Raw genomic sequence first — 72,089 nt, forward strand, 5'->3', positions numbered from 1 at the left:
GTTTTGTGGACCTCCTGCCTGTCTCCCAATAATTCAATAGACAACAACCTTCTCACTAACAACAAACAGGATAAGGGACGGCAAGAACTTTTTGTTATCTAAAGTCAACCTTATAAAATAGCATTTATTCATATATACCAACATATCTATGTGTATATATACATATGTATATATTACATTGTTCCTAATACACATAAACACCAATATCAAAAGGGTGAAAAATGAAACCCTTATGTTTCTTGATCACAAAACAAATAATAAGATACAGACTTCCTTTTCTTAAGTTAAAAATGTAATTGACTTTCCCTTATGAGTAAGCACCTGGTTTCTCTGGGTGTTTAGTAAGTTCTAAAGAAAGAATTCTTTCGCTCAAATACACATTTGTTTGATATTCTGGAATGTTGTCTTCCTGCTGAGTTTTGATGTATAATAAAATCCATATGAACACTGACATGTTGCCATTTTAACATGAAAGGAATAAATAAGATCCACATAGTCTCTCTCAATCCAATCTTTATCCAACCAGGTCATTTCCGGAGCCTAATCAACATGAAATAGGGAGAAGGATCTTCAGTCTTCAATTCACTGCAGAAAACACAAGTATCAAAATTCAGCAGATCAGATTTTTAGTGGCTCAATGGCTGTACTACCACCAAAAACAACTTCCGTGTCCACCATATTGCCTGAACCAAAGGCTTTGATCTAAGAGATGGACATTAATGGATGTATTTACCCAGGCCAGTTTTGTCTTGAGATATAGTAGAACAATGCCACAAAAAAAGCATTTAACCTATGAAAATGCAAGTAGGTTGACAGGACAAGATGTTGAGGTGAAGAGAGAGAGAGAGAGAGAGAGAGAGAGAGAGAGAGAGAGCCAATCAAAGCTTCTGTTTGCCTTTACACTTGGTGAAGAAACACACCAGAGTGAACTGGAGATGAGAAAGCACTTGTTCCCTCATGATGTTTCTCATGGGTTTCTCATAGCCCAAACTTTTGTTCTGACATAGTTAGAATCTAAACTATACATCTTTATATGCATATATATCTATATCTGTATATATTTATGTATATATAAAATACAGTTTCTAATCTCAACCATTTCCAGTATTCAATACAAAAAAGTATTTTAGCAAAAAAAACAAAAAAAAAAACAAACACAACACTTGTAATATAGCACAAAACTATATTTTGAGGACAATTTAATCACTGTTTTTACTAAGGATTGAACCCAGAGCTTTGTATATGCTAGGCATGTATGCAACTCTCTTTCATGACCTCAGCCATTTTGTTTGGATCCTGTTTTGAGATAAATTCTCAATAACTTTGACTGCGTTGACCTCCAACTTGAGATTCTTGTCTCTGCCTCCAGAGTAGCTGGGATTACCGGCGTATTGCCTGGCTTAATCACTTTCATACAGCATCTGATAGAGTTATCATTTATACTTTCCTACTCTGACGTAATGGAATTATTATGATTCTACTATCTATTGATGAGTCTAGGCTTAGCTAATCATGTTGCCAGTTATATTCTTAAGGCAGCCAGTGAGCCATACTTTGCATATGAGATACCTATCTTTATGTCCTTAGTACTGGGGTTTTATAAAAGATCACACAAACGAGGGATAGTCAGTTCAGTTTTGCCATTCCAAGTAGGAAATCTTCTCCATTTGGCTTTTTGTTCAAGTCATGGGGAACAACAAAGAGATCTTTAAAGCACTAGACAATTACTGTTCATTAAGGGCAGCTGAGAAAAACTGGTTAAAGAAACCATTCTATATCAGCCAGACATATAACATTCAGTGTCAGAGTGGTTACAGTATAAATGTAGACATTTATTCATCTTTTACACCAGCTTTATTTCCTTTAGGGCCAAAGCCACTGAATCGAGCCAAGCTGACTCACCATTCTTTGGGCACAAGCATCTTCATGGGAGGAAACCAAGCCTCGACCTTCTACTCTTTCTTCCCTCCCAAGAGTATTACTTCCCCCTCGGAAATGGGGCATCTGACCATTTAATGGAAACCTTTTGGGTCTTAATTGCTTTACTGCGTGCGTGTGTGTGTGTGTGTGTGTGTGTGTGCGTGTGTGTGTGTACTTGTATTGGGGCTTGAACTCATGGACTGGGAATTGTCCTTTAGCTTTTACTCTTAAGGCTGGCTTTCTAGCACTTTAGCCACTTCAGAGTCTCACAGACTTTCCTGCTTGGGCTGGCTTTGAACCAAGATCCTCAGATCTTAGCCTTCTGAGTAGCTATGATGACAGTCATGAACCACCAGAACCAAGCTAAATTTCTTTTTCTTATTTAGAAATTGTATGTCAGTGGCCAAGAAGTTGAAAACATAGCACCCAGAGGTCCAAAGATTTTAGAGGACTTGAAACCATTATGAATGGTTTCATCTCTAGTCTGTAATGTGTGTGTGAAACATTGTTGCAAAGAGTTTTAAAGAGCCAGATGAATCTGTCTGAATTCCTAGACTGATGTTAATCACAGTGATCCTGATTTTCCATCTCAGATACTGTGTTGAAGAGTTTCACAAAATGAGATTTTTGCCCTACAGGGACCAGATAGGGAAATTCAGAAGCTGCTAAAACAGGAAGTTTTTAATCACTTTTAAAATGATACATGTAATTACAGGCTATGTTTCATTTAAGTGATAATTGTGTAAAATTTATGCAAATGAGATTTGAGCCCAGATTCAAATTCAGATTCAGTCAACAACAAATAGTAAGCACTAAAAAAATTACTTACATAGTTTTACCTATCATTTCAATTGCTTTCTAAGATCATGATCATTCCTTGAAAATCATTAGTGACTAGGTAGCTGTTCATCATAGGTGTTCTTCTCAACGCAAAAGAGAAAAATAAATGCAAGGTACTAGTCTCACCTTAGTGATATTTATTTCAGAGATGATACAGAAATTTCAGTAGATACAAGCAACTTATAATTAAGATTTTCATTAATATATAAAACACAGACCACAAGATAAAGGATAATTCAAGAGTTGGCATGCAATGATTGGAAATAGTGCTGACGTCTAGAATTGGGAAAGAAGAGAAAATGTATCAAAATCTATCCATTCATTTATTCATCAAGTACTTATATGCCAGCTTTCAATGATTTCATAATGAACAAGATTAACATAGTTTTGAATACTAACCATAGACAACAAATGAATACATACATATTGACAAATTGGAGAGTTTTTCAAGCAAATTTCACATCAGCCTTGTTTAACAGAGCTTATGAAGATAGACAGAGACACTTTACCTTGTAGAGACAGCTTTCGATACTTTTGTCCTAGGGGTGTCAGACCAAAGTGCCACCTTGGTTTTTAGTTCTTTGTTCTAAAATTAACAACAAAAAAAAAAGAAATGTGAGCCATCAGGTAGGTAACACACAGATTAGCTCTATCTTCAATATTTCTGCTCAACACACCACCTTCCTCATGCCTTTATACAAAGTTTGCTGAAACATTCTATCAGAACACAGGAAAAAGCCAGTTAAGAGTCATTACATATCTCCAAAGAAACAAATACAGCTAGGAAGTGTATACTATACCAAAGGATTAAAATATGAATATGCTCCCATCAGGTGCTAGTTATTCATGCCTATAATCCTATTCAAGAGACTGAGATCTGAGGATTGTAGCTCACAGTCACCACAGGAAGAAAAGTCTAAGAGATTCATCTTCAGTTAACCATCAAAAAGGAAGAAATGAAGCTGTGGCGCAAGTGGAAGAACATCTAGAGTTGAATGAAAAAGCTAAGAGACAGTGCCCAAGCCCTGAGTTCAAGCCTCAGTATTGGCAAATAGTACAAAAAAAGTGCTATTCTGATTCAAACTCTGAAATTCAACAGCTGACATATCTATATTTTGTTTGGCAGAAATATATATACACATATATATACAAATAGATATGAAAATAAATTGATATCAAAGGATCTCATCAGAGATACTCACTATACTAAAATTACAAAATTGTCATTTTTGTACAATCTCTTGATTACAAGCACCATGAAAATAACACCATCTCTTCTTTATATTTCATAGTATATATACCTTAGCCTCAGTCTTCTCCTTAAGTTTTATGTTATCTATCTGGGCACTTTAAATAATGATACATGCATGATTTGACTGTTTTGCTAAGGCAGAAACAAATGCCATTTGATCATACTATTTGAAATCTGTAAGGATGCTGTAATTCTAAGAGATGATGGAATGGTCAATAATAACAGTTCAGAGACTAAGTTCTCAGTTTTAAAAAATCTCAGCATAATCACTCACTGGCTAAGTGATTTAAATTTAGGGTTTCTTAAGTGCCTTGTTCTTCATCTATATAACAAATACCATTAGTTAAATAAACTCCTATTTTCTCAAGTTCTGAAACAATCATTATGTTTGGTTGCTTGTATCTACTTCAACTTCCATGCAGTTTTGTTTCATCCAGCAGATTAAAGCAATTACTTATTTATTTATCTACCAGTCTAGGGACTGAACTTCGGGCCTTGTTGTTTTCTTTTAGCTCTTTCTGTAAGGATGGTACTCTACCATTTGAACCCTAACTACACTTCTGGCTTTGTGGTGGTTAATTGGAAATAAGGGTCTCGAGGACTTTCTTTCCAGTGCTGGCTTTGAACCATAATCCTCAGGTCTCAGTCTCCTGGGTAGCTAGGATGACAAGTATGAGCCACTGGCACTCAGCAGTTATGTATTCTCGATTTGAAGCCCATTCTAAGTAGACCAGCCACGTGCATGGGTTTTGTGACATCATTGTTCCGCAAAACTACAAATCATTGGCGAGACTATGACTGCCATTTCGATTCGATTATTGACACAGTTTTTCAAAAGAATGTAAAATTTGCATACTTAATACTTCATTAGCAATAGTCTAAGAATTAAATTTTAAGAAGCATGATGATTATAAAATGTTGAGTAATCTTCAAAGTTTAGAAAATGGAATAATTTCTAAAGATGCGTGTCCATAGCAGCAGATAGAGAAGAAATCTAAAATGCATGAACAATAACATAAACAAGTTTCCCAAGATAATTTCAAAAGTAAGAAATAAATAGTTTACATAAAGTAAAACATGAAATTTGTTTAATTTTAAGAAGGTTAAAAGACTTAAAAAGATTGAACAAGCTATATGAGTTTATTTTAGTCCTTATTTGGACAGAAGAACCAAACAGAAAACAGCTAAGATAGAACAAAGCACTACGCGGGGGGTGGGGGGTGGAATCCCATGACTTTGAAAACTAGGAAGAAAATAGAATATTTGTGGGGCTGGGAATATGGCCTAGTGGCAAGAGCGCTTGCCTCGTATACCTGAAGCCCTGGGTTCGATTCCTCAGCACCACATATATAGAAAATGGCCAGAAGTGGCACTGTGGCTCAAGTGGCAGAGTGCTAGCCTTGAGCAAAAAGAAGCCAAGGACAGTGCTCAGGCCCTGAGTCCAAGGCCCATGACTGGCAAAAAAAAAAAAAAAAAAAAAAAAATTGTCTTAGTAATGGTAATAATAAGTGAAACAAATAAAACTGTGCAAATTTGGTGTTATACCTACAAATATCTCAATGTTGTATAAATATATATGTACATGCATTTACATACACATCATCATCATCATCCAAATAAATAGAGGCTGCATTGTGTGTGGGGAGAAGTCCTATGCTTTAAAATCAAGCACAATAGGTTTGCCACCTGCAAGCTGAGTGATTGCAAACAAGTTTCTTTGCTTCCCCAAATCTCACATTTATCAGTTACAAAATTTAATAAGTAATAACTTCTCCTGGAGTAGCTTTGAAGATTATAAAAAGGAAGCATGTACCTTGCCTAAAGAAAGAAGCAAATGACTTTTATTATGGATGAAACAATGATACACTCTACATGGTTTAGAAAGCGGATATGTTTAAAAGTGCAGAACAATAATAAAATGAACTACCATTAAAAGATGCCAACTCAAAAGTTACCTCCTCAAGGGCTGGGGATATAGCCTAGTGGCAAGAGCGCTTGCCTTATATACATGAAGCCCTGGGTTCGATTCCCCAGCACCACATATACAGAAAATGGCCAGAAGTGGTGCTGTGACTCAAGTGGCAGAGTGCTAGCCTTGAGCAAAAAGAAGCCAGGGACAGTGCTCAGGCCCAGGCCCAGGCCTGGCAAAAAAGAAAAAAAAAAAAAAAGTTACCTCCTCAATAAAAGTGAATTACAAATGCATAATAATTAAAATAGATTGTTGGAGCCAAAACAGGCGGTCGATACATGAGCCTTTGTTTTGTTTTTTGTTGATCATGAGGCTTGGACTCAGAGCCTAGATGCTGTCCCTGAACTTTTTCTTTCAAAGGCCAGCACACTACTACTTTGAGCCAGAGTGCCATTTTTGGATGGTAAATTTTTTTTTTTTTTGCCAGTCCTGGGGCTTGGACTGAGGGCCTGAGCACTGTCCCTGGCTTCTTTTTGCTCAAGGTTAGTACTCTTGAGCCACAGTGCCACTTCCAGCCTTTTCTATTTATGTGGTACTGAGGAATCGAACCCAGGGCTTCATGCATGCTAGGCAAGCACTCTACCACTAAGGCACATTCCCAGCCCATGAATGGTAATTTTGAAAGTGATTTTCTAATTACCTACCTCTTTGTCTTGATGGAGTGAATGAACAACATAATATATTAAATAATCTATAAGAAATACATATAGGAGCTGAGAATATGGCCTAGTGGTAAAGTGCTTGCCTCATATACATGAAGCCCTGGATTCGATTCCTCAGTACCACATAGATAGAAAAAAAGCCAGAAGTGAGCCAGCTGTGGCTCAAGAGGTTGAGTGCTAGCCTTGAGCAAAAAGAAGCCAGGGACAGTGCTCAGGCCCTGAGTCCAAGGCCCAGGACTGGAAAAAAAAAAAAAGAAAAAGAAGCACATACAATAATGTAAATGGGATAGATGAATCAACTAACTAGATTGCAAAGTAGATGGATTATATAGCAACATACATAATAACAATCAAAGTAAAAATTTTTTTTATTTTTTTTAATTTTTTTAATTTTTATTTATTTATTTATTTTTTATTTGTTCTGTTTTTGTTGCCAGTGCTGGGGCGTGGACTCAGGGCCTGAGCACTGTCCCTGGCTTCTTTTTGCTCAAGGCTAGCATTCTACCACTTGAGCCACAGCGCCACTTCTGGCCATTTTCTATATATGTGGTGCTGAGGAATCGAACCCAGGGCTTCATGTATACGAGGCCAGCACTTTACCACTAGGCCATATCCCCAGCCCAAAGCAAAATTTTAAATCAAGTAAAACTTGCCAAAAGACCACCAAGAAAGAAAGGTGAAGAAAGCTCTTCGAGAATATTTCTGAGGAGGAAGAGGCACCAAGGTTCTGTGAATCACTGAATCTGCAGGTCCCTGATGGAAAGGAATCAGAAAGGAATCACTTGGCAGGTGAGGGAGGTCTGTTTTGAGGCAAGAGTCCCATTGCATTTCTGGCTGTGCAGAACAGTGGGTAATAACTGAGTCAATCAAACAGTCCCACCTTCCCTGGAGACAGGGCACCTCAAGAAGACTTATTCAGTGAGTTCTCTACTCCAGAGCAAAAGAGAACAGTGGTCCTCATGCAGAGAGAAATGGGAAATGGAGCTAGAAACCTTAAAATCATCACAACTACTTCTAAGTTATTCTGTGTTTTGTTCTTCTGATTGGGCAAGCAGAGACAAAATGGCAACTGTGGCCTGAAGGAACCATTATGATGTTTCCTTCTGGTTTATTCTTAGGAGAGAACATTCGCAAAGATGAGCAGGTTTCCACAGAGAATCAGTGTCTCTGCTATCTCACTGGCAGGTGGACACCAAGCCAAAAATGAAAATACAGCAGGAAAAGAGTCCAGCTCCTGGTAGGTAGAGATGAGCCAGGGGACACAAACCAATGGGTAGCACAGCAAGAAGAAAAGCTCAATGGTGAGGCACTTGAGTCCTCTGAGTGGCTCCAATCCTAGCAGCAGCTTTGTGGTTCTGTGAGAGAGGGCTGGGAGGTCTCTGAAAGCCAGAAATGGAACAGACCTGAAGAAGCATGTCTCCATTCTTCTGACAGGAAACTGGAAATTACAAAGTTTAACACATGGAAAAGCAAGGTACTTAGTACAGGCTTCTAGAAGTAGGCAAGGCCTGCGCCAAAGCTTAGAAGCAGGATGGATATGGATCAAGAAAGAGGAGACATGAGAACATCTGGGGCAGGAGGAGGGAAGCCCAGCCATCTGAAGAGGGTGGAATTTCCGCAATGGTAGCCCTGACCAAGCTGTTATTCCAGTTTATAGGAAGTCGCTGTCTGTGATATGAATATGGCAAGTATTCTGGAAAATGTGAATGAGTTTTAACAATTATTTAGTATTTAATAGATAATGTTACCATGAATAATTTAATAATACAACATGATAAATAGTAATTTAACAATGATTTTGCAATGATTACAATTTTACAATTATTGTAATGTCTCTCACCTCTATAATTTCTTACACATAGAAGATGCACACACTCACAAAGACACCTGTGTATACATGCATGCATGTGCTTAAATATAGTCAAGCAATCATGCACATTTGGCACAGTGTTAGGCACGTGTTAATGCACAGTCATAAGCACATATTCATATACAGCCTCCTCGATACACACACACACACACACACACACACACACACACACACACACACACACCCCAGAGTCCCTTCTTACCTGGGCTTCAAGTAAGCTGACTTTTTCTTTCAGACTTTCAATTCTTTTATCTTGTTCCTTTAAGTTATTCTTTAATCCTTCCATCTAAGAATTAGGAAACACAGTTGGAGAACGTTTGTCAGACCACAGGGAATGGTTACTTTTACTCAGAAATCAGACAGCTCTCTGAGGTCAGATGTTGTTCATCAAATAAAAACATGAAATCTCTCAGCCGACCCAGCAGGCTACAGAAAACTCACCGGACAAATTGGCACCTGGGGTGGAAAGCACTCAGGCTGTGCTATTGCACATTTTAATCTCTAGAGAACCTGTTTACAGCAAATTCGGCAGGAACACTTGGTATGGAAAGAGGCATGGGCCGTCTCCTGCTGTCCTGCAGATGTACCTTCTGGGGACATAGGACAAGGCCCTGCCCAGAATGCAGTCTCACTGAGATGTGAGCAGGGATACCCTGTAGTAGGATGACCAAAGGCCTCATGGGACAGAGAGATTGGGTGAAGAGGGGCAGAAAGGGTGGGAAGAGAAAGTGCCTGTGGATTCCAAAGCCAGTTCTGCCACCAGCAGCTTGGTCCTGAGCTACACTCAGCTTCCCTTTCCTCGTTTGTAACATGAGGCTCTGAGAAGCCCCAAGGTCCCTCCTATTCTTTGAATCCTTCTACTGGACTTTTCTGGACCTTTGGAGAAGCCATGGCCAGTCAAGTGTAACTAGTGCCTTTATACCAAGAAGGCACTAGAATTACTGGGGGAGCTTCCTTTGGAGACAACTATTAGGCAGTAAAACCACTGGGTCTGATTTCAAATTTGTATCTTGAGCTGTACATCGTGTTCCATTGCCTATAATAATCCCAGATACTTGTGGCTCACTTAAGGTATGTAGATCACGTGTCTAACAAGTGCAAGGTCCTGAGTTCACATCCTAGTAGCAATTAGTAGCAATACACACACACACATACACACACACACACACACACACACACACTTTGAGACAGGTATATTAGCTGGTTGCTACCACATGATTTCTTCCTTCTCACCTGCTGGAATGTTCCTAGAGAATGATGTGACTGTTTCCTATTCTTAAACTTCTCCTACATAAATTTAGTATTTATAAGGGCATTAAGAATAGAGAACTGGACAATTTCTTACCCAGACTGGGAAAGATCAGAATCTCCTGAGCTACAAAATATTCTAAATAATAGTGAATAGCATACGAGTCAGAAAACACACATTAAAAACAGTCACTGAAATATCTAAAAAGTTGTTTAGTACAAGTTCCCAAATATCTTCTCTGAGAACCTGACAGTGTTGGTGTGATAACCTGGTGAAGGCATTAAAAACCACGCTGTGCTGCACAAGAACCAAAAGGACATGTCAGCAGGGAGAGAGGTCTGGGCTTCGGAAATCCAGACAAGCCACTCACACGTGGGTCTTCACACCACAAACAAACCAATCATCTATCCGAGCAAATCAACTGGTTTAGTCTGACCTCCTGGATGACGCTGCGTAGGTTGTGATGCTGAGACTGAATCACAAGCTGCAAATGAGAGATCTGCTCCTGGAGGATGGAAATCTCCACCTGAAGATCCTGGCAACTGAGCATGTGAAGGAAGAGACAGAGGGAGAGGTTTGCTAATACATCCTGCAGCTCTTTCTCCTGCCTCACACACGCTGGGCTACAGAGTACTGTATAGTAAGACCCAGGACGCCACTTCTACCACTGCAGGCACAGGGGTGAGGAACAGCCTGTAATCTGCTGTGATGGGAGCTTCTAGAATGGGTCGCGGTTCAAGTCCACAAAGCCCCTTTCTGGCCATTCATGACTTCCTCCAGCAAGTAGCTGAGTCAAGTTACATTGAACCAGGGGAGACATGCATCTAAACCCTTTGACCAATGGGCATCCACCTACCTGGAATCCATCAAAATTCACAGCTAATTACATGTAGATAGAGGGTCCGAATATGGAAGCAGAGATGCACATTTTATACAACTCTCAGGAAGCAATTTCCAGTGATGTCATTTTAATAGGTTGTCTGTTTCTTGTTTACCCTTTTATTTTACATTTTTTAATATTACTGCCTTTGGAAAATGCACTACTTATAAAAAGGAAATGGGAAAAAATTTCAGCTAAGTTATTGGTTTTTTGGGGGGTTTGGTTTTGTTGTTTTTTTTTTTTGGCAGTTGTAGGGTTTGAACTCAGGGCCTTGTGTTTGTTAAACAAGCACAGTAACCATTGAGACATTCTGCCAGTCCTTTTCTGGTTGGTTATTTTCAAACTGATAGCTTCACTTTATGCTTAATCCAGACTGGACTGTAGTCCTCTTATTGGTGTTTCCCTTTGTAAATGAAATGATTGGTGTATACCGCAACCTATAATGTAAGATGGCAGGTGTGTAGTACTGCAACCAGCTGAGGAGAAATATCATGAACTTTTATGGCTTTAAAGCTCAACCTCTAATCTTTACCTCCCAAGTAGCTAAGATTACAGGCCTGAGCCATGGCACCTGGCTCAGCTAATATTTTTTTTCAGTTGCCTAAATCATGATGAGAAAGGATGATTCAAGCTTCCAAAGCTCCCTTTGGGTAACTTGAATTGAACATACAGTTTTGGCCTCTTTCTCTTTTTGCCCTTAGTAATGGAACCATGTGCATGGGGGAAGGATCGTCAAGTGTGGGAAGTCTTATGATCTTACAAAGCTACCCATAGTTCCAAGCTTCGGCTTCAGACATCTAACTCCTGACTTGGCTACTTTTTGAGATCACTCTGTTTTCCTCAGGAAATAAAGTGAATGAGTTTTTCTTGCCCTTAGCAAAACCTGTGCGATTTTCCTGTCATTTTAATGTATGGTAATTGTACAAAGAAGTGTTACAATCACATTTCACACTGCACATGTTTTGTTTAAAATTTGATTGACTTTCTCTATTGTTTTTTCTTTAAAAAAACAAAAAGGAAAGGAAAGGGAAAAAAAATGTCCTGGCATTTCCAACTAAATTCAACAGATGGTCTGTAATCCCATCCCTAAGTATATATCCAAGATGTGAATTAGGAGACAGATACAAAAACATTCGTGGAGGCTTTGTGCATGCCAAAACCTGGAGACCAACTAATATCCATCCATGATAGAATGGAAAGTCTGACACACTCGCACACGTAAAACAGAAGAGCAGAAAACTAGGGCACCACGAGTAAACCCCTCAAGCATAAGAAGGAGAAAAAGAAGAGAGACGCATACAAACCTAACAGTGAAAACTAAGTAAAAGTCAGCTAGTATGTTAAGGAGCACATAAAGAAAAGCAGGGACTCATTACAATAAAGTTCTGAAGAGTGAGTCCTTTATGATTGGAAAAAGGTTGGCAATACAAGATGCAAGGTCACCCCAAGAAATTTTTTTTAACACAGATATTTGCTTCAAAAGAATCCATTACACTGTGTGTAATATCTGTGTTCTATGCGCACATCATACTTGACATGTGTTTTTTTTCAATGTTTTTTAAATAGAAAAGACATACGGGAGATGCCAGCCAAATAATTTATGGTACTTATTTGTGCATGAATTTTGGAGAAATTATTACGTTTGAAGGTTACTATTTTATACTTTTATTCAATGGACTTGTAGTTTTCCTTTGTTTGTGCTGTCACTAGGGCTTGAACTCGGGTCCTCACACTCATGGCCTTTCTTGCTCATAGCTGGCTTTCTACCACTCTAGCTTGTGCTTCTGATTAACTGAAGATAGAGTTTCAAGACGAGTTCTGCTCAGGTTGGCTTTGAACTGCAGTCTTTCAGGTCTCAACTCCCTGAGTAGCTAGAATTAAGTGTGAGTTGCTGGTGCCTGGCTTGAACATTTAAAAACTCCAGCCTTTGGGCTTATCTTATCTCACTAATACACTGGAGGAGAAGAAAAGGTGTCAAGAACATAAGATGCCGAAGGTCTTGGAGAAAGAAGGAAACAAATGAGGGGCTTAAGAGAAGAGCAAAAGAAGGTGAAGACCAAGAAGGTAGAATTAAGTGCCTGCATTAGGCACTTACTAGCATTACTTACATGCAATAGGCTTGCATACCCTTAGAAACAGTTCTCAGGTCTAGACAGCTAATTATCCCAGCTAAAGCTCACACTCCCAAACCTGACTAGGTTAAGCAACTATCAGATGAAGGAATTCTGGGGAAAAAATATAGATCATCAGCTCAAGCCAGAAGAAAGACTAGTGGCTCAATCGTGACCATCTTTTTCGTACTTTTTTTCTAACATGATCCTTCAGAGGGTCCCACCTCATAAAGTTTGCTATACATGAGTAAAAATTTGAAATAAATTTCATCATGGAGAACAGTAGAGTTAGAAGCAACACCGACTACCTCAATTTTACTGTGGACTGGTAGCTTGGGGATAGCTATAGAAAAGACTCACTGATGAAAGCACACAAGCATGAAGCACACAAGAATGAAGGCATCCTCAGCACCCTTGATATCAAGTTTCATGACGAGAGTGTCCGACTTACTGATGGTTCAGAATGAACTTCCCACTGGGTCTCTGGGAAAAAAGTGTACGCTCCTCACTACCACCCCCTCAAATCCTCAGTGTGATAATTATTATTCTTTGATTGGAACCTTCATTCTCTGAAGTTGTGCATTCATTTGTAGGTTTCTATCTAGTGAGGAAGGAGAGGCACAAGACAATTCCTCGCAAAATTTCTCCCTCCCTCCTCCCCTTGCAGTCCAACTCAGGATAGAGAGGCCTCCTGGACTGCGTAGAGGAGAGGTTGATTTGCAAACCTGTTAGCGTATGTAGCATTGGCTTTGAGTTGCAGAAGCTTGCTCTCCAATGACAGTTTTCTTTCTAGCAGCGTTTTCTTTTCCTAGGAAAAAATAAGGTACAGTTGCCGCTTACTGTTTTTGTGGGTGTTTAGGGGTGAGTACATGGGTTTAGTAAAGCGTTCTTGCAAACTTGTGTTCACACACACATACAAAAAGATGTGCTTTACAATCTTAGAAATATCCATTGAGCTACAGAGCTCATGTCATACTCGCTGTTGCAATGTTCCCCAATCATTCTTGGTCAGAACTTAACCTGTGCTTTACCAATAAGTCAATGGTAGGGCCAAAGAATCCCCCCTTACCTGGACAGCTTACTCCAGCACAAACACCGAAAGTGAGCAAACGCAGCTCAAATTCTCCCATCTGCTGCCTCCAGTCCACCCAAAGTAAACATCACCCTAGCCCCACCCCCTCACCCTGCACAAGCTTCCCACCGCACCTACCTCTCATACAGTAACAGAGTTATTGGTACCCAGAGACACCACTGCTTGCACCTTGATACCTCCTACCCGCTCTTATAACATCTTGCAGAAAGTAGTACATGCATTTTTAATAAAGGATAAAGGCCACAATGACTTCCTAATTAGGATCCAGGAGGAACTGTGACACTAAGATTAGCATTCAAATGTCATAATTTTAATTATTAAACCAAACTCTTCCTCCCAATGGAAAAACAGAGAAGTTCATGAAGATCCAAGTATGGATGGCTATGTTCATTGTGCATGTGATGGTGGCTAAAAAATAAGGAATGTGAGCAAAGTGCTGGTGGGTCATTCTTATAATCCTAGCTATTCTGGAGGCAGAGATTTTAGGATTATGGTTGAAAGCCAGCCCAGGCAGGAAAGTCCATGAAACTTTTGTCTCCAATTAACCACCAGAAAACTGGAAGTGGAGCTGTGGCTCAAAGTGGTAGAGCACTAAGGCTGAGCAAGAAAGGCTCAGAGATAGTACTCAGGCCCTAAGTTCAAGCCCCATGAGGATAAAAAGGGGCAGGGGTGGATTTGGAGTTCGGGCCACTGGTTTAGCGCTAAGTTGGAGGAACTAAACTCTAAATAAGCAGGGTTTGGCATTGGCACTGTGGATGGAACTCACGGGGAAAAGTGTTTTGAAAACATCTACAATGCTGATTGGAATCCTTTCCTGTGGCCAATTATGGGTATTATGTGAGCAGTTCCTTATAGTAGAAACATAAGAAATACTACTTTGTGCATGCATTGGTCCGGTTTAGAAATGATGGCCAGGATTTTAACCTCACTGGACTTTAATGACTATTAAGAAAATTAATCAAAACTTAAAAATAAAAATCATCCATAATATGTGACTTTCATGCTAAATTGGTTCATGTTAATCATCTTATCAAAGCATTATTTACTTCTTTCTGAGATTTTTCCTCTGTTTCAGCCGCTTCTTGTTGTTGTTAAGGTGGGGGTTTGAATTCAGGGTTTAAATTGGCACAGGCAAACAAAATCAGAACCACCTGAAACACACCTCCTGTTTTGCTTTTCAGCTAGTTTTCAGGTAGGGTCTTGCATTTTTCCTTGGGACTGGCCTCAGATGCAATCCTTCTACCTGTGCCTCCCATTTAGCTGGAATTGTAGACACATTGCCTGGCTTACTAGTTGAGAAAGTGGGAGGGGGAGTCTCTAACATTTTGTCTGGGCTGCCCTTGAACCACAGTCCTCAAGATCTCCACTTTCCAAGTTGTAACAGCAGTGAATCACCGCACTTGGCCTGAGTTTAACCATTATTATTACTTGATTACAGCCCTGACTTTGTGAAGCTCTGTGCTCATTTATAGGCTTCTGGCTGGTATAAAAGATAATCCCAAGGGTTATGGCTAAGTTATGGTAGAGTTACTAATAAGAACTATTCTTAGTAACTACTTTTATAATTTAATTTAGTAATCCTAGTCTATACCTTCTTCCTTCCAAAATGCCAATAAATGACCAGTGTCTTCACAATACTTTATTGACCCCATCATCACAGTCATATTGTTTTCTATGTGAGTGAATGGGTTAAATAAATCATTTGATGTGTATTTATACAGTCTTGTATTTAACTCTATGGACATCCCTAAAATGAAATGTTGGGATGATCAGCGAGAGCGTGTGAAAGGCCAACCTGCTACTCTGGGTGAGAGCTAGGCCACGTAGGTAATAATTTAAGATAACCAATTATTTCATATCCTATTTGATCTGGCATTTTTTTTAAACTCTGCTAACTTATTCAATGTTTAGCATATGTCCCAGAGCAAGCCTAGTTGTGTGCAAATTATTTCCAAGAGGGTCACAGATATAGCTTTCCAGATGCATACAAGGTGTATGCACCTCGATGAGACTTGGATTATCAAAGAAGCACATGGCAGATAATACATTTTGCATCTGGCTGGTAAGAGAAACTGTGTTTAATACGTATCCTTTCTAATAAATGTACTCTTGATGAATGCGTTTTTGTAATCGGCTTGCTAAAGAGACCAAACAACTAAACAAGAAAAATGTTCTCACTCTGACCCCAGGGTCTTCATAGTTCGCTGACAGCACAGAAAATCACACTCCACAGCAGTGGTTCTCAAGCAGTGTCTTGTGAGTCTACATTGTGCCCTGCAGTGGGCAGCCTGCGTTCCCCGGCCACGTGGCTGCACAACTCAGAACATCCCTCCCGATGGAGCTCAATGGACTCCAAGTCCAGTTTATTAACATCCATATGACATGGATGCCAGCATATCACTTTGATCCAGCCTCATGGAGGAGAAGGACACAGGGAGAAGCACCGTGAACTAGTGGCTGGGGGATGATGGAGTGGTGTCTCCTTCATGCCATCCTTGTCTGGATGGTCGTCTGTCTCCCAAGTGTCTTTGAACACTAAACTTCTAATGGAGCTAAATCAATGAGACTAGAAAACAAGTACGGTGCCACAGAACTGCACTGCTAGCAAAAGGAACATATGCCATATTAACATGCTCTTATTGGGCATTTTTGCTAGCTGAGTGCCATGTGTATGGAACTGGTTCTCGCTGCATTCTTGATTAAAGCGGGACAGATGGTGGAGGTTTTAAATAATGGGCTCATTACCAGACCTCAGACCACTAATGGCTACTTACTGGAGCAGGGCCTTGTTCAAATGAATCCTTCTCCAGGGGCCCTCCTCCATTGTGACAATGTATGCTTTTCAGTTTCACTTCCGGTTTGAACTTCTGTCTTTCTCCTGTGGATACTAAAAGCTCAGCTCCCCCACCAACCCCTGCCTTCATTCTGATAGGTTCTATCTACCCAAGATATGTCTAGGGTTGCCAGGCAATGAAAATGATCTTCCCCAGTGTTTGGGTGAAATGTAGGGGCTAACAGGTGAGCAGTAACCTGACTTGGTATTGTTGGGATTAAGACAGGTTGAATTGTAAATTAAATTCCAAGCTGGTGAATCAACTTGTTAGGTTAAACAGCCCTGTTTTCTTTCTAGGACTGTCTTTTTCTCCTAAATATCATTTACTTATTATAAGATGAACACTGGCAAAGCCCCCAACCAAATAGTTTGGCTTTTCCAAATCAGCATAATTATCAAGTAGCATTCTGGGATAAACCAACACCCCTGGGACATTACAGTCCAGTGAATTGGCTAGAGAGAAACACTCAGTGACCTGTGGCAAGACAGAGATAAGATTTTCGTTGTTGTTTTTAGAGCCTACTAAGTTTTTACTTAATTCATTTTTTATTTCCTCAAATAATTTTTATTAAGATTACAATGGCTCCAAATTCACAGTAGCCTATAAAGCTTTAGGCTCTAGGCTGCGGCTGTAACTCAGTAGAAGAGCACTTGAGGAGCATGCAAACTAGGTCTTGGGTTCAATTCCCAGTAAATCCCCAGAAAAAAAAAAATCACATCCTTAAAATGATTATTTCTCAAATGGCGTTAACACAAGCAGGCAGACTCAAAAAAATTAAGGCTGAGTAGAAAATAGGTAAATTGAGGAAATAATGCAATACATACTAAATACCAAAACCTATCAGGCAAAATTAACTAGAAGCTTATATTTGTACCCACAGTGTTCAGTTCAAAAGATGTCCATTTCTTATTCATTTTGCTACTAAAAATATATCACTTATTTTGTTTGAATTTTAAATTTGAAGTCAAGCATAGGTGGATTTGTAGTTTCACCTCCTCTGTATTCAGAATGCAGTAACTTAAAGGAAGACCACATTAATTTTTTTTATAATTTTTACTCTAGTATTACTCTTTCCTAAATACACATTTTGAAAGTTTCAATTTCTATTGAACGGTTCTTTTAATTGTGAGCTATCTCACTCAGATTATAACCATTGGTTTTTATAAACCCCAAGTCATCTTGGATGGCCCAAAAATGGACAGACTCTCCATCAACTCTACCATATACAAATGCTCAGTTAAAGCAATCCACTTTGCTATTGCATTAGGAAGGAGGTTTTTGTCATTATTTTCACTGATGCCCTCACCTTGATATACTACAAATGGAAAGTGACACACACAATACCACCACAGTACTCACAGAAATATAATGATCATGATAACAAATCAACTACTATACCAATAATTAATCAATAACTACAGCACAGGCCACATCAAATGCTTGAGGAAGGAGCTGGTGTGATGGATACCAGCTCGGAAGAGGACTCATACATAGTACATTCACTTCCAGGTCCTTTTATTTGATTTCACATCCCATTTGTTTCTGTGTAATTCGTTTTCATTCCCAATATTTTCCAATCAGAATGAGTCTGGTTCATTCTCCAGGTGTGCTTACCATTTCCATCCTCTGCACCAGCTTCTCCAGTTCTGTGATTTGATTGTGTTTCTCTTCAAGTTTTTCAGCAACTTGCTTCAGACTTTCAACATGCTGTTTCAATTTCTGTTCTTTCTCAAGCTTGTTAACCTTTGGTCAGGAAAAAATAATAATGTCTTGTTTTTCTTTATTAAACTAGACACATTATCTCCCAATAGAATTTGCTAAGTAGCCAAGAAAAGAAGAATTCATATTTGTCTAGATTGAGGGGTTTTTTGTTGTTGTTACTGTTGAAAGGTCTTTCAGTTTTTTTGAATCTTCAAATGGAGATAACAACTTAAAAGGTTCATTATGCCCAGTGTTTCTTGATCAGGGTCATCTCTTCTACCATCCCCCTCCCGTATTTTGCTTGCCTCCCTCCCCCAGGGGGAGGACACATTTCCCACTTTAGAATTGCTCTTGATTGTAATGTTTTCTTCAAATGAAACATGGTGGGATCAACATGAATTCAATAGAGAATTCACAATATATAAATACTAAGAATGTGTGCATTTGTTACAATCTTAACTGGGGAGAAAACAGCTTTTCATTTAAGAGAAAGATTTCATTGTTTCACGACAACAACAAAAAAACGAATCTAGACCAAGAAAATGTCATCTCATGTTCAATTAGAAAAACCTTTCTTTTCTAAAGCAGGAAGTATCATAAAGCAGAATAGTTATCCTCCCGGTCTTCAAGGGATGACTTACTTGCTAGTCATAGAATGGAAGGTGAAAGGCCATGGGGAAGAAGGGTCCATCTGGCAGCACAAACATGTCCCTTGGTGGCAAGTGTCTCAATCAGACTTCTACCTGACACTCATATGCGTGACTGTGTGTATTTAACACAACTCAAGATTCCTCGGTAAAGAGTCAATGTGAATGTCTGCCCTTCACAGCACCACATGAGCATTCAAGCCAGGGCTGGAGTGCTCACAGGGACTCAAGCATCCTGTCTCTGCAGCTCCCATGATGCCCAGGGAAGCCACCTGCCAATCACACCACCAAGTTCCCTTCATTCACTCATGCCTTTCATCCCTACATGTTGTACACTCAGGTGAGTTTGTAACCATCAGCACACGGGCCAAAGCATGGGAGTGTCTCTTGGATGGTGGGCCCTAGCCCCTTACCCAGCATGAACAAACGCCTTTTCTAGCTGTTTCATATTTTGAGTTTCAGCAAAAATGCATCTACTTGCATGTGTGTGCAAGCACAGATACACACACAAACACACTTTTTCCTCTTCTAATCCTCTAATAGACATGTTTCTAACTTTCCTTTTTTTTTTTTTGTGGCCAGTCCTGGGCCTTGGACTCAGGGCCTGAGCACTGTCCCTTGGCTTCTTCCCGCTCAAGGGTAGCACTCTACCACCTGAGCCACAGCGCCCCTTCTGGCCGTTTCCATATATGTGGTGCTGGGGAATCGAACCGAGAGCTTCATGTGTAGGAGACAAGCGCTCTTGCCACTAGGCCATATTCCCAGCCCTCTAACTTTTCTTGGTTGGTCTGATCATGGAATGTTTCAGATTTAAATGCAAATAAAAACTATGGGTATGTGTGTGTTTGCATGTATTTATTTTTAAATATATAAACATATAAACATGTGTTTTTAACTTTTTAATTATTTTTAAAATTATGATTGTATCCTTGGACTCAAATAATTTTTTAACCAGTTGTTGGCCTCACTGCTTCCCTTCTGGAGATCCAGAGAAGCAACTTTATCTAGACGTATTGTTAGTCAAAGGAAGAGCCCCTGGTGCTGGCTATGTGGGTCCCTGCTTTGTCCCGAAGCAGGTAAGTCCGCTACGCATGACTTGTTGCGCAGGTAAGTCGGCTAGCAAGAGGGACTGGATTGGTGAGGGGTGGAGTCAGTTCTCTAGTGGGCCGCTGCTAGCTGGTACCTGGAGTAAATGTTTGCTGTCCTCGTGCCGCTTCCTCGCATCTTCAGCTCGTGTCTGGTAGTTCTCGAATAATCTCTGGGCCACGTTTCTCAGAGCTGCTGCCCCTGCCTCTCTGGATGCTTCCAGCTAGGGGAAAAAAGTCACTCTGCATGTTTGACATTTCCAACAGAGAGCGTGAAGAGCAGGACAATTGGATGGTCCATTTTTTTTTTTTTTAAGAGTCTGTTGTGGTACAATTTGTTATTTGTTAAGAGGAAAGTGAAAACAGGAGAAAGCCTTTACTTGGTGGGACAGTGAATGCAGATATATCTGTGTGGGCCCTGCCAATGTACTGTGAGCACCAGTCTTCCATGGATAGAGGGCATCCTTCAGAGCACTCCACAGCGCCCCCATTCGCTTATCCACGTATGTGCAAGCGTTTTCTCATTATTGTCTGCTAACAATAATGTTCAAGTGTGGTTATAGCATTTAAGGATTTAAACTGAGGAAATAATCAAAGATGGCTGCAAAACAGTCATTGCAGGGCTGCAGAGAAAATAGGAGGTATTCAACAATAGATGAGAAGAATTTGACGATAAATGTTATGATTAATATTAATGCAATATACAAATGCCTTTGAATTTTTATTATCATAAAGAAGCTTGTAAGTATGCCATGTAACACTGTTAACTAGAGGTATAACATGGTCCAGGGCTTCTAGAGCTTACTCATGTTACAAAACTGAGATTTGAAACCGGCTGAACTTCTGTGAGATTTCCTCAATAATGAAAGTCATCTCCAAAACAGAACCGTGAGGCTTACGTTGTGAAGTATGAAAATGTATGAAAATATGACATGTGTGAGCATACGGGTTGGCCTACACATGTGTGTGAATGTCTCCGCTTCTGTCCATCCATAAATGCTAACAATCTTATCTCTTATCTGGATCAGTAGACATACAAAGTCAGAACTGTCTTCTAGTTATGATACCTTGATTTTCAAGACTTCATTCTCCTTGTTCATCTCAAGCAGCTGCAGGTCTTTTCCTTGCAATTTTTGCATGAGCAAGTCGAAGCTGCCACAAGAAGGGTCTATTTTAGAATCAGAGCCATTTTGAATGTTTTCATAGAGCTGAAAAGAACAAATAAGAAAAGCTCAGAATGGCTTACTCCTTTGTTCTATGAAATTTGACAACAATGTTATCACCCCAAATTATGTCAAAGATAATTTATGTCTACACATGCGGATGTGCAAGCGTGTGTGTATGTGTGTGTGTGTGAGATACACACACAAAAATCTTTGGAATCTCAAATATCAATGGAAATTTTAGATGAAGCAGCTTCCTTCTACATTTGCTCAATTTGATTCTCATACTAAAAGAGGTAGAATTACATCTTTGATACCATTTGTGTTTCTCACAGATATGCCATTAAAAATAGATTAGGAGATAAATAAAAGCCATGAGATGATTATTTTTATCATCTAAAGTCATGCACATAAATAATTGCATCACAAACTAATATATGATTTGATCTAATGGCTAGAATACTTTATATTCAAGGTTCAATGATGCTTCATTACAATCATTTCATATTATTAAATTTTTAATCAGAACAGAATCTTGCTGCCATTACGACTCTTTGCAAACTCATGCTCACTGAAAATATTCCTAGAGCATACATCTCATCAGGAATCATAAACATATGGGGAGAGAAAGGAAATTAGAAAGTGTATAACTTATCCTGTCTATAATAAAGATGCAGAAACTGAGTACCAGACCTGAGTTTGTGATGCAAGTAAGTGCAGGAGCTCATGGACAGCCATGACAAAGGGCAGATTGTGGAAAAATTAGTATTCACTTATGCATATGTTACAATTATAATAATATTTATTTGTTAAATATCTATATAAAGAATTGGGTCATCTTTTCAATGTTTCATATATACTCTTGAGTAGTTAAAATATTAGGTGACTTTCTACCCTTTATTTTGATGATGATGATGATGATGATGATGATGATGATGATTGTGGTGATGATGATGAATTATTTTTGTCGTGGGGCTTGAACTCAGGGCCTGGGCACTGTCCCTGTGCTCTTTCACTTAAGGCTGATGCTCTACCACTTTGAGCCACAGCTCCACTTCCAATTTTCTGGTGGTTAATTAGAGATAAGAGTCTCAGGGACTTTTCTGCCAGGGTTGGCTTCAACTTGTGATCCTCAGGTCTCAGCCTCCTGAGTAGCTAGGATTACAGGCGTGAGCCATCAGCACCTGGCACATTCTGCCCATTATACAAATGACAAAATTGAAGATGAGATTGAACAAGCCCAGGGTGTTGCCTATAACAATCACTATGTAACACAAATTAGGATCCAAGTTTTCTTTATAATAAAACCTACATTCTTTCCACTGCAACCTATTACTTTCATATAAATAAATTTCAGAACAGAGTGCAGCTTAGTGATATCCTCCCTCATGATAACTCTACCACAGATTGAATTTTATCCTCCACACCTCAGACCACACTCTCTCTCATCATATACAGACTAGGAATTGTTTCCTGCTTTAGTTTAATAAAGAACATTTGACAGGAAAACTCTTGGGGAAGTTGGATTATTGGCCGTGGTTGGTGGCTACAAAGAACAAGGACCTGGTGCTTCTCAAAGTTTAGTGACCATAGGAGATACTGGGCAACGGATCTGATGCAAAGCCTGAGTCAAGAGGTCTGGGGTGGAGTGCTGGAGGCCGCTAATCCAACCAGCCTCAGTCATCTCCGGGACCCTGTGTGAGTAAGTCCAAGGAGTTCTCTGTTAGGTCTCTGAGAACTCCACATAGTCATAACTTTATTTTTAATCTTCTCTATCATTCCCCAAGATACTATCTTTAGGTCCAGAACACTAAATTTGAGAAAATAACTGAGGTTAGCCATGTTAGATTGGAAGGCTGAGAATGACAGAACGGTCTACAAATTGTGGCCAGGTCCCAGTGTACTCTGAGGCCACACTGGACAGAGTACACTTGGCTCAGAGGAGATTGAAGCTGGCACAATCCAGACAAGGAAAAGTGGAGTTTGCTCAACATTAGATCTATACAAACCTACTCTTGAAAGCTGGGAAGCAGCTCCTATTTAAGCCTGTAGGACTGTGTGACCAAACTGGAAAGACACACACACACACACACACACACACACACACACACACACACACACACACACACACCTATCCACTGCAATAGCTCAGAGAACCTCGCAAGTTCTCACCCTTGTCTGTCACTGAGAAATGTAGCTGGTCTGACATCTTCCCATACCCCATCACATGATTAAGTTCTGTTGAAAATGTCCAAGCAAGTGCTGTCCATTACAGTCTGATCTCATTAATGATTTCAACCTAGGGATGTTAACACTTTTACTTACATACAACTATTTTATCACTCATCCTTCAAACCTTCCAAGCATGACAATTTCTATTAACATAAAGGAAAGTTATGTGGTTTTATGCTACTTTTGTTGCTGGATTCATTACCTTTGCCTCTAGTTTGTGATTGGTGCTATTATGTCCTACTTCATCTTTAAACATTTGATTTCGGATTTTTTCCAGAGTAGTTCGAATCTAGAGGAGGAAAAAAATCACTTTTGGTAAGATAGTTAATGTTTTTGTCTTTACTAGCTACAGGTTACTCAATTTATCTAGAAAGCAATATATATAGTTTAATGTCAGATTTAAGGGACTGACATCAAGATAAATTATATTTATGTTAACATTGTTTTGATCACTGAAAATAAATATTTGGTCCTGGTATCTCTTTTCAGACAAACTTAAAATACAATAACTTAAATTAATATTATACTGCCAGGTAATTATTATTCAGTAATTAATACTTAATACTAAGCATTAAGTTCAATTTAGTCTGTATAGTAATTTAATACTAATTTACTGTTTAGTAATTGCTATAAAACAATTACTATCTAGTAATCACTACAAAATAATTACTAACTAGTAATTACTGCAAAATAATTACTATCTACTAATTGCTAGAAAATAATTACTATTAAGTAATTTACCACAGAATACTAAATAAGAAGAGATCATATAGATTTATGCATGAACTATAAGCCAAGATGTCTTAATGACCTATGGAATTGTAAGGCACTCAAAAGTAATTTAATTAGTTGACCTGACCAAATTATGAATTAGCAATATTAGAATTTCTCCATCTCCTCTAAAGAACAGTTCATATAAATGCCTTCTTTTGTTAGCCCTTATCATCCTCCAAAGATTCACATGAGGTAGCATGCCAAAATGCAGCCACTGGCAATACCTACCCTGAACTGCAACAAGGGACAAGGTAAGGAAGAGAGACTCAGCAGGAAATATAAACATCACCTTGGGAATGCAGTATCAGCCCTATGATAAAGACATGGGGCATCCAGCCGGAAATGATGTGGGACAAAATAAGTACTAATGGGTGTTCCTAACACTCCTGGCCCATTCTTCAGGTTTACAGAGAGATTGAATAAAATCATTTTATTTCAAATGTATAGGGTCAAATTCAAACCCTGAAGAGCAATGGCCAAGCATGTGTTGAAGTTTCAGATTCAGTTTTGTGGTTTTTTTTTTAAACATGGGCTATAGAGAAGGAAACAAGCCCATTAAATCATATCAGAATTTATCTACAACAATCATATCATACAAGATGATTTCTCATACCCATATACCTTTCTCACATATTCTGTTTCTTCCGTAATGTGTGCCGATGTAGACTCATACACAGCAAAATTATCTTCTATTATACTTCTCGGGGGAACTTCTGTAGTCACCTTTACTGTTGTCATTGTGAATTCTGGCTTTAGGAAAATAGATTATTTATTGTATAATCCTGTGGTTCACAAACTACCATGTAAATATAGGCAACAATTTAAGTCACTACCAAGAGGAAGAGATTGGAAAGATAATATCTCAAAGGCAGCCCCAAGAAAGAGGCTCACAAGATCTCTTCCTAGCCAATAAAATGCTGGATGTGATAGCATGCACCTGTCACCCTCATTAGGTGGAACAATAAATAGGAAGATCACAATCCAAGTTAATCTGGGTATAAATGCAAGACTTTAATCAGAAAACAATGAGACCAAAAGAACTTAGGCAAGACTAAAGTGGTAGGGCACCTGCCTCACAGACATAAAGTTTAGAGTTCAAATTCCAGAACCTTGAAAAAAATGCTATAAATCACTGATATCAATTAATACCCTTAAGTCAATTTAATGTGAAAGCAACATCTGAAACTATATAATTTCAAATTTAAATATTGGATGGTAGTTTTGATCAAGTGGTACAGTACCAAACAAACAAGCAAGCAGAGCAAGCACAAGGCCTTGATTTCAAATTTCAATACAGCAAAAACTAATCATAATGATAATAAAATTGAAATGAAATAACCCAAGAGAAAAAATGTGAAATTTCTCTTACTTCAGCACTATCTTAACTGCAAACCTTAAGTATCAGAGACTTCATGTTCTAGCACACTGTTTGATAAATGTGTGCTGAATAGAAAATACAATGACAATAAAACTACACTGTGTGTACATGTACTTATATATAGTCTATAAATGCTAAGGATATCTACTGAAGAACTGTCATAACAGCCAAAAACTGGAAACATTCAAATGCCCAAAGCCAGGTACTGGTGGCTCATGCCTATAATCTAGCTATTTAGGAGGCTGAGATCTGAAAGTCATGGTTCAAAGCTAGCCCAGGCAGGAAAGTCTGTGAGACTCTTAATTTCAATTAGCTATTTTTAAAATATATTTTTTACATATATATGTATGTATATATAGGTGTGTGTGTATATATATGGAAGTAGAGCTTTGGCTCAAGTGGTAGAGTGCTAGCCTTGAGCACAAAAGGTCAGGGACAGCACCCATGCAATGAGTTCAAGCCCCAGTAGTGGCACACACACAAACGAGATTGGTTGAACAAATTACTGCTGTGGATTCATCTTTAGTTTGTATTACTCAATTTTAAAAAGCATGGTGAATAATAGATAATGTCCTACTTTCTACAAGAAAAAATGACAAATATGAATAAGAGATTCCTCTCTTATTCTATTACATAGTTCTGAGACAGAGACAGAGCCATACAAATATTTGAAATAACTGTAAAACAAAGTCATAAAAGGAAAAGACCCAGGCTCTGGTGGCTTACACTTGTAACATTAGCTACCCAGGAGGCTGAGATCTGAGGATAGCAGTTCCAAGCCAACCCTGGGAAGGAAAGCCCATGAAGCTCTGATCTCCAATTAACCAGCAAAATGCTGGAGGTGGAAGGATGACTAAAATGGTAGATGGCAAGCCTTGAATAAAAATGACAAGCAAAGGCATAAGGCTCCAAGCTCAAATCTTAGTACCAGTACTATAAAATGAAATTTTTAGGTAAAAAATTTACAATCTGATCTGGATTTATCAGTGTAAAATAATGTCTTCAAAGTATATTCATTCTACCACTATCCACTGAACACCCAGAAATGGTAGTAATTAGCACTCTTTATAATTTATATATTATATCCCTCTATAAAATACCAGGGACTTTTGGCTGTTTCAGGTCCTGGCCAACAAATCTATAAAGTCAATCTAAGCTATGATATCATACTAACGACCAAAAAAAAATTGAAAAAAATATTGCTTAATCAAGACATAAAAGCTATCCTGAAGAAAAAAAAAATGACTGTGATGGATTAATACACCAAAAATCCTAAATCCCTGACTTAATGCTAGGTGAAAACCATCCCCACATCCCTACTCATCTTCCCTGGGAAGTTCAGAAGGCAACATCTGAATGGAAATAGACCACAATTGTAGTAAAAACTGACAAAAACCAAAAAAGGAAAAGAGAAAGGGAAGGGAGGAAGAGAAAGATCCAGAAAGACAGAGGGAAGAAGGAGGAAAAGGAAGGTGAAATAGAGGAAGGGAAGGAAGGAGGCAAGGAAGGAGGGAGGGGGAGAGGAAGGAAAGAAGGAAGGGAGGGAGGTGGGATGGGAGGGAGGAAGGGAAGGAGGGAGAGAGGGAGGGAAGGAGGGAGAGAGGGAGGGAAGGAGGGAAATGGAAAACAATAAGCATTTATTTTGTCTTTCTACATGGACTATATTTCAGTTGACAAGAGAAAGTTTCCCTAAAGTTAAGAAATTAAAATGGATTGGTACACTTTAAAAACCTCTTTATGGAATAATAGCTCTAAGCAACAATCATCTACAAAAGTTAAAAACATTAGGTGAAAGTTTAATGACAAACACATTAATCAGAAAGACATTACTAACTGATTTAAGTAAAACTAAAAACTGTCTTGAGTAAAGTCTTAAGAGACTTAAGGCCAATTGCAGTACATGAATATTTTTAGATCCTGCCATCAATAAACCAATTATATAAAGGCATTTTAAGACTGATTGGAAAAAGTTGATAGTGTAGAATCCTTGATATTTTGCTTGCTATAATGAAATTCTAGATTTCTGTTAGAAGAGCCTATCAGTTAAATTTTCCTGCTACAATACTTGTAGATTAAAGGCTAGAACATCAGGCACTGCTTTAGAATGGTAGGTAGAAAAAATTAAGAGTGGTGATAATGATAAAAAAAGAAGGTCAGCAAAATACAGGTAACTGTTGAGGTGGAATGGTAAGCAAATAGTATTCATACTCCTCTGTTTTGGTTTTGTCTAAAATTTTTACAATTAAAAAGCAATAAACTATTATACAAAGGGCATATTTAATAGAATTATTAGGCTCACTTTACTGATGAGAGGTAAAACTGCCATAGTGATGCTAACTTACTCAGATGAGAGTGAAACAAACAAGAGCCCAAATTCCAACCTGGGTTTTTCTGACACCAATTTCAAGGTTGTTTCCATCCTACTGAACTTGGCTTTCCCAAAGAGAAACAAACCAATAATCAAACAATATAGATGACAGATGTTAAATAGACAGACAGACAGACAGACAATCTAGCCATGCTAAAGACATAGAGAAGTTTTACATTTACCAGCCTCAGAGAGTCTCTAGAGACACCGTAGAATCCCGTACTTATCCTTTAATCATCAATGAAATTGACAGAGCAGGCCAAGACTTTTCCATTTCATTATAAATCCTCTTTCTGGTAGCTGCGGCTTCTATTTGTTTCCACTGACTTTGCCTTGGCAGAACAACTCCGCTATTCCTCTTGTGCCGAACATGTGGAAAGAAATAATCCCCTCTGGTTCCTGGATGTCTTTTTCAGGATTAAAAAATTCGATCCAAAATCATATTTAAACTTCCAAAGCAAACAACACACTCTTTCAGACAAAAACAAAATTGTAATATGTTGGGAAACTCTGAGGAGGTTAGGCAGGCCAGGCGGTGATCCCACACCTATTTGACAGCCTAGCACTGTGTTCTTACTTTCTTTGAAGGGCTCAAAAATGAATAATATTTCATGACAAATGAAAAGAAATGAAGCTCAAATTTGGTGTTCATCCATGAAGTCGTACTCCAACACAACCATGCCATGTCTGCCCAGGGCGCCTGAGGCTTTGATTCTGCAAACAGCAGAGCTGGGCAATTGTGACAGAGAAAGTACATAGCAAGCAAAGCCTGAAATGTTTACTGTCCGGTGCTTTCCAGGAAAAGTTCCTTGATCCCCGGGTTAGGGAATGGGAGCTGAGCCATGGGAAATCAGAGGCCAGTGAAAAAATCAATCTGGTTTAGGTTGAGTTTCTTGCTCTTGTTCAATCTTCGACCTCATATTTTTTAATTTTTAATTTATTTTTATTTTTCTTCTCTCTCTCTCTCTCTCTCTCTCTCTCTCTCTCTCTCTCTCTCTCTCTCTCTCTCTCTCTCTCTCTCTGGTACCTAATGCATTGTGCTCATTAACAAATAAGAAGAGGTATTTTCATCATAGGAGCGAATCACTCTTTGGAAAATTCCCCACTGCATTCACCCAAGCCTTCATTAATTTAATAATCACTTGGTCCTTGTATCATGCATCCTAAAATATACTTGTACCTTTATGTGTACCTTTGTGTGTGTGTGTACCTTTGTGTATGTGCATGCCAGAACTTGAACTCCAGGCATGGGGCTCTTGTTCCTTTTGTATCCAAGGCCTAATGCTCTACCATTTGAGCCACATCTCCATTTCTAGGGCTGGTCTCAATTCCCAGATCTCAGCCTCCTAGGTGTTGGGTTACAGACATGAGCCACCTGCATCAAGCTTCTCTTATTTTTAATACCAAAGAATTTTTCTTACTCTCTACTAAAATATTCTCAATATTTTTTTCCCTCAAAAACCTCGCCTTTTTTCCCCTTGCTGGTTAAACAGGCTACATAACAACTTAGCCTCATTTACGTGCTTATTAAGACGGGGTTAATACCTTTTTTTTAGTGTATTTTTAAAGCCTAGTTACAGAAGGACAAGAAATTATAACATCACTGTTCCTCTTTATTTTCTTACTAACCACAGAAGACAAGCAGCCCACACAGACCAGGTAGATCAAGCCTATCTGGTTGCAAAGTTTTACTTCTAACTGTATCCTTGTAGAATGACATTCCACATTTCATTCTGGTTCAGAAAAACTTTTGTGCCCAGAGCTCAGATTTGTAGAAAGAAACCCAAGGGGACACAAGGCAGCAAGATCCAAATCACCATATGGCGCTACCATCCTGGGGAAAATCTCTGTTAGCATTTTATTTCAGCCAGAAGTAGATTAGGCAGATAAAATTTCCAAAATGAAGCACAAATCAGTTAATTAAAGTGAAGAAAGGCTTTATTTGTTTTAAGCTAGAATGGATCGAAGACAGCTTACATATGTATGGCATTGTGCCAAGAGGAGGTAATTTGTAAATCAGGAGTTTTTCAAATAGGGCTGTATCACCTTAACTTCAGCCAAAAAACTCTCCTATGCTCTGCCACATACTGATTTGTTCCATGAAGCTTTCTTCAAAGGAAGAGGCTCCTACAGCTGAAAGATTCAATGGTGACCTGCCTAGTTTCACAGCTTCCTTCTGTTGAAAGTAAACTGTGTCACCCTCAGCAAGTTCCTTACCTTCTCTGGGCCTTAGTTATATTCACAGTAAAATGCAGATAATATGAATTATTGATCATAATAACCAACATGGGGTTGTTTGTGAGTTAATATTTGTCAAGCACTTAAGCACATATAATACATAATAAATGATTTGCACATTTGTCAAATGATTAAATAAAATATGAGACCATTATCCATAATTAACACTGACAAGCAGTCTGCATGGTTTTCTTCCCTGCACGGGGGAACCAGGTAATATTTTTAATAGTCTGCAGTCTGAGCTGTGTCATAAAGGAAAATTTGCTTTAGGGGATTTTCAGACTAACAAATCCATAGTGATGATTTTTTTTTATTGCTAATGCATCAATAATTTGTCAACATCCCTAACCAATGATACCAATATCTAATGAATCATTTACAACCTATACAGTGAAGCATATTTATCATTGTAAATTGTATTCTGGGTGATCAACCAACACATCATTAGACATCCACGATACTGTAACTAAACCCACGACACTATTTTATGGCATAAACACAAATAACACTTCGTTGGAAGGTGAATCTTCTCACCTCCCTTCAGATTCATAAGTTGGAGTTCTAAGCTCCAATAGCTCATCTCTGAATGTGACTGAAAGAGAATGAAGCCACTGTCTCAGAAGTAGGCTGGAATGTGTTCAGAGTAGTACCCTCAGAACACCATAGTAAAGGTCTAGAAAACAGGGTCACTGTAGATGTAACTAGAACAGCCCAGGAAACTTTCCGAGGACTGTTTATAGTCCAGAGATCATAACAAAGGCATTTCCATTCTTAGCCCTGATGCAGCCTTTCGGTAGTAAATATTTACTGAACACCACTGTGTTAGGTTTAGGCTACAGGCAGAGCGGCTGAAGACCTTGTTTCCATAGGATTTCAGTACAGGGGAAGACCCACGGGAGTAACAAATGTGGTAGACATCCTGGGGCAAATAATGAAGAAAATCAGGGCATCAAGGAAATGATCAAAGGAAGAAATGTTAGTGACTAGCAGTGAAGGAAGCAGGCCTGGAAAGAGGGCACTGGATGATGATTAGGGAGATAAAGGTTATTTTAGATAGTGACTAACTAGAAAAGTGGAGTCCAGGAAAGATAGAAGCAAAGGAGAGGCTGGAGTTTGCTAGAGTAGTACACTAAGAATTTCACGGCCCCCAGGGCAGCCTTGTCTTGTCTTAATTTTTTTATGTCACAAGGTTCTTTCCTTCTCCATTTGTCTCTCCCCCACAAAGTAGTCTGGAATATTTACAGACTTCCATTTGTCACATTAAAAGAAATCTTGTTATGGCTTGGCTGATCTCTCAGGGGTTGGAAGACAGGAAGCCTCTAGCACATTCTATGGATCTGTCAAATGCTACATGGTTCATCTAGACAGGGAGCCAGAAATCCCAGAAGATAGCCCAGTACCATCCTCAGCCACTCCTGTGCTTCTGACTGAAGAGCATTATGGTGGCTGATTGGTTTGTGTACCTATCTAACCCCTGATACTTCTTCCCAGATGCAAATCTGAGAAGTGAACATGAGTCCTTCAGGTCCCTGGCTCATTTTTTTCCTGTCGCTTTAGCTGGAACCCAGACAGCCCAGCGCCTAGACCCAGCAGCTGAGGGTACACTCTAGAAATGGCCCTAGGGATTAGCCAGCTACGTTGGTGAAGCTGCGGAAGGTGAAAAGAAGTTACCAGTTAGGAAATGGATAGTGTGGCACAGGGTGGTACTTCTTGCCAAATGGTAGAAAGGTGAGCAGTGGTGGCTAGTGTTAGCAACAGGAGGGCCCTCATTTATTCTTCCTGTAAGCCTAATCTTGCTCAACTATTGAAGGTGTCTTTGCAAGTTCCATACTGAGTTATTCAACTCCCATCAGTACTGAGAGCCATCTGTCAAGTCATTTGGCCATTTATACTGGTTCTCAACCAGCATCTTGATTGGTTGGAACACAGGTCTGTTTTCACTGTATGGTTCCTCCGCTGTGAGCTCAGTACTGTTTCTTTGTCATGGTTCCTATCATATTGTGGACTTAAGTACTGGAAACTAGAAAAGTGAATTACAACAGAAATATCACAGGTTGATTAAATAATAGAGGATGGGGAAGCTAACATATCTCCAAGATCTTGGAGAAAAACGCTATGTCCCACTTATTTAATCACACACCTGTTCTGCAGCAGCTGCCTTGCACAGCACAATGGTGACATCCAGTGTCAGCTGGTTAAATCTCAGGTGACTGCAGTTTACCTGAAAATGATTACAGACCACCAAAGGCATGCATGTCAACATAAACTCCACTTCTATTCACAAATGTCAACATAAACTCCACTTCTATTTGCAAGGCACTGTCTAAAATATTCTTAAAAGTCTATTTCATTTGACCATGTGCCACTCATTTGTATGCATGCATCAATCCCCATTGTAGCTAATCCTATAGAAAACTCTGAAATATGAGACAAAAGCTACTTTCTTGAAAGAAAAAGAGTTGAAATATTGGTGAGAGCACATGCACAGATATATACTATTGATAATTCACTGTGATGTTTACCAAAAAACTTAACCTTCCATAGTATTGTCAGAAAGCATCATTACCACATTGGTGCAATCTTCAGTACATGTATAATGAAACTAAGGCACAGAGAAATGATGTGTTTCAAGGTTGGAGTTTTACCCCTGCATCCAGACAAACTGACTCCAGATGTCTTTGTAATGAAACACTCTGTCTAGTGTAGTTTGACAAGCAGCTGGAAGTGTCAGTCAACTACAAATTCAGTGACCAACCTGTAAAGCGGTACAAATCACACAAATGATCATGAGTCAATAGACTGTCTCCCATGAACATGGTAACTCTTTTCAGCCCACCACTTGGCCATTGGCTTACATTTGGAGAGAATTTTGAAGCCTCAAGTTACAGAAATCAAGTATTGCAAAGTAAGTCATCAAATCATAGTCAAGGAACTGCTGATGTAAGATCTGGGTAGGTGCTTCAGGAGTCTTAGCTGTGGACTATACGGCTACCTGGCTTAAAAGCACGAGCTTGGGGTTCAGTTGGTGCTGCCTACAAGATGCTTTTCTACCTCCTTACCTAAGCTGGGCAGCCATGGGAAACTATTTGAACCCTCAAGGCTTCAACTTATCATCTGAAAAAATTTCAGTGAGAATGTGCAATTCCTCAAAGGGGTATGTGTAAATTAACTGAGACAATGCCTTAAAGGTACTGCATGATACTTTAAGTGCATGTATGAAAACACAACAATGAGACCTGTTAAAATTGTTTTAAAAGGAGAGAGAAGATAAAACAAGGATAAAAGATGTGGTGAATTTGATGGGTGACTACTATATGCATATATAGAAATATCATAACAAAACCTCTTTGTACAACTAATATATGCTGAATAGTAATTCTTGAGAAGCGAGTGTTTTATCAGCATGCCATAGCTCCGCTTCTAGTAATCACCACACAAATACAGATGCAGGCTGAATGAACTCCTTGGGCTTTTGAAAGTATCTTGATTCATAAGAAAACAGAACTTAAAATAATAAAAATATCAAAAATATTCAGGTACCAGTGGCTCAAGCTTGTAATCCTAACTACTCAGGAGGCTGAGACCTGAGGATCATGGTTGAAATCCAGCCTAGGTAGGAAAGTCCGTGAGTCTCTTACCTCCAATTCATCAGCAAAACATCCCTAAGAAGAGCTGTGGCTCAAGTAATAGGATGCTACTTGTGAGCAAAAAAATCTCAGGGATAGTCCCAGATCTTCCCTGAGTTCAAGCCCCAGGTCCAGCACCCAAAAATAGTAGTAGTAGTAATAATAATAATAATAATAATATAAAAGTACTTCATGGAGTATCAACATAGTGTATATTAAAAGTAATAATTATATTTATATCATAACATGGATATTATTTGAAAGTGAAAATGCCTAATCTCAACTGTCCTCTTACCAATCCTTCCTCATGGACTCAAGTGATCATTTCTACTGCTCTAAAGTTCTCAATAATTGGATAAACCCAAAAGCCAACTATGATTTGTCAGTGAAGAAAATATAACAAGAAGTCAATGGCACATATCTATAACTGCAATACAGAGTGTATCTTATTACATAGCAGTTTCACTTGCAACATTTGCATACTACCTTTGGGAAATTTTCTTGTGTGGATTTACAAAATATTTTAGGAGCAAATAGAAATCATAAACTATCTATAGTTTTCTAGAGTCTTCCAACTAGTTTACTTCATTTAAAAATGAGCCACAGAGAAGGGAAAGATAATGCCAAGTATTGATGGGGGCAGAGCTGCTGGAACTCATGTCTACTGATGAAGAGAATACAAAATATGTAGGCACTTTAGACAAATGTTTGGCAGTTCAAATTGCATTTGTGTCTACAAACTATGAAACCCAGAAGTTTAAAATTGCCATAGTAGAGAATCAAAGCATCAAATAAGGAGTTAATTTTGTATCAGTCATTTCAAATTTTGGTATCACAGAGCCCGAATAAAATACTATTTGAATGCAATTCCAGAAATGCCCACCAAGTAATAGGACATAGTGTGGTATAGCTATCATGGAATGAAGACCAGTTAACAGTACAATGGACCCATGGGAGAGATGCTACCATCTAGACCAGCCTCAAAAACTTAAGTGTACGTGAAAGAAGTCAGATGCTAAAGGCCAAATGTGGTATGATTTCACTTGTATGCACAGAAAAGCAAATATAAATTAGAGAGCAAAAGTAGATTAGTAGTTGTGTGGGGATGAAGGTGGAATTGGTGGCTAGATTGGGAGAAATAATGACATGATCAAAAATCAGGGTGTTGTAACGGATGAACAAATTCGTATTTTTAGTAAATGTCATTGAATTACACACTGAGGTTTTTTATGGGATGTAAATTATGCCTGCCAGCAAATTGGTATTTTTTTAAGGAAAAAAAAAACACAGCATACAAACTAAATACATTTTGGATAGTCTTTCTCTGGGGGTAAATATGGTTGTTGGCATTTATTTTCTAATTATAAGAAAAAAACAATTTAATAGGTAGAAATTTTTGTCAGATTTAAGGCTTTTGTTCATCCTTTTCCCTTCTCCCCCAAATTACCAATATCCACAATTACAAATTTCATTTTCATTTAATTGGTGTATAATTAATAGCTATTTGAAGCTTAATATTTCAATATTTAATAATATTAAACCTAAGATAAGATTTCTAAATTCTTCATGCAGTTTATACAAGAAAATTAAAACTACATACCAGAACAACATGGAAGTGGTTTTAAAATTTGATTATTTGACTATTCAAATCTATGTAAGGGAATATGTGAGTTGAAACTAATCTAGAGGTATCAGCCAAAATTGCAAGAATGATCACTGATGTAGTTTCCCATCTATGGTATTGACATGTCCTGGAAGATTCCAATTGTATGTAACAAGATGGCAGTGTGTCTCACAGTGCTCTGTACAACAAGCATTCCACAATTTCTGGCCCAATGAATGTGCGAATAGACCCATAAATCCACAAACATTTTCTACAATTGTAGGTGCATACACATACCACAAGAAAAACTAGAAACTGCTTTTGCTGAAAAGCACCAAGCTGGGCTGACAAATGGTAACTAATCAGGAAGATGAAAGTTTGGCCTACATTCCTTCATTTTGTATCTGTCTTTGTTCTGAGCAATTATCACCTACAGTCACCTTGAAGTCACCTTGAAACCCAGAAAGGACAGGACTGATGAACCTTATGGCTCGTCAGGAGAGTTGAAGCTGCCACACAGATAACAATGACTGTCTTATTGTGGCCAGATTGCTCCTCTCAAGTTCTGACAGCAACAACAATTTCCCCAGACCCCCTCAAAGAACCAGAACTGAAATTATAATCGACTAAGCAAACTACACTGTTACTGGGACCATATGCTTCCCTCTCCTACCCAGTTGTTCCTCTATAAACATGTAGCTCATATCTGTATACCAAGAATAAGCTGCAATTATTACTTTCCCACTGCCCAACACATGCACAAGCAGTGTAATAAATCCCCTTTCTCTAACTTTCATCATTACTCATCTCTATCTGACATACCGGAATGAGTGGTCCAGACGTGACTATAAGGGTCCTTGGAGTTGGGCCATTGGCTTAGAACTTGCAATTACAATCACCTTCCTGAGTCTTCCAAACTCATGAAGATGTCTGTGTTTGGGATTATTTTTTAAAGTAAATTTTGCTAAACATGTTATCAAATACACAGTAAAAATTTTCCATTGTGAATTTCTTCCATCGCTAGGCAGATATATAATGTTGATGAAAATATGACAGTTCAAGGGATTTGAAATGCCATTTAAAAGGCTTCCTTTATTCTCTGCAAAATCTTCAGTCCTTTTCTTTCTCAGTCAAATCTAGCTTGCTCACATTTGAAAAGCTTTGGCTAAAATCTGCATTGTTACTCAAGTCCACTATTGAGTACACTCTCAGTAATTCACCAACAAATAACATGCTTATTAGTAATTAACAAAATAAGGTCTGTGTGAATTTCAAATTTTCTGTCTAGTTACGAAAAGGGATCAAGTGGCATTATGCAGTGCTGACAAAAAGTTAAAACGTCTTGTGATGTTCACCGCAGCAAGAATAACCTACCTGTCCTCATTCCTTCAGGAGGTAGTGGAGAAGTCACAATGGGCGACTTGCCCGCCTGAAGCAGAAATTCCTGTGCATTTGGGGCCTTTCACTCAAGGGAGGGGGCTGGGGAAGGAGGGCAGCCAGCCTCCTTAACAACAGCACCAATTGTGTGCACCCAGGCACCTGACCCTCCAGCCCAGCTCAAGTTTCTGGAAAACCAGTCTTCCATACAGCTGAATATTTAATAGCATGAGGTAAGATCAGAAGGGCAGATGGTCCTTTCCCTGTTGCACAGACAGCTTTTCCCTTTTTGCTTTAACTTCTCTTCACCTCGTCTTTATTATACTTGGAAGGAAAAGTCTGAGTCATGGAATGAAACAGCCCTGAGAGAACACACAGAACTTCAATGGTGGTCGCATGTTCTAATGTCTGTACTGGATCATTTATTTCTCATTGTCTTTCTAAAAGAGGCTGAAAAGTCACAGCCATGCCACCAACCAGTCTAAAATCTACACCCTGGCCCCGGCTATGGTAATACTGCTCCCCTGCAAAGCTCTGTACCCCCCAGCTCGAAATTCCTAAGATGCCCAAGTCAACAGAAATAGCAAGAAACTGCCCAGGTGGGCTGGGCACGCGCCCCACTTGTGCCCACTAGAGCCAGAGGGCGGGAAGGAAGGACAGCATAGCACCCCTACTTAACGGGGAGGCTAACACCTCTGGAGTTTCCCAGTGGCATCCTTTCTCCACAGGGGCTTTTCTCCAGGGCCCCTGAAATAAGCAGGCTGAGATCCTCCGAACCACATACAAAAGGATTGGATTACAAACGCCTAAATAATCAGACAGTAGGTGCTAAGGAGAAAGTGGCTCCTTTAGAGGGTGGGGAGTGGGGAACAACTCTCCCGACTCTTCCCAAAGGGGGAAGAACTTCTGGCCTGAGGAATCTGAGCTTTTCCCGGGAGGGAAATAAAGGCTTTATTAAGATCCCTTTCCAGGAAATGCCCTTGGTGAGTGGAGTTCCCCTGGGGACCCCTCCCCCCCCCCCCATTCCAGGGGACCTGAACACCCATCCACCTGGCTGGCGCGCCCCAGGGGCCTGATGAGTGGGTCTTTGGGGCCCGCCTTACCTTGCAGGGCGCTCACCACGGGGGTCCAGGCCTGGTTTTGCCCGGTGAGCTCCTGGGTGTGGAGGGTTCAGCCACCCTCTGCAGCTTGGGCTCCGCCCCACCGGGCGGGTGCAGGGCAGAGTCCAGCACCAGGCGGCTCCTGGGAGGAGCCTGGATACCAGCCAGGCCTGCCAAGCTTGCACCCACTGCACAACGTTGCACTCATCGCCCAAGGACGGAACCGTGGAGATTGGTGCAAAAGAGCAGTGATGGCCGCTGTCATTGGAGAAAGTTTTATGTGCTACTCTTAAGCTCAGAGACTTCTGTTTTTCCTTTGGATTTCTTTTTTTTTTAAGTTTTAAAACGCAAGGATTTATTTAGTCTCACAGAGTTAAAGTAGTGAGGAACAGAAAAATAGAAACAGTTCCTGCTCTCCATGCAGGAAACTGGAGAAAGAATCCCCTTGTGATGTTTTTAGTAAAACTTTATTTTGGGAAGATTTGCAAGAGGGGGAGAAAGTTGCAAAAAAAAAATAATAATAGGAAGAATTCTCTTCAGAGTACCCCCAGCCCAACTCCTTCTGTCTGCACCTTACACAGCCAGGGTGTATTTGTAGAACCTGTGAATTCGCATTGGGCTGTTACTATTAAGGAAGCTCCAGACTTTATGCACATTGCACTAATCTTGCAGCTGGTATGATTTTTATTCCCCCATCCTGTTCACACACCCTATTAGTATCCATCTTCTTAGCTCCTTAAATCTGTGATGGTTTCTTAATCTCCTCTTAGAGGCTTTGAGAGTACACTAGCCCTGGCTTTGTTCATCTGATATTTGTCTTTTATTATCACAAATTGGGCAGGACAGGGAGCCACAAATGAAATGCCCCTCTCCTCTTATGTGTGGGGGAGGGGAGCAGGGAAGTGCCTAGAGCGACAAGCCATCACAGGTGACTGATGATTTTGAACTTGATCACTTAAAAGTTGTGCTCTTCAGATTTATCTACCACAAATTCCATACTGTCCCTTTTGTTGCTCAAATTGTCCCACTTACAACTACTTCTGGCTAATTTTTTCAATCTTACCTTAAATTTTATTTTGGCTTAGACTCAGGGCCTGAGCACTGTCCCTGGCTTCTTTTGGCTCAAGGCTACCACTCTACCACTTGAGCCACAGAGCCACTTCCAGCTTTTTCTGTGTATGTGGTACTGAGGACTTGAACTCAGGGCTTCATGCATGCTAGGCAAGCACTCTACCAAGCCACCACGAAGCTACATTCCCAGACCCCCCCCCTTTTTTTTTTCAATCTTTTGAAAGATCAAAAGCTCTTCTAATTTGGAATTTAAAATCTTAAATGAATAAATATTTCCACCTATCCCTTCATATCTAGCAGATCTGGGAAACTGCAGCCCAAATTCCCCATATCCATGGGTTTTTCAGAATCTTCCCTGGAAACCTCCAATTATCGGTTCCCACCCTCACAGGGAAATGCGATTTCTTTCCCCAACAGATTAGTGAACAGATTATGAAGTTGTTGTAGAAGTGAATTTGGGGGGTCCTTAAGTCATTTGGAGGTAGCTCATCCTTGTGGTTTTTACTTACTTATGGACAAATCGTGTTCTGAAAATAGCAGTGGATGTTTATTACTCATTTAAACATTGAAGAAATCCAGCTGCGAAGGATCATTTGTTATTTTCGTTTCCATTGCTTGTGTTTGCATTCACAAGTTAGTTCCTTAAACACCACATTTCCTCTCTCTGAGCCTGTGTCTTGTGTGGCCCTGGAGGCTTCTCTGTTTGGGGGGATTTTCCCACATCTCCTTCTGGTAAAAATCCTTCTTAGAGCCGGAAATCTACTTCTCCATGAACCCAGGTTGAGGCACACAGACATGGAATGGATGGGACAGTGGGCAGTCCACAGAGCTAAATGATCTACTTCTGAACTACTTTCAAGAAATACTTTGTATTTCATTGCTACCAGTTCTGTCATGGAATAAATGTATTTCCTCCCCCCACCCCCAAATTAATCTGTTGAAGCTCTAATCCACAATGTGATTGAATTTGAAAACAGGGTTTTAGAAGTAGTCAAGTCAGAGAGTCCTCATGAATGGGTTTAATGTTCTTATAATAAACAATAGAAGCTGTATCTATCATTGAAGGATACAGGGAAAGCAGCTCCTTACAAACCAGGAGTAGGGCCTTCACCAAGGTTCATCCCTTTGGATACTTTTGACCTTGGACTTGTCAGCCTCCAGCGCTGTGAGAACAATGTAATACCAGTCTACCTTATGCCATTATAGCAACCAGAGCTGACTAAAGTGATATCCCAAAAGAAATGGACAAGGTCAGTGATAAATGGGAGATTTTGTGTAATGCCTGGGTATATAAGCTATGAGACATCTAACTGAGGAGCTATCAAGAAAATAGTACACAAGACACCAATACAGATAAGGCTGAGAAGTGGGAGCAAACCTTGAATAACAGACAAAAGGTCCAGGAAATACCTTTTCTTATTCATCTCTGCTCAAAAAGGAAAGGAAACATCATTGTGAGACTGAAACCCTGTTTGTGGTTACATAGTTGCTATTACTGTTACTCATGACTAAAACACCCAGCATATATTCTGGAATAACATAAGTGTGTACTTGTATTTACAAGTCTATCTAAACACCTAAATCGTTTTGGAAAACTCTTTTCATATAACAATATAGAAACCATGACCTAACCAAGGTTGATATTCAAAATACATGCCTGTAGGTTGAGTAGTGGCATTGATCAATCAGAAAAACTGCCAACCATAATGAACCATTGTTACAGATAAATTCATGTAAACCAGGTCTAAGTCCACTTTAAGCATTATTATTTAAAACTATTGTTAATCTCTTCACCAAACTAGATGTCTCTTCAGAAATGCTCTTTCAAAACATCTAGTGGGGGGCTGGGGATATGGCCCAGTGGCTAGAGTGCCTGCCTCGTATTCATGAGGCCCTGGGTTCAATTCCCCAGCACCACATATACAGGAAATGGCCAGAAGTGGCGCTGTGGCTCAAGTGGCAGAGTGCTAGCCTTGAGCAAAAAGAAGCCAGGGACAGTGCTCAGGCCCTGAGTCTGGCCCCAGGACTGGCAAAAAAAAAAACAACAAAGCAAAAAAAAAAACAACACACATCTAGTGGGATTTGGACCTGAGTAAGTTTGAATTTTGTAGGTTTTGTTAGTTGATGAGCTCAGTTCTCTCTATCTTGGCAGTAAGTGGAATAATAATGCTGTTTTTCTTTGCTTGAGGCCCCTCCCCCCAAGGAAAGAAGCAGGAAGAAAGCTGAAGGAAGAACGAGAGCTGGGGTGAGAGTATATGTTTTTCCCTAAAATGACTTCATGTCTCTAAATTTCTATTTTCTTACTCTTCCCTAAAACAATTCTAATCAGGTTTTCCCCCATTATACCAAGAAAACTTTTGTTGCCCTAGACACCACTAAGCCCACATTGATTAGCCCAGCAGTCAGTTCTCAATCCTGACAATCTGCAGGGTTGACCCAATGGTCTTTCCACCCTACTGTATTCATGGGCTTTGGTTGGCAACTAACCATCACATTCTCATTATTGTTCCTAATTCACTAGCAGTTTCTCTCATTCTCCATCCAGGGTTTCTCGCCATCTCCTGAACTTGTCACTGTAATCTCCCAGCTATTCGGTACTCAGTATACTTTGCTCCTCTGTCTAACCTCACTCTCTTGATTCAATGTCATCTGGAAACAGGAATCTCCCACCTAGGGCCTCTCTTCAGAGATCAGGCTTGTATTTCTAACATTCTATTCAGTATCTCGAATTCAGGCATCTCTATGCTATACTTGAAAATGCACTCAATCTTTTATATGCACCTGCTCTACCAGCCGATCTCACAAACTCATAGAAGTCAACTTTACTATTCAGATTGCCTTAAATCTTGATAACATCATCTTTTGAGTCTCTTTCTTTTCAATTTCCTAGTTTTTACTCTATGGCCAGCCTATCAGAACATAGTATAAACTCCCCCCTGGAAACATATCTAACCTCTGCTATTATCCTGGTATGCATCACCATTTTTTTCTTGCCCTTATAATAACAGAGATTACCTACTAAGGAATGCTTTCAGTACCTTTCTCATCTTCTTAAAACCTACCCTGAACAGAGCTCAGGGGCTCCTTGAGGGTATGAGTAGGATCATTCTGGAGTGGTTCTCCATTTTGTGCCAAGAGAACAAAAATTATTTGCAGTGGTCTATGAAGTCTTGGCTTCTACTCCCTCTCTGATCTTACCTCTACTCTTCTTTCTCCCCTCTATCAACCTACCCAGTTCCCTGGCTCTTCCTTGAGCATGTCAGACACACACTTGCCAGCCTTCCACTGATCTTATTGGTTGTTTCTTCTGCCCAGAAATGATTTTTAGCTACCAGTAAGCTAAACTCCTTCACCAATTCCAAGCCTTTACTCAAAAGCCACCAGCTTAGTTTTATCTTTAAACTATCTTATTTAGTGCTGCCAGTTCTCTTCTACACTATCCTTGGAATCCAACTTCCTTTTTTCCTTTTTTACAGCACTTATTAATTACCCTCTAACCTGATAGGTAATTCACTTAGCTTAATTTATTATTTTTTTAATCTATGTTCCCCCAGCCCTTAGTATTTGCTGATGTATCTTAAGCTGTAATCTGGCTTATGAGATATGCTCAGTAATGTCTGTCAAATGAATTAATTTGTAAAATTGGAGTAACAGAAGGAAGAGCAGATTTTAGGAGGGAAATTCAGTGTCTTGTTTTGAAACTTTTACATCTGAAATATCTTCTAGGTGTCTAATTGGAGTGAGATAGCAATTAGGCAGTTGAATATATGACTCTAGAGTTCCAAATGGGGTGTGTGTGTGTGTGTGTGTGTGTGTGTGTGTGTGTGTGTGAATTGTTGAGTGTATAGGGAAATACAGAATGGATGGAATATGGATGACTAATCTAAGAATGAGTAGAGATAGGAAATACATAGAAGAGAACATAACAAAGACAGAAAACAGCCTCAACCCAAATTAATGGAACTAGGAAATTTTTGTCTCTTTGTAAAGTTCATAATACCAAGAATAAAGATTTGATTAGAAATCCAATGAACCCTGGACTAATATCATTAGTAGATAACCATTGAAAGGTTTTGTATGTATGTGATCCTGATGATGAGTTATAAAATAATTCATCCAAAGGACGATTTTAGGATATTCAAGTGAAAGAATCTGTTTAAAGTTTGGAAAGACATCTAGCTTCCATCTTGTTCTTAAAAACAGTGAGTAGCTAAAGGTCACACATTACTGATGAAGAAGTGTTCCTTCTCTATACACATACTGTGTGTTATGGGATCAAGTTGCCCCAGCTACTTGGGGTCAGGGGCTTTCAGCTGGCTCTGGTAGCTGAAGCGGACATCAGGACTCCGGAGTCCACTGGGTCAGCTGCCCGCAGTACCCCACCCTCCTCTTTCTCTCCCCCTTCACAGATTCTCTCTTGGATTTTAGACTCTCTGATACTTTGATGTTTTATTACTTAGAGCCATTGACCCCCTTCTCTATTACCTTGAAGAGAATTGAAGAGTGGTGTTTACTTTCAAAAAAGAAAAGCTTGATAATGACTTCCAAACTGAGGAACTCCTTTCTTTGGCTCAAGTATCATGCAGTTCTCACAGTGGAAATGTTGGAAGGCCATGAATGTTATGCATGGCAAGATGCTCAATTCATTTTGGAAGCTATTTCTTGTCCCCAAGATCCTTTCTGGACTCTTCAATCAGGCACTATTTACATTCTGCTCTCTGTTCTCTGTCCTTCTAGGGATTAGCAATTTGCTCTAGCAAATCTTTCTTTGATTAGAAGGGAACAATTCAAAAGATATCCTACTGTCCCTGTATGCTCACTGGACATTCAGTCCTAAGATGCTTCTCTCATGAGAGTCACTCCCACTTTGCCTTCTCTCTCTCTCTCTCTCTCTCTCTCTCTCTCTCTCTCTCTCTCTCTCTCTCTGCCTCTGTGCCAAGCAACAGATCTGTGCCACCTTCACAGTTATCTTCGTCAGAGAGGAAGGTCTCTATCTGCCTTTGTTGCTCTGAGCTCGGGACTTCATGATTCAAGTGACTGGCATCTTGCTCAGTGTACATACAACATGAGATTCTTGGCAGCCATAGAGAGTATTCCCACTCTATTTCTAACCTCTGAACTCTCTTTGGATCTTTACAGTAAACTGCTTTTCCAAGTCATAAAAAACCGCTCATTCTTCATTCATTTGCAGAATAAAGATTAATGCTAAATAATATGCTAGGGGAATGAACTTCCAGCACAGTCCCACAAATTCATTCCAATAGTTGAGGAAATGATTTACCAGTTGACCATGGCAACGTGATTTAAATATTCCTACCAGAGGTAGGGGCAGAGATATCCTACTCCCTTCTACATACATCTTTTCCTTACTATGGCCGTTTACCATCTTGAACCATGCAATAATATAAACATGACTTTGAAATCAAAACAAGAGTAAGAGAATATAGTCATTTACATTTCACATTCTTCCAAAAATAACTCGAGGTTGGAATATCATAAATATTCCCAATTACCTTAATAGTGCAGAGGCATATAACATAAGAACTGAGAATTTGAAGTGAATTAAATCCTTGAGTGAAATTATATGTATTCAAATATTGATTTTCATTGCAAAAAAATACTGTTCCTTGCCTTACAAAATTAATTAAGCTCTGTGTTAATTAATCACTACGCCTCTATAATGAGAGGCTGCCAATCACCCTGTCAGATTGTTTACAGCTAAAATCTAGCCTAAAATTCATCAGTTTAATGATCTAAGTTAAATTTAACCCATGTCTCAGGACCTCTGACATAAATCTGATCACTACAAGGTTTACACCTTTAGAATCCCATCAAGACTTCCACATTAAAACAGCCAAGCCCCAAGGTCTTAGTAATCAATGCATCCACCCTAACCTGAACCTTCTTGAACAATGAACTCAGAACAATCTGTGCATCTTTCTTCTCTGTCTCATAGAGTAATGTGTTTAATAAAGAATTTCTTTTCTGCTATCAACTATGAAGTGACGGAACAATTTGCTAACTTCATAAGTAAGATGTTTCCAAACTGTGAGAACTCTGCCACATACTTGTGATAAAAAATGAACAATGACTTCAATTATAGCATTATTTATTTATTTATTTTCTTTAAGAATTGAAGACTTTGAGCAATTAAGTTTTGGGTTCTTCCTCTTTTGTTTGCATCACTTAAATGGAGCCATTTTCCTCAGAAACAAACAACTACGAGATTGCAGATAAGTATTCTAGGAGAATGTTAAGTCTGTCAGCTCTTAAGATTCGTAGTCCAGGAGGACCACTAGCTCATAGGGGCTTCTTGGACAGAGGTTTCAGTTCAACTTCATGGGTGTTAGGAAAACCCATCCAAGGCTAAGATTTAGTGCACTCACACTCGCAAGTCACCATGAATAGATGCTGCTTCTCAGTTTCAAGTTTTGCCTGGAGCAAACATATAGGAGTAAGGAAGGAGCGAATGGGCCAAGAAATGTGGGGGGAAAGGAAAGTAACACAGGAAAAGTGACCGAGGCACCAAAGTTTGTGGTCAAAGAACAACAGGAGCTCTCTCCCATGGGACCAGTCTGTAGTTAGTCTGTGCCTTCAAGTTCAAGGTCAAGCAACACTCTTGAAAAGGACAGCCAAGAGCTCCTAGTGGCTAGTGAACATTTGGAATGTGGCTAATCAAACTTGAGATGTGATGTATGTATCAAATAGGTTCCAGATTCCAGAGACTTAGACGAGATAATGAAGACACGTGCTTTCATTAATTTTTTTTTTTTTTTTAGTGATAAGTACAGAAAAGTTGGTGGTACTTTGGGTATGTTGGCTTACATAAAATACATATTTAAAATTCATTTCATCTTTTTCTTAATTATTTTAATGCAGTGACTAAAATTTTTAAACATTGTTTGTCCAATGAAAAACTTTTTTTTTTTTTTTTTTTTGCCAGGCTTGAACTCTGGGCAGGGGCACTATTTCTGAGCTCCGTTTGCTCAAGGCTAGTACTCTACCACTTGAGCCACAGTGCCATTTCTGTGATTTAGTTGGAGATAAGAGTCTTACAGACTTTTCCATCCATGCTGGCTTCAAACCATGATCCATAGATCTCATCCTCCTGAATAGGTAGGACTATAGACATGAGCCACTAGTGCCCAGCTGAGAAACTTATTTTCTTTCTTACTCATGCACCTGACCTTGAGCTAACCCTCATCTCCATGACAGGGCTTTCTTGTTTTCAATATTGCAAAGGAAGTTAATTATGGGGTCTACTCATAAGTCTTCTTCTAATTCCTGATTTTTACAATGACTGAAGATGACTGTCGAAATCAATAGAAGAATAATGCAATAGTCCTCCAATGCGGTTCTCAGGACCACAGTGGTACCTTACAACTTGGCTGAAGAGCAGATTCTTGTGCCTCCCCTAGCTCTGCTGAATCAGAATCGCTGATAGCTGAGGCTTGGGACTCAGTGTTGATAATAAACACCCTGGTGGATGCCGACAGGGTATCAGGTCAGGGCTGACAACCACGCACAACGCTAAACACAAGAGTTAGCAGATCAAATCTAGGCTGTTCACTTACATTTGAGTTTCTTGGGAGCAGCAGGCTTCCTGGAAGAAGTGACATTTAGAAGTGACATCTTACCTTAAAAAAAAACCTGACTGCAATATTTTGCAAAAGCGACCGAACTTGGTGCATTTAACTGCTGATGTGAACACAACAGAACTTTGAAATATGTGTCATTAACCTGGTGATCCGAAGGCAGGCAAAGAGAGGCAAGAGGTGTGGGAAGGAGGCTCTAAGAACCTGGGAAAGTAGGGAGGAGACTGCCATTGAGAAGTGAAAAAGTGATTTCCCCCATATCCCCATTTGTGGCATTGAAACAGTTGGCCCAACTGCTGCTTGCAAAATAGTTTTCAAGGTTTGTTGTTTTTTTTTTTTTTTTAGAAAAATGAATCCAGGGCTCTGATTAAGGAGAGGAAAACCTGTTTCGGTTCTTAAATGCTGGGGTTTTTTTTTTTTTTAAAGAGAAAAGCTAGTCCAAAGCCAGTAGCTTAAAATAAAGATGATTAATCAAACTCCTGATTTAAATCTGCTCACTCTTGAAGCTTCAGATGAAGGCTCCACTATGGGAGAGCTGAATGAACCTCACTCACTCCCAGAAAGACACTTGGTGGTAGCCATGTTCCAAGCGTCCAAGCTCCAGTGATTTTTGCTGCTCTTGTTGTTTTATTGTTGACTCCTAATTGGCAGGTAAACACAGATATATCAGTCCAATCATATATATTACCCCTATATTTATTTATTTATTTTGTGATAAGGACACTTAAAAGGTACTTTCCCATCAATTTCCTAGACTATACTACAATGTCACTAACCATAGTCACTACGCTGGCTGTAGATCTATGGGACTCTTTCTACCTGAAATATGTTATCCTTTGCAAACCTCTGCTTCTGACATTATTTACTAAAGTTCATTGGCCAAAGCAAATCACATGGCCAAGACAACATGAAGGCAGAAAGCACAATACAAAGGGTGCATACCAGAAAGGATGATTCATAGCAAGTCCTAACTTCAATGACTTCCCACAGCTTGAGAAAATAAGTAATCAACAGAGAGAGTAGGATGTAAGACAAGGAACACACTATATTTTTGGAGGACTTTGACTTCATGTGAGGAATATAGACTTCATTCTTCGGTCATGGAGAAATAGTATATGTGTACAGTACAAGAAATAGGCAATACACTATATCCGGATGGAGCTAAGAACATTGAGGGAATGGGAGGGTTACACAAGATGGGAGAGCGATGAAAAGGATGATCAAGATGCATTGTACTCATAAACTGATATGTTGAACCCAAAGCTTGTATACGACTATTTAAAGATAATGATTTTTTTTAAATGCAGGGTATTCAGCTCAGGAGGGTGCTGAAGTTGGAGAACAGTCAGGGTGCCTTGCATTGCAAGCAACAGAAATTGTCCCACAAGCAGAATTAGTTGAATTGGTTCACTGGAAGTGGTTCATATAATCAAAGAAAAAACTGAGCAACCTGGTCTGAGGAAGAGAGAAATAGATGCTGCACTAAGGACTAAGGAGGCTTTGAAAGGCATTGATATTAGAGCGATTCAACTCTACTTGTTCCTTTTCTCTCTATCCAAGATTCCTATTCCTAAGAGAGGGCACCTTATTACTTTACATATTCCAGTTGCTCATCATTTGGCCCAAATTAGGAAGAACATCTTAGTGAACAGTTTCACCAAAAGAACATGCTGTGTAGACAGATCGTTTACCAAGGGATATCCAAAGGCAACCAAATGACTAAGAAATTATCACAACTCTTAAGAACTCAACTTCAATACCAACCCATACCTGGGCAACTGGGAGAAGCCAGCCCCAATTCTCCTTGATATTCCTAACTACCTATTCCTTAGACCAAATTGAATACGATTGAGTACTGCATTCCATTCTCCACCCACTGACTCCATTCCACATCATCTTTCTTTATTACTATTATATTATTATTATTTTGAATTATTTTAGGTAGTTGTACAAAGGAGTTGTTATATAGCAATGCAGTTTATGAGTGCCATAATCTTGATAAATGTCATCCCTTTCAATTTTTTCACTCATACCTTCCATACCCAGCCCTTCCATCACTTATCTTAATTTTGTAGCATATACATTGGACTCTTACCTGTATCTCCCATTTTCTCCTCTTCATTCTCCTACCTCTTTCCCCTTGACCTCATCCCACCCTTTCAAGTACCTGCTTCCTGGTATTTTATTTTTGCTGAACTTTGATTTTGACCTTGTAAGGAATTACACAATTTGAGACCTCACCTGACTCTATCCTATTTCAGTTAACACATTTGTATACACTTGCATACCTTCCAACATATCAACTTATGAGTCTCTAAGCTAAATCTAGCATCCACATATAAGGGAAAACATGGATTTGTTGTCTCTCTGGGCCTGACTTCACTGAACATTATTTTTTCCAAATCCATATATATATATATATATATATATATATATATATATATATATATTTACAAATGGTACAATATTCTTTCTAATGAAAGAGTAAATTTTCATTGTGTGTATATATATGCATATATACATATACATATATACATATATATACACACAATATATACCACATTTTCGTGATAAATTTATTAATTGAGGGGAATCTGGGCTAATTCCACACCTTGGTTATAGCTAATAGTGCTGCAGTAAATATGATTGTGCTGGTGAGTTTACTGTATCCTCATTTGCAATCTTTTGGGTAAATACCCAGGAGTGGATAGGATAGTTAAACGTTTAATTTTTTTTGAAGCGCCTCTACATTTCTTTCCAAAGTGGTTGAACAAGTTTACATTCCCACCAACAGTGTATTATATTAGAGTTCCCTTCTGGCTACATCCTTCCAGCATATGTTATTGTTTGTTTTCTTGATAACAGCCATTCTAACTGTGGGGAAGTTTAGTTTCAATGCAATTTTTATTTACATTTCCTTTGTAGCCAGAGGTGTTGAGCATTCCTCCCTGTGTCTCTTGGCCATGTTTACCTCTCTTTCTTCATTTCCACCTATGGAACACTTTCCCTGATCTCCCTTAACAGTCATTGGAAATTTCTTATAACTTCACCACATCAGGTCTTCTTGGTTCATTCATCCTGTCCCTGGCACCCTTCCACACACTATTTCTTCCTACCTTCCTCTCCTCTGCCTCCTCTTCTTCACCAATATTGCTCCCCCAGACCTCATAAATCTTCAGAGCAGGACTAGGGCAGCCTAAACTAAACTGCACAACAGAGAGACGATCTAGCAGCCATAGAGGCAGACTGCAGGCATTGAGCATCTGGAGGCTTCTAGCTGAACTTGGACATGACAGGCAATGGAGAGGAAGTGACGGAAATGAAAGCAGGGAAGGGCTGACACACAGACTCTGGCAGTTAGGATGTCAGAGGAAGCAATTGAGATCTCTCAAGTTTTGACTCATGGGTTTAAGAAATCAGAAAGAGCACAAATATGATAATAGACCATGTTTGGCTTATCTTTTTTAAATTTATTTTGGGGAAAGAAATTCACGAATAATCCCAAAAGTAAGCCATAGTGGTATAACTATGAAAAGATATGTGTGTGTGTCTGTGTATAAAAACAGTGAAAATATTTGACTTTAACATAAGACATAAATGTATATTAATCATCCAGGTCTCTGAGACAGGACTCAAGTCTTTGATTGCCTGCACATTCATGAATCTTATTCACCGTCATTCTAAATAAGCATACCCAACACGGCATGGCCTTAATTTCCTCAATTCTTTCCCAGCCCCAGTCCTGGGGCTTGAACTCAGGGCCTGGTCCCTGCCCCTGAGCTTCTTTTGCTCAAGGATATCACTCTACCTCTTGAGCCACAGCATCACTTTCAGCTTTTTCTGTTTATGTGGTACTGAGGAATTGAACCCAGGGCTTTGTGCATGTTAGGTGAGCACTCTACCACTAAGCCACATTCCCAGCCCAATTTCCTCAATTCTTTTAAGGGGTAAAAAATGAAGAATTAAACACACTTGTGAGGGGAAAGGATGGAAGGGGTGATCAAAAGGCAATAATTATACATAAAACTAACATGGTGAATTGAAACTCCTTTGTACAACTACTTACAGATAAAATATAGAAGTTAAGTCTACTTGTGAAACAATATTACCTGCAGAATCCTCAGATTTTTTTTTTGCTGTTTTTCCTAATCTATTACTTTTAAAAACTATTCCTATTCGGAAAGCAAACTCATTTTGGATATATTTTAATTGGTACATAATAATTGTCTATATTTTGAGGGTATAGTATAAGAATTAGGCACATACATGCATACAATGTTTGATAATCAACTCATGGTGATCAACATTTCCATCTTCTTCAATGTTTATCATTTCTTTGTGCTTAGAATCTGTGAATCTTCTGGTTCTTTATAAATAAGTAATGGGATATTGTAAACTAGAGTCACCCTGCTGTACTGTTGGTGACTAGAACTCCTTTCTCCCATCTAACCACACATTGGTACCCATTCCCAGAGCTTTCTCTCTTCCTTCTCCCTCCTCCCTAACCCTTCTCACCCCTAGTAATCGAAATTGTATTCTGTTCTTTCATCAGACCAACTTTTTCAGATTTCATATAGGATTGAAAACCTGTAATATTTTGTGAGAGCAAAATCATGTAACTCCTCTTTGAGTATCTTCAGAGTACTCAACTTACTTTTCATAAATCAATCACTTTTTAAATTAATCATTAGGCTAGATCCTATTTAAGCGAAGTACAAAACGGAAACGTGGAGTATAATTGCCACAGAAGAGTTGAAAACAATGGAATGAAAAGCTAATAAGCACACTACTCACAGATGTGAAAAACTGAGTCCTAAACGATCCCCAAACTACTGCCAGCATTGAGTGGTAGGGCCTTACAGGTGTTCACAGAATGGATGCCAAGGCCAAATTCAGTGCTACCAACTGAATGATAGCCTGAAGCATAGAGGCATACTAGAAAACTAGCAGTATAATATGACTATTGTTTTTTGAAAAACTATTTACTAGTTACACTAAATCATATGAGATTTTTTGGTTTGTTTTTTTATAACTGTGTATAATTTATTAAGTAAACTTAAATCCAACATGTACACTGTTGGGGAGGGGTTGGGGGGGGTCGTTCAGGACTGGGGCTTCTTGGGGCCTGGGCACTATCCCTTAACATTTTTTTGCTCAAGGCTGTTGCTCTATTACTTAAGCCACAGCTGCACTTTCAGCTTTAGGGTGGTCAACTGGAGATAAAAGTCTCACGGCCTTCTCTCCCGGGACAAGTCTCTTAAGTCTCTAGGATTGCAGATGTGAGCCACCAGTGCTGGGGAAACTTTCTTCTTATAGTTCAAATTTCCAGAAGCAACCTGCTTTCTCCCTCATGACTTTACTCAGCACAATCGTTTGCTCAGGATCTGTTTTCCTGGTGGACTCTATAAGTGTTTGTGAGTACAGCTACAGAGTGTATTGGATCATTGAATCCCTTTAGTCTAATCAGGAAGTCATTAAATATTTGTTTAATGAACAATGATACACTTTGTCCTCACTCAACCCTGAATTTCCAGCTTCCCAAAACTAGACTTTAAAGAATTAGAAATGAATTCTAACATGTGAATAACAAGTATGTTATTATTTTCAACAAGAACTCACTCATTGGAGATATTTTTCAGATAATGGTTTTTGGGGTTTTTTTTGTCTGCAATAACAAAATTCTCCAGTGTCTGAAGGAGGTGAATGTGATCTCCAGATCCTGGTTACATATTGAGGGAGGATGGTAACTATGACAACATGTTGCCACCTAGTGGACATTTCACCAAACATCTACACATTAAGTTCTCTGATCCACTTTACATATTTAGCATCAGAAATCACGGGGCTGAAGGGATCTTATGACACCCTATACATGTCACACGATCATACAATCACACGAGGCTCCAGACTGGTCAGACTTCGAGTTGCAAAATCAAAACTCAACACCAGGAGATCAAATGCCTAATTCTATTGAACAACTCTGTACCAAGCATGGGGCTCAATTCTTTACCTGGATTAATCATCCATATGATCCTTGTCAGCAGCATTTTGAGCACTGAGGACATCTTCCTTTTTACAAGTAAAGAAACCAAAGTGGGACAAAGCTAGGACAGCTAGGTAATTCACCATAGCCTGGTCCCCCAGATATAGCTAAAGACTGAATGTGGGCTGCGTGTCTTCAGAGTCCTCCTCATCCTTCAATGTGTCACAAACAGAACATTGAGAACACACCTATTGTACCTCATGTGGTGTTGGGGTAGATTGATTTCATGTCCTTTACTGATTGTTTACACTTGTTGCAAGAAAGTAAGTGAAAGGACCAATGCTTCCATGTTGCCTCTTCTGGAATGAAGAAGGCAGCCATTCTAGCAATGGCTCTAAGAAGCCACTCCCTCCTGCCATCCCTGCCTGGCAAAGCAACACTCATTTCTAGGATTCAACTAGTGGGCACTGTTTAAATGCTAATTGGTACCTAGAAAGGAACCCTAGGAGCTGCAAATTTTCAAACACACGTGTTCACCTGTTATCTCTGAGCAAAAAACAGCATCTCTCTCCTTTTAAAAAATGTTCATACAACCAACTCAGATGCCCCTCAGTAGACGAATGGGTCAGGAAAACGTGGTACATATACACAATGGAATTTTGTACCTCTATCAGAAAGAATGACATTGCCCCATTTGTAAGGAAATGGAAGAACTTGGAAAAAATTATACTAAGTGAAGTGAGCCAGACCCAAAGAAACATGGACTCTATGGTTTCCCTCATAGGGAATAATTAGCACAGGTTTAGGCTAGTCATAGCAGAGGATCACAAGAGCCCAATATCTATGCCCTTATGAACACATAAGATGATGCTAAGTGAAATGAACTCCATGTTATAGAAACAAGGATTATATCACTGTTGTAATTACTTTCAATATGCCATGTGAAACTGTGGCTTCTTTTGTTGATGATCCTCTTGTATCCCCTTCCTGTGGTTGTACCAACGCTATTACTGTATCTCATCTGAATACACTGGATACTGTATATACTGGTATTAGAACTAGGGAAGTAAAAGGGAATATCAAAATCAAGAGACAAAGGATAAAAGGACAAATGACTGCAAAAGCAATACTTGCAAAAACCATTTGGTGTAAACCAACTGAACAACTCATGGGGGTGGAGAGGAAAAGGGGGAGGGGGAGGGGGAATAAGGAAGGAGGTAACAAACAGTACAAGAAATGTACCCATGGCCTAACGTATGTAGCTGTAACCCTCTGTACATCACTTTGACAATAAATAAGTAATTTAAAAAAATGTTCATATACTACTTGTACAAAAGGGTTTCACTGTAATATTTCTTTTTCTGTACATGCACATGACATACTTTGATCTTATATACCTCCTTTTGCTTTCTTTCTCCCTTCCCCTTTTTTCCTCATACAATTTTAATGGTTTTCACTGTGCTGATTTTATACAGGTATATAACATACTCCAATCATATTTACCCTCATCGAACTCCTTTTTCCGCCCCACTCCTGCTGGTTCCTCCCCTAAAGAGTTCCTTTCTTGTATTCATGCCACACACACACACACACACACACACACACACACACACACACACATATCCTAATATATATATGTATATATATATATAACATAAATGACTGAATAGATATGTATAATGTCTCAATACTGCACAGGAGATAAAACTTGTCATTTGTCTGAGATTAACTTTCTTTCCTTTCTTTCTTTCTGTCTTTCTGTACTGGGGTCTATGCCTTCTAGGCAGGCACTCCACTACAGAGCCATGCCTCCAGTCCTTTTTTGCACTGGCTATTATTGTTGAGATAGAATTATGCTTCCTGACTGATCCCACACTTACACCTGGGCCTCCACCCTCCTATTCTACACACCCTACTGTAGTTGGGATGATAGCAGTCAGTGGCACCACACCCAGCTTTTTCCATTCAGGTTGGATCTTGTGCACTTTTCTGCCTAGGCTGCCGTAGAATTATAATCTTTCTGATCTCTGTCTCCCAGGTTACAGGCAGGAGCCACCAGTGCCCACCTGAGTCTAGTTTATTGTACTTAACATGATGATCTCCAGATCCATTCATTTTTCTATAAATTACACACTTCATGCTTCTTCATGTCTGAATAATACTCCTTTACATATATGCATATATGTAAATGTATCTGCATACATAATTTTCTTTATCCATACATCAATTGTTTGACACCTGGACTGATTTCACTGCTTAGTTATTATGAAGAGTGTTGTAATAAACACAGGTGTTCAGAGATGTCTACAGCATATGGACTTACATTTCTTTAGATGTAACCCAAAGGTGCAGAATAGTAGGGTTACACAGTGGTTTCAGTTTTGTGAGAAAGTTCCACACCAATCTCCTTCGTGGCTCCACAAATTTACATTCCCACCATCCTTGGACCAGTACTTCTTGGTAGGATAGCAGAAATGAGTGGCCAACTCTAAGAAGTCAAAGACCACCATATTTGTATTTGAAAAGAAGGAAGAGAGAGTGCATTGGGTTGCACCACCCAACAATTTGTTCAGCTGGTCATTTACAATGTTATAGTTACCTTGTAATGGATATTTCAGCCTATTCCCTGACTTCCTTTGCATTCTTGCCCTCTTACCACTGTCTCCAGACAGGCTCCTAAAAAATGAGAAGAAGGCATTTAAAAATTCCCAGGCCCTCTATCAGAAAGAATGACATTGTCCCATTTGTAAGGAAATGGAAAGACTTGGAAAAAATTATACTAAGTGAAGTGAGCCAGACTCAAAGAAACATGGACTCTATGGTCTCCCTTATTGGGAATAATTAGTACAGGTTTAGGCAAGTCATAGCAGAGCATCACAAGGCCCAATAGCTATACCCTTATGAACACATAAGATGATGCTAAGTGAAATGAACTCCATGTTATGGAAACAATTGTTATATCACAGTTGTAACTACTTTCAACATCCCATGTGTATCTGTAGCATCTATTATTGATGATGTTCTTGTATCACCTTACTGTGGTTGTACCTACACTATCTCTGTAATCTTATCTGAGTATATTGGAAACCGTGTATACTGGTATTGGAAGTAGGAAATTGAAAGGGAATACCAAATTTGAGAGACACAGGGTAAAAAAAGACAAACAACTACAAAAGCAATACTTGCAAAACTGTTTGGTGTAAGTGAACTGAACACCTCCGGGGGGAAAGGGAAAGGGGGAGGAGGGAGAGGGGTATGAGGGACGAGGTAACAAACAGTACAAGAAATGTATCCAATGCCTAACGTATGAAACTGTAACCTCTCTGTACATCAGTTTGATAATAAAAATTCTGAAAAAAAAATTCCCAGGCCCTCGAGAGCTAACACAATACCAGATTCATGGTATTTATTTGATAAATGTTTATATTTGGTGATTAAAAGTAAATGTAAGTATGTGTAAAATAAAAACTCAAACTGCTAACAATAAAAATCTGGTATTTGTATGATATAAATTAAATTAAAACCCTAGGTACACAATTAGACACTATATCAGCCTCCCCAACTCTGTTTTCAATTAGCATTTAAAATAAAGAAAGAAGAGCGGCTGGACGGGAGGGCTACTCCCAGAGTTTTCATGATCCTCACAGTAATTTATGTCACTAAACAAGATATCTACTGCAGAAATGATTACTGGGTCTGACTCAAAAGAAAGTATTATCAGTGTATGCAAAAATTTAGTTCAGTGAAATGGAGGTGTCATTTTCCCCTTTTATTTGCTTCTTTTGATGAATATTAAATTGTACATAGGGATTTCATCATGACACTTTCATTCATGTTTACAATGTACTCTGATCATACTCATTTCCTCTAGTATTTTTTTTCAACAAAACAAACAGGCATTGAGAAATTATCACCCTCCTCCAAACCCAGAAATCTCTGGACTTCTTCTGTGTTTCCTTGTCTGCTCTGAAAGGAAAATATAGTTTTGCCACTGAGTCCAGAGCAATTCTGGTACCATCTACTACATAAAGCTCTAGTATTATTTCATAAAGAACATTTCTATGTGACCGTCTACAGTACATATGGAGTGTAAGATATCCAAAACAGAACTCCTAGTCATTCTTCAAAACCTTTCAGCTTTCCCACTCAGGTCAAGTCATCTTCTATTCCTCTAGCTCTCAATTCCAAGCCATGAAGTCAACCTTGACTCCTGTCTTTTTCTCACACCCCCACACCAAATGTATCCACAAAATTCTTTCTGCCCTTCCTATCCCATGCTTCCTTACAACATGGTAGCTGAGCTACTTCATGGAGCCTGGACCTCTGCACCTGTCTTCTAACTGGTCCTCATCACCCCCTTCCTTCAGACTGCACAGATTATGATCTCCTTCTTGCCCACAACCCTCCCTGGGCCCCCATCTTCTCTCCAAGGATGAGTTGAAGTTCTTGTATTGTACGGAATGAAGTCTTTTGAAGGTTTTATTTCCACCCATAACTCTTTTCTCTCTAATGAGTCATTGGAACCCTATAATTTTTCCCATCCTTCCACTTTTAGGTGGAAATGTACTATCATCCCACTTGCCCTAGAAGCTCTTACACTTCATCAGTCTGTAGGAGGTCAGAAGTGCTTCTGTCTAGCAGGGAGAAGGGATGGAGAAGTCTGAGAAATCTGAACAAAAAGCCCAACATAGCTCCCAGGCTTGGTACATTAAAGGTGCCTGACACTGGAACTATGGCTCAGGATGAGTGTCATTTTTTTCCCCTGGTGGCAGAGAAACACTTAGCATCAGCCATCATCACAATAGCACTGTGCAACCCTCGACCTCAAAAGCTTAGTGCCATATAACAAGCTTTTTGTTGGCCCACTGTTTGTAAGACTCAGAGCTAAGATTTAACACATTTCACTTACCCGACAAAAAGAAATTTAGGGGACAAATAAGTCAATAAAAATGTAATTTTGTAAGTCATTACTCTATGGCTAATTCATGCTGAAGGCTAACAAAGTGTAGAGAGCTGGGCTCCAGTGGCTCACATCTGTAATAGCTACTTAACAGGCTGAGATCTAAGGATCATGGTTCAAAGCCAGCCAGAGCAGGAGGTCCATGAGACTGTTATCTCAATTAAGCACCAAAGCAACTGGAAGTGGATCTGTGTTTCAAGTGGTAGAGTGCTAGTTTTGATCAAAAAAGCTTAAAAGGACAGTGCCCAGGCCCTGAGATCAAGCCCATGGCTGGAAGGGAGGGAGGGAGGGAGGAAGGGAGCTAGGGAAGAGAAAAGAAGAAGAAAAGGAAGGGAAGAACAGAAGAAACAAAGGAAGAAAGGAAAAGTAGAGACCTAGTTATCAGTGGGCTACAAATATCTAATAACATGAGACAAATTCAATCATAGAGTCAAAGGAGAATTTTTTAAAATACGACAAAGGTGGCAGAGTATTTATGTTAACATAGCAAAGATCAAACAGTCACAAAACCTGAAATCCAGTTCTTAGAATCAGCCCACAATCTACCCCTACATTTGTGGTGCTCCTGTAATATTGACACAGCCATCATTACCACCTCTCCTCTCTAGTCTTCTTAGACAGCTCTCTTTTGAAGCTCCTCATACTGGAGTATAAATTCCATTAGGTTCTCTGAAGAGATTTTGGAGAGGGCTGCATCATATGATGATTGAGTATGAGTCATATGAATGTGATGGATTCCCGAGTTGAACTACAGGTTCGGTGACTCTCGACACAGACAAAGGAGAATTTCAGTAGAGTTGAACTAGCATGCATGAGCCCACAGTAAATAGGATAAGATAGAGTGGAATTGGAGCTCAATCCAATGGTGTAGATGAGGAGCGCCAGAGAGGAAAAGTACAAGAATTAAGAAGATACAGTTCCTGCCCTGAAAATTAGCCACTGCCCCAGTGGATTTTGGAATCACAATGCTAGTAAGTCATGTTTAAGACCAAGCTCAAACCACCACTGCTCCATGAAGACTCGTGTGTTTCTCCAACCTCAGAAACTACTGTGGGCTAAATTCTTAGAACACTCAGAATCTTCACCACATAATTGAACACCTAATTATATTTTTTCTAGTAATGCTTGCTGTTTTTTCAGGATGGTTAGTCTTCAACTCCTACCAGATTGCAAAAACCCACTAAGGCCTGAGAACATATGTGTCTGCATAGGATTGAATGAGACCTTTGAGATCACTCTGTATAATCTTTTCATTTCTACAGCTGGGGAAGTCAAAGACTGACAAGTTGTGACGTGTCCAAGTTTCTATAGCCATTTTATGTTTACAAAACTTGTTAAAATTCAGTTTTCATCTTCCCTTGGTGGATTGGAAAGGGGGAGATGGCTCAGATTTTCCAGGGGCTTTATTATAGTGTATTGCCTAGGGTTTTTTGTTTTTTTTATCACCGGAAGTACTGGCAAGAAGGACAATCCTGTGGTTTGAGCTAGATAATTTGGAGAGTGTTGACCTGTTCTCATTTTATGCTGGTTAGTAAGGATTAAATGTAGAAATGGTGGGACTTTATACACTGATTCAGTTCTCCCAAGGAAGGATGAGACAAATACAAATCAATTGCTTTCGATGTCATCAGCTTAGCTGGCAAGAGAAGCTCTAGCTATGAAAGGAAACAATTAGGATTTGGTAGATCAGGAAGAGAGAGGTGGGTACATTAGAGGATGTCTCTGGAGCATTCTGGAGGAGAGAATGCTGTGATTTCTCTGGGAAGACATAGCATGAGAGATATTTTCTCTCTACCTGGGAGGTTTGAATGGCTTTGAGGACCTACCAAAAACAAGCAGTCTACCCACTGTGGCTCTGAAGAGACCTGGGCTGATGCCCCTCAGCTATAGTAGCTGAAGAGGGGAGGGGACACAGATAGATCACTGCACCTTTACCATTTTCTTCACTGTAGCTAACAGCCTATTTAATTTTCCTTTAGTTTAAGAAAAAATGATCTGTACAGTTTTTCAGAATTAGTGGATTAAGCTCGAGTGGGAGAGACTCATTCTTGTAATATTAGCTACTCAGGAAGCTGAGATCTGAAGATCATGGTTAGAAACCAACTTGGGTAGGGAACTCTGTGAGACTTGTATTCCCAATTAACCACTCAAACACTGGAAGTGGAGCTATTGCTCAAGTGGTAGAGTGCTAGGGCACCAAAGCTCTGGGACAGTGCCTAGGCCCTGAGTTTGAGCCCCAGGACTGGCACACACATATAAAATTAAAGGATTAATCAGACAGGATTTTTAGTCTTTAACCTCCTGCTAATGTAGATACTTTTCTGGAGTACTGATTGTATGGAATTGACCTGTCCATTTGACTGATTTCTTCACCAAAGCTTTGGAGAAAAGAAATGCTGATTTTTCTTTTTTAGTATTTCAACAGTTTTATGGATGTATAACTAACATACATTAAACTGGAAATACTTAACACGTGCAATTTGATTTGACAAGGCTTGACACATGAATACATTTTCAAAGCACCAGAGTTTTCTTGTAGCTCTTTGTAATCTCTTCCTACCATGGCTGACCCCACGATCGCAAGGCAAACACAGATCTACTTTCTGTCACTCTCAATAGTCCACAAGTTTTAGAATTTTCTATTAAAGAAGTCAAACAATGTGTACTATTAGGTGGCTTCTTTCCTTCAGGACTAACATTTTAAAATTGATTGCTTTTCATCAGGTAATTCATTCTTTTTTATGTTATTAATATTGAATATCATTCCGTTGTGTGGCTGTTCGGAAGTATGTTTATCCATTCATTTGATAATGGAAATTTGGGCTATTTCCAGTGTTTGCTTATTACAAGTGAAACTGCAATGTACATTCATACATATGACTTTATGTGGATATCTACTTTAGTTTATCTTGGGTAAATCATATTAAGGACATTTCTTCCTATTCCTAAATTCCTATCATGAGTAAATAGAGCATGTTTTGGTTTCCCTGCACATCTTAATGCTATCATGCAGTTTTTCTTGTTTATGGTTTTAACATTGTAAATTACAATGGATTTTTTTTACATAGATGTTTAATAGAAAGCATGGACACCATTGTAGAAAAGGGTTCTGAAGCCTTAGTATAGTTCAGCAGTCAACAGCAGTCATTAGTAAATGATGCTGGCCCAAGAACAAAAGGCAATGGTTGCTTGGGTGGGTTGAAGTCATTTCATCCCTCTGTGGTGAACTTTTCACTAAAGTGATTAGTGACATTTTCTTTTTGTGCCCATTGTGAAACCAGCTTGTATCACTCCTGTGTGAGAACTTCTCACAAATGCAACAAGAATCTACAAGAGCAGCTTCCGATATCATCGAAGTCATACTTCATGTCATTTCTATGATGACGTCTGCCCCTTGTTTTCAGTGGAAAATAAAAAAAATCTAAAACTGACACAAATCAGTTATCAACCTATACATACATTGATGATTACAACTTCCATTTCTTCCTTTGTTTCTCATCATGGAGCTCCTGGAATGTGACTAATGTGCAGACATGCTTTTCTTGTAGATGCTGAAGAGTGTTAATGAAATACTGTTAATCGAGACTATTTGTGCCCATGTTTTTCTCTCTACTCAAACCCCACTGCCATTTCCTATGCCCTCCCCCACCCTGAGCAGCCACTGAATTATCAACATGCATTCATGATCCGTTACTGGAATTCATGATGAAGTTCTCTGTATCACTGGGGGCTGGGTGCCATTAAACTATTGCTTAAAGTTGTCTATGCTGATGCATTAGGGTTTACTTGAAAAAATTTTTTTGAATCTTCCCTTTAGTGCTATCACAATTTTCTTTGGGGAAATACATAGCCGACTTCAAATGACTAACTGCTAAAATGAGTTTTTAGAGCTTAACCCATTTGTAAGTTGGAGACAGACTGAATATTGTGCTGTAATACATATGCATCTTATATGTATATTTACTGATATGTAGGAACATATGAGATGGAAGTGAAAAAAATAGGGTTAGGTTTCTTCTGCCACAAAATACAACTTGTAGGCGGGGAAAAAAAAGTCACAGATTGGTACTGAACTCTCTGAGACAGCTAAAGCTGAAATTGATTCTGACAAGGCCATTACTGGGGTAATTGTCCAAGAGAATGTTTTCTTACACAGGAAATTAGAGACAAGGAAAACATTATTAAAAGTAAAAATTTTGTAGATTTTTAAAGTCTGGCAGAATGTGTAACAACCATCGCATCTCCTTATGGGATTAACAACTAAATTGAATTTTAGTTGGACTCAGACTTTAAGCTGAATTTCAAGTAGAACTTTCAAGGAAACAGGAAAAAAGAGAGACTTGAGATGTTTTTGATGCAGGGAGGACCCCATTCCCCCAAATTACATTTCTAAAAAAACAGTAACAAAAAAAGGTAAAGTAAGAGGATTTACTGCTTATATTAAGTGAAAGATCAAAATGTTTTGATTGGTGCTTTTGGTTCCACACCAAAATTCACCATATGTACGTGATTCTTGAAGTTAGCTATGACAAGATTAAAAAAAAAAAAGCTGTCACTAAATCTTATGATGAAAGTCTGTAGCCAAAGGGAGAATTGATTTATTTAGAAATATGTGTGTGGCTGTTAGTGTGTATGTCTTTGTGCTGAATGTTGTGTGTGTATTTTGTGAGTTGTGTATATATTTTGTGAACCCATATATTTTTTAAATGGAAAGGAATGGCAAGACTAAAAATGTTACTGTGGCAAAAAAAGTTCTCCAATAACTTCATTACTGTGATTGTTCACTTTAATTAATGCTAACATGTAATCAAATCTGTTTCTGTTTGGCCTCTGTACCTACAGTCCTTTGGATTTTCTTCTTAAAAGGCAGCTTTATTGACCCTGCAGCCTCTCTGTCTGCATGAATTTAAAGGAATAGTGATTATACTCTGTCATGTAGCTAGACATTTTTGGACAAGACTTGATCTACATTCATTAACAGCTCATTTATTTACCAGTATAAGTTTTGCATAAGTGAATTTTCCAGATAACCAAAATTAAATCCGTGAAATTGTTATTTTTAACAATTTTAATGGAAAAGTCTCAAGGTTTCTCATTGCTTAGGAAACTTTTTGATGAAGATGCTAAGTGAGTAGCAGATAGTTCTGAAGAGGCATTCCTAAGGGCAGGAAATATTGATATAAAAGGCAGGAATAGAATATAAAGTGAAATTTAAATTCTGTCTAATAAGATGATACTTTTTGCATGGCATTTAAATATTAAAAATGTCACTTTATAATGGCAAACAGCACAAGAAAGATGTAAGCTAGATTCTAAATCCTTTAAGTAATTACATACAGTGTGTACAGAGTAAAATAGGAACCACATCAAATTAGTAACAATGGTTCTTTGATGAGAAATTAATGATGTTTTTAAGATATTTTTCTACAATCTTTTAACTCTTCATATCATCTGCACAAACTTTAAAATATATGCAATTAGGTTTTTTCAAGGGTTGTTGGTTTTTTAAATTATATGATAAACTGTCTATCCCTTATTACCCAGTGCCTGTTACATATTAAGCAATGAATAAATGTTTTATGAATAATACATGATTGGAGAACATTCATTCATTTATTCATCTTTGCATTAAAGTATTGCCTCAAAAAGTCTGAGGGCATTTCCATAAACAGGCTGTGCTTGAACTATTTCACTTAAGAGAAAGTTTTTTTTGTGTGTGCAGACTAAAATTTGTCTCAATGATGTACTTATCACTGAGGCAAGGGAGTACCCTGAGAGATTTGACATGGATACCTCATCCTTCATCTTATATCAGTATTCTCTAAAGCAAAGTAAAGAATATACTGCAGCTCTGTTCCCTCAAACATGTGCTTAAAACTAGAAGTCATATGACTGGCTTCCTACATTAGCCATGTCAATGGAAGTGAGGCAGTGAGTTCAATACTCCAAAGAACAAAATGTGTTCACCGCTAGCAGTTAGGAGGTTTCCTTAAATCTCTGTGAATAATCAAAAGGCTTGGCTAAAATGTTGTATAATGGTTTCTAAGGTAGTCGAACTTACTGTTCTCAGCACAGAAGACTGACTGGCCAACAATGGCAGTGTCAATGCTTGCCTAGCTGTAACTATTCAGAATACACACAAAGGCCATTTGGACGATGATGGGATGGGCCCACCTGGTGTTGCATGTTCCTGTACATGTAGTCAGAACTAAGCAGTAGTTCCTAGCATGTGCTAGGAAGGAACATTATATGGATTCCTCTCAGCTGCACTCCTGAAGACTTTTTAAGCCCTCTGTTACCCAATTTCCTCATGTATAAGGTATGAAACTATTATAACCCTGTATTGCTTTCCTGTCAATGCATCTAAAGTGCCTGAAAGAGCCATGCAAGGGGAGGAGTTATTTATGTTGCTCTTTGTTTGGGAAGGTTCAGATCATCCTGTAAAGGGAGCCATGGTAGATCAGAGGAGTTCACATCATGGAAGGATAGGAGGTGGAGAAAAGAGGGAACAAGAAGCTAGGGCAAGATTCAGCCCCGAGGACATACTTCCAGTGAACAACTTCCTCCAGTCAACCTTGCTTCCTATTTCTTTCTTGACCACCTCTCAATAATGCCATCATATTCAAGGAATTCAGGTACTGCTTAGGCCAGAAGCCTATAGTCTATCTTAGGAAATCACTCAAAGACACACTGGGAATTACTTCATCCAATTAACAATCAAGCTTAACTATCATATACCTCATCAGGTCTCTGAGTACATTAAATGAGATACATCTTATACCACACTTAGCAGAAATAAGTGTTTGAGAAATATTATTATTGTTCGTTTTTACTTATGATTCATAATCGAAGTAACTCTGAAAATAAATGTCATTTAACTCCTAATGAGCCAAAAATGTCACCCGACTACCATAAGCACATCCTGGCAGGAGATATTATTGTGTCATAATGGAAGAAATAAGGAGTTGCAACAGAGACTGAAATCACTTAGCAAGTAAAGCTTAAGGTATTTGTTATCTATCTGGCCCAGTATAGAACATATTTGTGAAATCTTGTTCAAACCATAAGGAAAACTAGAAATATATATAAGGGAACGGAAACCACAGAGAATTACTAGAGGAAGAAACTATCTGAGAAACTACCCTGATTCATTAATTAGCCAAAAAAGTAGTCATACCTGCTTTAAAAACCAATAAAGTCACTATGTAAGCAAAACTATATCAAAGAATAAACAGCACTTGATTTAGTTGAGGCCAAAGGGAAGGGTGCCCTCAAAGGGAAACCAAATAATACACAGTCCTTACTATTGGCCCAGGAGAGCAAGGACCACTATCCTTTTTTTCCGTAGAGGTCTGTGTTTCAGGGCAATGATAAAACCCTTAAGAAATTAATCTGTCTGTGCAATCCTTAAAAATGTATATATGTATGTACATCAAAAATGTTGATATCATTCATGAGATAACTAAAGCAGAGAATGTAGAAGTCAGCAAAATCTAGTTTTCTGATTAGCTACAAGACCTATATACATGTTAGCCTGGTCACATTGGGTCTCATATGAGTATCCAAAAGTAGCTGAAAAAATCTAGAGGAGCATATGAAGCTACCTTAGATCACCCAGGCTACCAAGAGAAATGACTGGATGATATTCTGAACTGAGTTATGTAGTCTATGGATGATCAAGATCTTAGTACATCCTCAAGACTATATATTCAAGCCATACTACCTTCCTAAGGAAAAAGAATCATTGTCTACATAGAATTACTGCCAAAGCGACTAAACTTTCCATCATTTCTTCCTGCCTAGGGTTGGCCACCCACTCACCGAGGCACCGAATTCCAACATCTAAATAAACATAGATGAGTCATTTGAGGTTGTTAAATTCAAGTCTGTAAACCACATTACTTAGTTAATATAAACTCCCCATCCCCAGATGTAATTTTTTCTTGTGGTTCAGCTAGAGACAAAGAAATAAAAACCAGCTTGTTACTCGGGGATCTAATATTTTCACCAAAACTTCTGATATCTCTTGAGTCCTCATGCAAGGGGTCCCATAGTACCAACTTCAAGTGGAATAAAACATGGAGATGTACATTTTGATGCCTGAGCTGTTTAGATACAACTTAAATTTCACAGAGAAACAGTTTTTGCCCTCATTTGGACTACATAGACTGAATTTTCTCAACCTTCTTTGATAAAAGATTAGATAGTGCAGAGAGTATCTTAATCTAAATTAATAGACTCGACTAAGCTGAGCTTAGTTACACTTAACGAATAGAATCAGAAAAGACATATTACTAACTGTTGTCTCCAGGGAAGAAACTCTTACCAGGTCCTGTCTGAATTCAGGAGCCAACAGATACCTGCTGAGACCTTCAGTTCATTAGATTTATTCTGCACCAACACTCACTGAATTGTGGGATTTCTTCATTGATGATACTTCCATGGTTTCATCATCGTTACAATGCACTTGGGAGAGAGACTTGGGAATCGTGTATGCAATCTCTGCTCTGTCGTACATATGGTTGGATACATCAAGTGCAGTGAGGGATGCAAGGTTGAAATTAACTCAGTTTCGACTAACTCATTATTTCTGATGGACTCAGAACAAGATGCACAAACTAAGCATTCTTAAAACACGTTGTTGCTTCTTTTAATTCTAGGGGTGGAGAAGAATCATAATGCACTCAATAAGTGCTGAACTCTGAATAGTTTAATAACTTGCAAAAATTCTCATTTAAATCTGTAAGTAGTGATAGGGGAAAAGGTAAAGGATGTAAATTCAGAAAAATATTTTTAATTTGGGTAGTTGGGATATAGGTTATTTCCCTTCTGCTTTTCGATGTTTTTCTAAGAAGTCTATAAGAAAATATGCAATTAAATGCATTACATTAATTATATCTAATTTCTTCTGGCATATTTGAAAAAAAAACACAAGAAAACAAAGAGAAAATTAGCTTATTTCCTGATATGACAGATGGATGTCTGGGAACTACATTTTTAAAATGATTTTAATAAATGAGAGTAGGCAAATAATAACATTTTTCTGGCATTTAAACCTAATATAAATGAGTAAAAAAGGCACAGTCCTACCTTAATGAAATATTTCTGCCAAAAAATCATTCATTTTTATTTGTCATGTGGATAAATGTTATTCTCCCAACTCCCATCATTAATTCTACTTCTGCTTTCTTCTTGCAATTTGACATTTCTTTCTTTCTCTCTTCTTCACCTTTATTCAGGTAAAACAAAAAGTTCAATTATTCAAATACATACAATAAAGATGTTTGTCTTTTGAAGAGCATCTTACTATTACTTTGTCCATTTATTTCTCATCTTGCATAAGTTACATAAATTATAGGTTACATCACACATAAGTTACATATGTATGAACTGTTCTATGCCATTCATTGAAATTTGGTAGAAATTCTACAAATAGGTAGTAATCTGGACATATTTACAATTAATGAGGATTTTTTATATGTCTCCATTACCATTTAACATTTGAAAACACATTTCTCAATACATATACACTAAAATGTGTATTCCCAGCGATTATAAGGACTATAAGTGCAAAAATTACTGTGCCTAAAACTATTTCTACTTTTGCATTTGCAATTTTCTTGGTCGATTATAAACAAATGCACCTCTTATAGAGCACATTTAAATGCATTATTTCCGTGCTTAAAAATGTACTCTTTTTAAAAAGAACATTAAAAAGAAATGTTAATGTAGCTATCTTAGTAATTTCACACAGGCAAAGGGTGAATTGGTTGAAGATTCAAATAAAATATCCCTACTGTTGGCAAGACATTGAATGCCCTTTCATGCAGCAGTGAATCAATCTCGCTGTGCATGAAACCACAGAGAATAAACAATATCAAGTAAATATACTCCTGTGCATGTCCAAGCCCGAGAGCTCTTGTGTGGTTTCCAGTTGTACCATTCATCCGCATGATCTTGGGGATGTTTCTTATTGACAGAGGTTTGCGTTTTGGTTTGGTTTGGTCTATGGCACTGAGCTTTCAACTCAGGGTCTTTCCATGGCTAAGCTGATACCATCCACTCTGTTTTGCACTCATTATTTTAGGATAAGGTCTCACTTTCCAATCAGGCACATGCCCAAGCTGCTATTCACCTACGTCTACCCCCCAGTCATCTCTGAGACTCACAGGAGTACCACCCAGCCTCCCTTTGTGGAGCCAGCCTCACAGACTGTTCTGCCTGGGCAGTCCTGGCACCACAATCCTCCCAAGCTTTGCTTCCCACGCAGCTGGGGAGAACAGGCTTCTGTCACTGAACCCAGCTATGAGTTGAGAAGAAGTTTTGCAAACTTTTCTTCCTAAGCCGGCATCAGAACCACAATCTTCTCATGTTCTTAGCCTCCAAAATACCTAGGATTACAGGTGTGAGCCAACAGCCCTGGTTTCACGTAGGTTCTTCATTTATCAGAGGTTAGAGAAAGTTAGTTGCCATTTTATAAAACTTCTGTAACTAAACAATGCACACAAAACATTTCACATAATAAAAGCTGACAATTTTATCCAAGGGGTTGCCACCCATTAATCTGACCTTGTTACTTATCCCACAAAGCATTATTCACCCCTTCCTGGATGCCATGTGGCCAATTCCCCTGATTTTCCTGGGATATCTCTGTTCCAGCATCATATAGTAGTACAGGCTCTGCCCAGTTGTGACAGGCAGGTTCATTGGAGGACAGAAGTAGAATGGAATCCAAACAGCGTGATATGGTCCTTAAAGCTTAAGGGTAGAATTCTTCAGCACCTGCTGAGCCCCTGACTCCACCCTTCTACTTCTGTTTACCCCATTGTAAATAGTTCATCAACTTACACAAAAATGTAATTTAAAACACACACACACACACACACACACACACACACACTGCCAGGGACTGAAAAAATTTAAAATACTATTATTTCAGAATGGATGGAGTATGACCTAATAGTGTAGATTTAACTTAACCTAGTGCATTCCTTTCCTCCAGCAGACTTAACCATGCCTGGATCTATTAATCCAATCTTATATTTAGTAGGCCAAGCATAGTGAGCCAGAGCCCACTACAAGCAAAGGTCCTAGAATTGAACAGACCCATCTGTGGACCTGCTCCACCCTGTGCTCAGCCATTGGGCTACCACCCAATTTGGGAGCCACTTCTGATGAGACCTGGCTGGTTTTACTGTCACTGGGTGATGACCTGGCCCAGTGTTCAACTCAAAGGGAGGATTATGGCTCATTCGTGACCTGGGATGGAGTCCTCTCTGACTCTTCTCTCAACTTTCTTCTGAACTCCCTTGCTGTGACCAGGGCACCAACTGTCTAAACATCTCTGATCATGTAGAATGGCTAGTAAGTGCTAGGCTATCCGTTTTGTCAGCCCTTCATTCCATGCCATGGTACTCTCTAGATAACCAAGTTGCCCCAACTGGCCATGTCTTTTATGATCTGAATCTGCTTGTCCCTCCATTCACCACACCCCTCTCCTCCAATTAAATACCCTCTCCCCCACGTCTCAGCACCCCTGAGCCTCTTCCTGGTGCCTACCGGCTTCTTGACTTTCTCTGACCTGATGGATTCAAGAACACAATTGCAATTATAATTTTTAATTCAGTTTTCTTTTGGTGCCAGTCCTGGGGCTTGAACTCAGGGCCTGGGCACTGTCTCTCTATCCACTCAAGGCTAGTGCTTTACCACTTGAGCCCCTACAGAAATGTCAATGCCCAGCAACAGCTAGGAGTTTTCCAGCTTTGATTTTTGTTTCTTTAAGGCTGCAAATTGTATGGATTTTTCCCTCCTCCATTAATATTGTTCTGAACCTGTAAATGCCATCTGGGATTCTTTCAAAGTTTTCTCAATCAGTGTTTGTGGTTTCAGAAATATTCCAACTTGCCCGACTGCTGGTTGTGGAGAGAAAGGACGCTCTGGTCTTTGTTCCAGTGCACATGACCTGAGAAGCTCGGCTCTGCTTGCTAATGCACAGAGAGCCGTGCTCGCGGAGGAGAGAACTGGGGAAGTAGCCTCACACAGAGAACCCCAATGAAACAGAAACTGGGTGTTAACGTTGGTGAGATCAAAGATTTGGGGACGTGTTTACCCCTTTCCAGAACGAATCACAGGTATACACGCAGGGGCGCACGCACGTGGGCTCGCTTGCACACACACACACACACACACACACACACACACACACACACACACACACACACTGTGTATCTATCCATATGTATCTGCTAGGATTTGCAAACGAGCCATCTCTACCTTCCCATAAGAAAGGGAGCTGGGGCCTCAGCAGGGGTAAATGAGCTTCCTGGGGGTTTGAGAAGCTGTTCCCTGATCCAAACCGGGGTGCTTGAACAGTTCCGATAATGAAATGAAATGAATTTTCGACTGTTATAGAAATGTTGTTCAGCCGACCAGACAAGCCTCTCCATTGGTGCTCACACAGAAAATGAGTTTATCACAGCTGTTCCGTCTCTTAAAAAGTCTTCCTTCCATTTTCTTTTAAGCAACTCTAACGAGGCCCTTCCCAAGGTTATCTGCGTCTTAGAAGCCAAGCGGGGCCCAGCTGGCTTCTACCTTTTTGTAGAGCCACTGCAGTAGTCGACAGTTTCCAGCCCTGGCCATTTTATAGAGGGGAGAGACTGGATTGAGGGTGGGCATATTCTCAGCCATGAGACTCAGAGTCAGGCTGCCTGTACACGTGTGCATGCACACGTGTGAACTTGCACACACACACACACACACAGCACTCCCAGGTCCAAACTATGCGGAGAATTTCCTGATGAGGAAGATTTATTTACTTATGTCCCACATTTGTAAGTTTTTCCAGGTTCTTAAGATTTGAACACATAAGAAAATTAAACTCCCATGAGTGATCAAGAACATGAGAAAGCTAAACATCAACCTGATGAAAAAGAATTTGCAATGACAGATGAAAGTTTGTTATTCTCTTTTACTGGAAAAGGTCTTACCAACTTCTAAGACACAAAATCCTCCATTCTCCTACACCCTAGAAGATACACAAAGTGTTAAGCCCTTTGAGTAAAAGGGTAAGATGTAGCAGACTGACTCATAAATCAAAAAAGATAAAAATAAAATCCCATAAAAGAAGTTCAAATATCTGGGAAATGGTGAACATTTCCATATACAAATTAAAGTTCAAAATGAAAAATTTAGTACTTATATATTTGAATTATGACTATGCCTTAGTGTGTTAAATATAAGTAGAATATGTTTTATTGTTTAGAAGTCCAATTGATGAATAATAACATAATCAAATGTTGAACTTTAATCATACTAAGCGACCAGAAGATATATTTGCTTGAAAAATATTAACAAAAACTTTAAGGGCAAATAACTGGAAATATAGTTTTAAATATTAGTGATTACTTTAAAAGCAACAAACTTTGGGTGATTTTCAAGTATTATTTTTGCTTTCCTATATTTTCCAAAATATTTTCAAATGATTACTACTTATAAGACACCATACACCTATTTTTTGTATGTGCCTACTTGCCACAGTTTTCTTGCTAAGTTTTTTGTCTATATTTGTTTAAAAAGAAATCACCACTATATCTCTTTACACAAGCTACCATCGGTCTACATCTTTAGCAAACATGCTGCATTGTGAAAGGGAGTTTTATTTCCATAAGATAGCCCTGAGATAGTGATACTCTGGGCATAAGCTACATTTTTTTCTGCAAAGTTCACACGTAGCCAAAAATGAAGATGCTGCCTGGGCCTGATTTTATACAACTCTGCAATTTATCAGGCATTGCATAACTCCAAGCCTGAGAAACACACCTGGCTACATACTGACACAGAAATGCTTATGTACATGAGATAAACTCACAAAAAGAGATCAGTGTGTTTCCAGAAAATCTGTTATGACCCTTCACTCTCCCAAACCTCCTCTCTCACATGGGTACCACAGAAACAGCTTTGAACCACCAAACAATACACTGCTAATTTGGGAAAATGTTGCTTCCTCCTTCCGCTTCTTCCTTCCCTCTCTCCTTCCTTTCCTCCCTCCCTCCTTTCCTCCCTTCCTCTTTCCTTCTTTCCTTCTCTCCTCATCTGAAGGTAAGACATTATGATTATTTTATATATCACACACTTTTTCTTTTCTTTCTCTTTTTTATTTTTATTCTTTTTACATTTGGTTATTTTATAACTAAATCTGTTGGTTAGTTCATGTTAGCTACCTTTCCAGTAGGCCCTGTCTTGCTTTTATCTAACATGGCCTTCAAGAAAAGTAAAAGAAAATTATATATACATATATATGTATATATATATATGTTGTATATATATGTTGGATGACTTACATTTAGGTCTCTCTCTGCTGTTTCTCTGGTTTCTATGTCCTACATATGTTGGGTTTATTTACATTATCCTTGGTTAAGATTTCGTTTGCACAACTGGTCCTTTTGCTAGAGTCCTGCAAATTGCTTCTCATGGAATGCCATTCCTTTCAGCTGTATTTCAGCACAGAGC

At 39.0% G+C, this 72,089-nt stretch overlaps 1 protein-coding gene across 5 annotated transcripts; it reads right to left on the reverse strand.

The window, feature by feature from the left end:
* Positions 1-219: 219 nt before the first annotated feature.
* Positions 220-38,068, reverse strand: Ccdc68 (coiled-coil domain containing 68). Of its 5 annotated transcripts, XM_048363193.1 has the most exons (12): positions 37,976-38,005; positions 25,652-25,707; positions 24,904-25,032; positions 23,711-23,797; positions 21,181-21,321; positions 20,212-20,337; positions 18,295-18,423; positions 13,479-13,561; positions 10,199-10,304; positions 8,716-8,799; positions 3,270-3,346; positions 220-585 (listed from the first exon to the last, which is right to left on the reverse strand). In XM_048363193.1, exons 3-12 carry the CDS (start codon positions 25,018-25,020, stop codon positions 528-530), a joined length of 1,008 nt encoding a protein of 335 aa, XP_048219150.1. In that variant the 5' UTR covers positions 25,021-25,032; positions 25,652-25,707; positions 37,976-38,005; the 3' UTR covers positions 220-527. The 5 variants fall into 5 exon arrangements, with proteins under 5 accessions (XP_048219150.1, XP_048219149.1, XP_048219151.1 ...); XM_048363192.1 differs by lacking the exon at positions 25,652-25,707 and having other exon boundaries at positions 37,976-38,068; XM_048363194.1 differs by lacking the exon at positions 25,652-25,707 and having other exon boundaries at positions 24,904-25,028; positions 37,976-38,036.
* Positions 38,069-72,089: the final 34,021 nt, after the last annotated feature.

This window comes from Perognathus longimembris, chromosome 15, assembly GCF_023159225.1.
Source record: "Perognathus longimembris pacificus isolate PPM17 chromosome 15, ASM2315922v1, whole genome shotgun sequence".
In the NCBI taxonomy this organism is placed as follows: domain Eukaryota; kingdom Metazoa; phylum Chordata; class Mammalia; order Rodentia; family Heteromyidae; genus Perognathus; species Perognathus longimembris.

Coding starts and splice junctions, on each gene's coding strand:
- Ccdc68 (XM_048363191.1), bottom strand. Junction 18,424..20,211: donor ACAGCAAACATTTACTCCAG/GTACCAGCTAGC, acceptor TCCTGACCAAAG/GTTAACAAGCTTGAGAAAGA. Junction 10,305..13,478: donor AATGCTACATACGCTAACAG/GTTTGCAAATCA, acceptor TCACATGCTCAG/TTGCCAGGATCTTCAGGTGG.